The 72,089-nt window shown below is 43.6% G+C and overlaps 1 protein-coding gene across 1 annotated transcript; it reads right to left on the bottom strand.

Annotated features, from left to right (window-relative positions):
* Window positions 1–13,135: 13,135 nt before the first annotated feature.
* ntn2 (netrin 2) lies at window positions 13,136–57,001 on the bottom strand. Its single transcript, XM_008297805.1, has 7 exons — window positions 56,741–57,001; window positions 44,121–45,390; window positions 31,829–32,017; window positions 24,958–25,107; window positions 22,537–22,590; window positions 17,298–17,372; window positions 13,136–17,215 (listed from the first exon to the last, which is right to left on the bottom strand). Exons 2-7 carry the CDS (start codon window positions 45,169–45,171, stop codon window positions 16,830–16,832), a joined length of 1,905 nt encoding a protein of 634 aa, XP_008296027.1. The 5' UTR covers window positions 45,172–45,390; window positions 56,741–57,001; the 3' UTR covers window positions 13,136–16,829.
* Window positions 57,002–72,089: the final 15,088 nt, after the last annotated feature.

Genomic DNA, 72,089 nt, shown 5'->3' with positions numbered 1-72,089 from the left:
GTGAATTTTAAACCAACTAACAGTTTACATTACACACAGTTTTAAGTTGATGCAATTTGATGAAACAGCTTTTACAGCGTGAGTGTTGCTAATAGTCAAAGCTACAGTTTGCCTTCAGTCAACACTGCATCTCATGAGGGATTAAAGCTTTGATTGCTTTACCAGCAGTAGTCCGCACATCACTGACTTTAAAAAAAAACGTCTTCTTCATTCATGTTGATTCATATATCATCTAAACCGTAGCACTCCTCCACCAGAGCTCTCTAATCCATATTAAAGAAGCTGTTCTCTTCTGGCTGTCTAACTGTCACAGTGTTCATCAGTCTCCGTCTTTCACCTCTCAGGTATAAAAGTCAGTGCACACATGTGTAACTTTCCATCTTTTGTGGGGGGTGGGGCGTATGTGGTGGGGGTATCCATATGGCCCCTTAATTAAAACCAGATGTCGGCAGTTAAAAAAAAAAAAAAAAACAGAATAAGAAAAATGAAAGCATGCACTGCGCCGAGACGTACATAGACAGTCACCTGGATAACAACATGTGATTATACAAATAAACTTTGGTTTTTTCTGGGAATCACAAGCGAACGGCACTAACAGACAATACGAGGCTGAGCAGAGGAACGCTTGATTGGTTCATGACAGCACAGGAGCTTAAAAGTGGAGGAAAATATGTCATTTAAATGTCGCAGTGAAGTTTTGGGAGGACTGATCTAAACTTATTAAAATCTTGTTACAGCTAAACGTTACAGCAAAGCCTGTAAGAGAATTTTTTCTGATGACACGCGTCACAACTCTGCTTTGAATTAACTCCCTACAAATGAACTATTCAGGTCCATATATTTCTGAGGTAAAACACTAATGGCTACAAGTCAGCATTAACTCACTCCAAAGCGCTTGAGTTGATCAAACTCCACAGTAGGCCGTGCTAACCACCGCTGAAAAGTCATAACCACAGTGGTTATTGTAGGGCTGGTGTTAGCCATATTGTAGCTCAACACCTTCTAATGACTGGGAGCCTATTGCAGCCCACTTTAGATGTGAAACGTGATACCGCTGTTCACACCACAAACCAACAGGTCTTCGGGGACTTTTCAAAAGGTGTCTTGTAATTGATTCCCACTGAACGTGTTGGCCTTAACTGACTAAGTAGTTGGATTTGTTGAAAGATGAATGCAGGAGGATGGTTGAGGCGAGAGACTTCCAGCGTTTCTGGCACGGAATGGATTTTGCGTTAAGAAAGCAAGTTTGGCTTCTGCACTTACCTCTGTTATATTTAACAATTTGTCATGTCCTTTGTTTTGTTTTTCTTCATTTCTACTATCTCTACCTTTTAAATCCTTTTTTATTTTTTATAATAAGGCAAAGATTCAGGGGTCTTTTGCATTCCAGCGAGCCCATGAAGCCCTCTCACCTGGTTGTTGTTATGCATGCTTTTTGTGTGTGGTACAGCTGCCGTCCTGACCAGGGGGCCGATAGCTTGGACTTTCAAGATAACTGTCATTTGTAGTTCTTTTTTGGACTGCAGCAGGGAGGGGGGGGATATAGTTGGATTCTGGAGTTAAGTGCTTCTTCATGATGCTGCGTTCAGGTCGGCTGTGTTTTTGATTATGTGCAAAGCTGCTTCACCTCTCTGCGAAATGACCTGCTTTTGTCAGAGGGCTGTGTAAACACCTGAGCCCTCATATATGAATATCATCGTTGACTTTTCCGAGCGCAGGCATGAGAGGAAATATCAACAGAACCTGAAGGTCACGTGAGAGGGTTTGCTAGTTCAAGGTCACAGGGGAGCCTTCATTATTTTGGCACATATGCAGAATATTTGACCTGTAATACTTTGTCCTTCAGTCTTGAAATTCTGAAATAACACCAAGTAGAACATCTGGCTCGGTCACAATCCCTTCGGTGGGGTTTTCCCTGCCCCCGCCCCTATCTCTGGTTTCTGGGATACCTCGGACAGGTGCACATTCAGGTGGAGCACTGCTCAAAGATCCTCTCTGTTGCTGCTTACTGACAGTCGCATATCTCAGAATATCATTGCCCCTGTATTGTGCGGTGCGGTTTGTACACCTGCATTTCATCTTTCTTTCTTTTTTTTTTTTAAGTGTGAAGTCTTGGTCTCTCTGGGTCTTTGGTGAGTAACTTCAAAGCGAACGTACATATTTCATCTTTAACTCCCTTCTAAGTTGTTTTTTTGTGAGGCCAAATCCGAAAGGTTTCACATTCCAAGCTAAACTTCCCAAGACAAATTCATTAGCGGTGCCACGCAGTAAAGTCATCAAAATATTTTCGTAGTGAAAGTCGTGAAGTAAACATAATCGTTAACCGTACGTAAGAGGTGATTTAAACAGGTTCACTGAACATTATGATGGAAATAATTTCTGTAATATATTGCAGTCAAGCTTCCTGAATGCACCACCGAAGTTTCCCATATTTAAAACAGGAAAGGTTGTAGGTCTGGTTATGCAGCCAGAAGTTATGAGTTTCTGGCCTACGCCGCTGGTACGGATTGTTTTTCCAGTCCCCCGTCTTTGCAAAATGAGGTACCGCTTCTTCTCGAAAGTAACGATTTACCAACATGCCGCACCACTCCAAAGCCCATCGACGTTCTGCCAAGCGTGACTCTTTCATTACGCCTGACAGGAGGAAAAGGAAACAGGAACGGATTGTGCCAGGATGGTTTCTTGCCTGTGTCTGGAGACCTCTCTTGCATGTCATGTGTGCTTCTGCGCAATTGGCAGTTGGTAAAGCCGGCCCGAGGTTAGGGGTGCCAAAGTAAATTGCGACGGCTTTTCTTATTTTGTGGCCTGGTTCTACCACACCGCTTGTGTTGCCCTGGTCGCCGCTCGGCTTCAGCCATTACCGCTCAAGAAACAGGAGTAGAGGACAGGAAGTGTGGTTTCCTCTGGTTTTACAGCACCATGTCAGGCCTTGGGTCCTACACAGCCCCGCTAGCCACTGAACTGTTACATACACTCGCAGGAATTTGCTTTTATTAAAAATGACTGCAGCGTCAAGCATTCATTGTATGACTGTTTCTGTGTTTTGCAACAGCTTATGTCACTGTACGCTCTTTCGCCGTCCAGAACACTTCATATAGTTTAACGGTCAACCTGCCACGACTAGAATGTGAATACGGACACTATTACACAAATTAAGCCTCCGTGCCATGAAAACCAGATCTAGTCCCGAGCTCTACCATCGCGCTAGTGAGGTGTTTTATTGGCCTGTGGGTGCGGCCGCCGAGTGGCATCTTTCATCAGAGTGTGCCCACACTCTACGCCAATGTGAGTTTATTTGGTTTGATACGTGGTGTGCTGCCCATATTTTCACAGGTGCCTGTGTTGTTGAACCAAGAGCCTGATTCCTGCTTTCCCTGGCAAACACAAGGGCTTGGTTGTCCAGAACTTCCTCTGGTGAATTGAGGAGGGGGGAAAGGAAGGGTGCACTTCTTACTCCGTTGGGAAGCGTTTTCTTTCAAAATCTCCCCAGCCTATCTCCTATAATTGAATATTCAGACCTGAAATGTATATCTTTAAATAGAAAGATTGAGATCAGTTCTGTGACACTGCTCCTTACAGTGAACTCAGTTTGAACACAGTTTGACACCAGTTATTAATAGTATTAAGTCTGCAACCGACATGATTTTACTGGTCCAGTGACTGAAATAATGTCAGGACTGTGAAAAAGCAATAGACAAAGCACCCTGGATTAAGTCATTTGCTCTTTTTACGATTTTTCACATTACATCAACATATTTAAGTGCAAATATCCATGTTAGACTTCGACTGGTAGGTGAATAATGGTTCAGGAGCAGTGTTTAGCTTTGATGGGTCTCTGGGTGGAAAGCGTCCGAGCAGAACCACGTCCTGGTGAGCGGTCACACCAGGTGTTCGACCAAAGGCTTTCTGGAGGGGAGCTGAAAACAGGTTGCTGCCTGTGGGGAGCTTCTTTTTAATGACCCTGTGAAACTGGTGATGATAGTGGGGTTGAGTCAGTCGCATGCACATGAGTGATGGACTTATTTTTCCAAGTCGGTTTTTTTTTGTAGTTTAGTTGGTCAGTCAGTCAGTCTACCCCTTTGTTCTGAAGCATTTATACAATACTGGATAGATTTCCATGAAATGTGGTACAGATGTCAGTGATTCCCAGTGAGTTTTTATGTGGAGGAGAAGGGTTTCTGCTTATCCAGTGAAAAATCTCAATACATATAAGTTTAATCCCAGGCAATACATCTGAATGACATTTGGTGGTTCCTGTATTTTTCCTCTTTTTTTTTTGAGGAAGATTTTTGCTTTTGATTGAAACAACTAAAGTATGGCTAGCCACAAAATTAAATTTCAATTAATTTGAAAAACACTTAATAGCTATAAGAAAATTGTTCAATGGAATGTTTGATAGTTCCACTTAAATGCATAAGACCCACATACAAATGAAAATAGAAGATTAAACTGATAAGGACTTAATGATGGAGCCCCTTCATCCATCCCTGTGGCTTCTGTGCAGGTCTCCCAAGGTACGCTAGCCTGTGACCTTCTGGACGCCTTGTCACCCCACAGAGTGGAGGCTGTGGCTGGTGGGGACGAGTGTTCACTCTTGTGAAATTAGCTCTTTGCTTTAAGAACACCAATGATCTGATGTCCCCACTACCTCTTTTTAAACAATGCATTCCTGCTCCAAGGATTGACGGACTTGATGTCAGGATGTGCATCTTGATACCTGCTTTGGGCCAACCACTAAACATCAAGTCCACACATATAGAACATTTTTGCTTTGGAAAGCACCTTGTAGAACCTGTTTCTCATTCACCCATTTACACACACATCAGTGATGGCAGACTTTCATGCAAGGGATCGAACCACCAACCTGACGATTGGTGGACGATCCACTCTACCACTTGAGTCATGGCCGCTCCTGTGGCTGCCTCTGAGGCTCGCCCTCGGTGCATCTCCACCTTATTTGCTTTCTTTTTTTAGGAGCATGCTAACACCCCATAAACCAATCACATAACTGTGATCACAGTGAGTATTATACCTGCTAAAAGTCAGCATGGTAACATTGATAGTACCGTCTTAGCTACACTGCACATCTGTGTTTTTGTAGCAAACCTTGATCGCCTTATCGTCTTACATGTACTTATTAATTGGTTTTATATTGATATGAGGGTAACTTGTTACTGTACATGTCTGGAAACCCAGAAAAATAAATTGGCTAGTTAGTTTTTTGTCTGGTCAAGCAATGGTCAGCGGTGCACCCACGAAAGTCTGCTTAACTCTGGTCAAAGGTCAACAAATTTGAACTTTTAACACATCAACAGAGTCCCTGCAATAAAAAGAAGCCACACCAAAGCAATTTTTCTGCAATAACGCCGACATGCTTTTACCCTTGTTCATTCTCTGCTCAAATACTTTGTATACTTTCAAGTGCAACAGGTCAGATGAAGGTCTTCAAACTTTTAGGTTTCCAAAAAAGGGATTTAATTCACTTTTAAAGCATTCTATTCAAGCACGGCATTGCCTGAGGACTTGCCTGAGGAAGAGCTTTTGGAATAAGATGTCGCCTTTGAAGACAATGCTTAAAAGAGAACTGACTCATTTATTTGGAGCATAAAAGTGTGCGGACCTTTTTCTGACCTGTAGTGATGTTTTGTCTGTTTTTGATTGGATGTGAACTCATTTGGGACCTCTGATACAAACAAGTGCAAGACCATGAATGCCTGTGATTAGAAACTGACCAAACAAGCCTTGAATGATTTGTCCTTTTCTGTATCAGTGCCTCATCTGCTAAACATTGTGGGTGGGCAAAGAGAAAATCACACTGTCCTTTTGCTGAAATGTCACGTTGTAGAGGAACCAGCAGCACACTGAAAACATAACCATAACACCTAATAGAGGACGTAGCACCAGCTTGACACTCCCTAATAACTGTCACAGTGCGCTAATGATACCACACGCAGTTGGCACGGACACGACCGCGGCGGTATTAAAGTTAAACCATATGCACAGATACACAGGCCACAAACGTACAGTAAAAAAAAAAAAAAAAGAAATCACCCATCGGACACAACAGTATAACAGCCGGAGCCAGCCAGAAGCACATTCACAGCTACACGCTCTCAGAAAGAGCAGCATAAAAATTGTGTCCATATGCACAATAAACCAAAACAGGCAACACAGCTGGGACAAAGAATGTAACCGGCTTAGCTGTAACGGCTGCGTGGATAGAACTGGACTTAGTAGTTTTTTTTTTTTTAATAGTCCAGTTGTGTCTCAGGAAAACTATCCTTCAGGTTTGAAAAGTTACATCACGGTTAGTCATGTAGCACCGAGGACATCACTCATCTCGGAAAATATGTCAGTGGAGTTTAGATAATGTCCAGTGGGCTACTTCAAGTCCGGTGCAGGAGAAAAGTAACTGGCAGGCTGATCCATCTACTCGCTGTCTCATGGGGAAGTAATGCAGGTCAGGGCCCAACTTTAAAAACACAAGTATGAACTTTTTCCTTTTCTCATGGCACCGTAATGTGACAAACTTAAATAATGTGCTTTGTTTAGCAGTTATTTAAGCTTGATTTAAAGCAGAGAAGCTTCGACAATGGAGATTCTGACAGCTTTACCAAAACACATTTGATGTTTTATTTTCCGTTGCTAGAGAACAATTAAAATAGTTGTTATTCCTAAAATTTGTTGTTAGTTTAAGCTCCAATTGCTGCGCCTTGGCCCGTCGGTCACCACGTGCCTGCTCCACGGCAACAGACTGTTTACCATGTCTTGGAGTGTGATAATTTGAAACAACCTCTAACCTCTCGACCTTAAACACATGAAACAATGTGAAATCTTCCTCCAGACAAAGGTTATTGTTCTTCTTAATTCAATCTTGTTCGTTGGCCAACCATGACAAAGAGGATGAGCCCTGAAGCTCTCCTCGCACCGCCTCTCCACTCGTCCAACTGTCACGAACATGAATTCACACATTTCCCAACAGTGTGGAGTTTGGGAATAGAAAATGGATTTAAGAACTTCCAGAAAAGAAGGGGGATGTCTACTTCACTGGGTGGTTGTGTTGGTCTGTAGACGCTGGAGCGTGACAGCAAACGTCCTGGTGGACTGTGCAGCCAGACATCATCTGTCTGGACTCATCACTGTCTTAGTTATCTCTGGAGGGAAAGTCCCCGAAACCATCAAAACCACACAGGTCAGCGTCTGGCACATTTTATGGGCAACCTTAACCGCTGCCCATTTCCCCATCTCATTCCCATCTTGTCATGTGGTATTCTTCATGTCATTCCCTGATCACTTTCCTTTCCTCTCTCGACCCCCCCCTTTTTTCTTTTTCTCCCCCTCCTCTAACCCTTCTTGCCCTCTCTTGTTTTGACCCCTTCCCCCGGCTGTGTCTCTCTGTCTGTCCTCACAGATAAGTAGGCATCCCTCACCTTTCACATAACATCACATGGTAGCAATCAGAGTGGGCTTTGGCAGACAAATTAGGGCAGTTAATGTAGACCGGAGATCAGTGCAGAGGCGGGGAAGCTGGTGCTAAATGCCAACAGATGGGGCCTGAAGTGGATCAGCTCAGCCTGACGCAGTGTGTTACAGTACAGCCTCGGGTGTAGAGCTGAGAGAGGGCCTGAGCCTGGAGGACAGAGGAGCATTCTTACTAAATCTAGACCTTTATGAGTGAGAAATGGACGACTCGTGAGCATGAAAAGCTGTAGAGACAAAAGTTGACAACTTTCAAGCTACAAAAATGATGGACACTTGTTCCTGATTAACAAATCTATCTGAGATTTAATTCTGCCCAGAACCAGATTTTTGTTTGTTTGTTTCTGAACCACAAGCAGATTCTGGATGTTTTGGCTCCTGTTACTCACTGTAGGCTCATTTTTCACTGCAACATAAAGTCCTGCACCACTTTGGAAACACAACCATGGCTAGAAGTAGAGAGAGCTCAAAAGTGACCTCTGTGCACTATGACACCGTTATAATGTCTATGAAAAAAACAAAACTGTAATTAACTCTAAATATTTGTCACATGACTCACCACTGAATCACTACCGGCTTCATGGTAGTGCACAGAATTTATTTTTTTAAATTTTTTTTGCAGAATCTCTTGAATAAAAATGCTTTATTTTTGGCATTTTTTTGAATAAGCCACATCAAATCACGTGATTTTGATGAAATAATGGAACAACATGTCAGATGTGGAGTCCAAGAACCAACAGAAAGTTAAAAAAGTGACAATTCTTTCTGTGTTTGCAGTTTCCGGTGTTGATAATTGTTGTAATGTTGGCAATTTTTTGGAAAACATGCCTTTCAAACCTGCCGGCGGGTTTTGGGGTTAAAAATATTTCGTGGAGAACATTCCTCCGTGGCTCTCCAGCACTCGGCAACAATGTTTATCCCTTTTCATTTATAAGTATCCCCAAAAAATGAGTCATGTTTATTTTAAATGCAGCTTGCCCCCTAGTTCACCACTGAATTATGCATATTTCATGAAATGTTTGGCTGAGACGACTGATGCAACTCAAAGCCAATTCAGTATGGTTACTCTTCAAATGGCACATTTTCACCAATAGGTCTTTCATCGCCTGTAAGATATGAATGAGTAATGCTCATTGAATTCTATTAATTCATAGTGCATTGTTCCTATGAAATGTTGCAGCTAATCCGATTTGATTGAGTATACGTCCTGCAAAGGTGACTCATTCACTTGACCTGGATCTAACAGTCAGATCAGGCAAATCCACTATTTCTGTCTTCTCCTGTTATCATGTCCAACTAAACTGTCTTTTAGGGAGTGTGAGGAGAATAATCTTCTCAGACTTTATCAAAATTAAAGCCAAGACGCTCTCTGATTTCTGTATCCAGCCTTTATCCCAAACCAAAATGCCTGCCCCCGGGGTCTGATCCTGCAGGATCCCACCACAATCAGATGAAGCATTCTGAGCCAAGCAAAACACTGCAACACAGCGACTGTTCTTTTCATACGTGATTAAATGTGCTTGTGTCCACATCGAGGAAAAAAGTACAATAATTACTCGGTCCTGAAGCCAGGTTTGTAAACCTTAAAGCAATGCTACCAAAACGTGCTTTAATAAGTGAGACAACTCACAAAAGGGGCTTATGCAAAATGTACTAGTGTAATTTCTGTTTGTCCATCTGCACACAATCCGCTTTTTGTGATCACCTTAATACACGGGCAGCACACACACACACACAAACACACACACACATTCCTCTTATGTTACAGGCTTTGAAGAGGCAGACTCATCCCCATTTTCAACAGTACCCAATCAAACACAAAGCTGAGGGGCGGATTAGGAGCAAGCTTGTGCTGCACAATGCTCCTATCAGGGACCACACTGGTTTTAAATTACCCCCCTATTCCTCACTCATTTTCAATCACTCACTAGCCCAATAAAGTTTGTTTCTCCAATAAAAAAGACAAAAAAGAGAACACTGAATCCCGGTTTTGTGCAACAGCAGCCCCCTACAATCCTTGACACTGTCTGTTTGTGTCTGGAAAATTGTTCCGCAAGTATCATGGATGTGATTTTGGCCCATTTTGTGGGCTCAAAGATCGGATGGGTTGAAAGCGAGAAGAAGACATTTCCTTTTGGAATGGATGAAATGTGCTTTTTTCTTTTTTTTTTTTTAAAGTAAATGGAAAAATGGAAAGATGGAAAGATGAAGAGATTGAAGGATGACAGATGTGCGAGCAGAGGTGTGGTCATTGTCACGCATGTTGTCAGTTCCAGAGGGAGTGGTGTCTCTTCAGACGACAGCTGGTTTCACTCAGAAAAAAAAAAAAAAAGACATGCTGCAGAGAGAGAGAGAGAGAAAAAGAGATCAGACCTTCACCACTGAATATTTATGATCTTGGTCCACACAGATTTCTCGCCACATTTTTTGCGGTTTTCAGGGGGGTTAGTACTTGGTGACCCACACACACTTACGGCCTCACAGACAAGCATACATGAGTGTTCACAGATACACTCTCTGTGAGGGGAGAGACGTGAAGGTGGAGGTGGTGGGGGGGGAGAGAGAGAAGGAATAAAAAGGGGAAATAAGTCACAGAGATCATTAGAATTGGAAAGTCGTGAATGTGACGAAAAGTAAAAGAAGTAGGGAAAGGAGAAGATTTAGGAAACAGACCTACGCGCACATAGAGAGACCCCATGCTGGAAAATGCCGTTGTTGAGCTTTGAAGCACAGTGGTAATGAGGCTCCATTTAAAGCCAATGAAGCCGCTTTGGCAGCTTATGAAAGCACGATTGGTAAGCCCCCCTCGTCTGCCGCTGGGTGTGTGTGCTGCTGTGGGTGTGTGTGTGTGTGTCGGTAGGATCGGCAGGGGGAAGAATGGACAGTATTTGGCCTGATCTGTGCTGGTCTTTCTCTCTAAGCAGCACCTCTCTCCCGAACCCAGCAGCTCTGTTTGCAAAACTTTTCACTATAGCAGTAATTGATATGGAGACGTAGGAGAGGCCGTCAGCTCTTCATGCAAACGATCTGTATAATGAATGTATTTAATAATGTGGACCAGGAAGAGAAAAATGTTTGTTGGCAGAGATGGAAGAACAACAGCCACACGTGTTGCATGATGTTGGTGACAATGAGGAAAAGTGGAATTTAAAAAGTGTACAACAATTAATGCAATTTGTAGAGACAACTGTGACAGTAGGTAAGCTGGCATATTGGAATATATAGTGTAGAAGAGGCCAGTTAAGGGATGTGAAAGTGGCCTGCTGGCTAAAAAGGACACACTGTGCACACTTCTATCAGGGTTTCAGGTCAGAACATCTGTAGGCTGAGGCATAGAGAAATAGAAAGAAAACTTTAAATGTCTGAGAACTTACTGTGCAGCAAAAAAGTCATTATTTGCTACTTGATTTAATCCAATATCTCAATCCTGTGACAATGAATAGTGTTAAGGGTAAAAGAGCGATGCAGATAATCCAGATACTAGAACATTTACTGTAATATTTCAATCTCAGCTGTGTAAAAGTTGCGTTCGTCCACCGTGCAAAAAGTATCGTTTTCACCCCCCCCTCCAAAAAAAAGGCTGTAAAATCGGGAGATGTTTTGTTGGGGCTGTTCTTGCATTGGGACTCGTCCCCCTAGCAACCTAGAAAACAACTGGAGCTTTGTGTTTAGCGTTCACACGGGTGTATTTTAGCCGCCCAAGCTATGATCTTTTCCTAAACCTAACCAAGTAGATGCGTAGCGTAAACAAAAGCCGGAACACAGAAGAAAAAAAAAAAAAAGTAAACAGCGACTTAACATGCAAACAGGATTCAAACTCCATTCTCCCAGGAGAAAATTCAGTTATCAATGCTGAAGTTTATATCAGCGAGTCTTGCCACTCAGCGACCATTTTGGTATTGCCACTGGGCAGTTATTTAAGCTATTATTATATATTACTGTTATTATTATATAGTACATACATATTAAATATTATTATTATGGGTTAACAAAACCGGTCTCCATTAAAAGTTTGCCCCAAAATACGGTTTAAAGAGGTGATATTTCTTTTACAACCAACCAATTACCGTAATTTTTGGACTATTGAGCGCACCTGATTATAAGCCACACCCACTAACTTTAAAAAGAAAAAAAAATTGTACATATATAGACTGTACTTGTCTATAAGCCGCAGGTGTCCACGTTGTTACATGAGATATAACAAAAAAAGATGTTACACAGAAAGATTTTTTTAACTTTCAATTAAATACATGCTGGTAACATACACAAATACGTACCGCAAATGTTTTTTTCTGAACAGTGCCTGTAATATGACTGGTTAAAAATATTAAAAATACAGTTGGAAAGTCACTGATCGCTATCTTCATCTTCCTCCTGTGCACTAAAACCACTACAGTCGTCTTCTTCGGTGTGGGAATTGAACAGCCTCAGAATTATTCCGTCACACACTTCCTTAGTTTCTATTTTGTTGTCGCTCTCAGTGTCACTTTGGTCTCGAGGCAAATTCGTAAAACTCGTGAAAATCCATAAATCAGCTGCATCATTGTTTAAGCCGCAGTGTTCAAAGTGTGTGAAAAAAAGTAGCCGCTTATAGTCTGGAAATTACGGTAGTTGGATGTTTCCTGGTTTGGCTGTTACAAGCAGATGATTGGATGTTTGTGGGGCGGGACACGTGTCAATCATCTGAATAATCTCACAAATTTCTATTCTTTCAGTTACAACATCTGTGTTTATGCCATCACCCCTCTAACCTCCTCATGTGGACTTTATTGCGCTTTCACGGGTCACGCAACACGAATGCACGCCAATGGAAAAGAATGAGCAAAAACATGCACCATATACGCAAGCATCTTCCAATTTTACAGCTTTTTATTGTGAAATCAATACGTTTTGTGCAAGACTGGAATCTCACAGGACCATAAATCTGGATTTTCAATGTCCACTTGGTTGCAGGCAGTTTGAAGTGTTTGGGTGTAATGGGAACTGTTCACGAATGGTGAAGTGATGGGAGGCCAGGATGTCCAGGAAGGATGTGCTTGATGCAGAGACACATGTCAGTGTGTGTGTGTGTGTGTCTATATGTGTGTGTGTGTGTCTATATGTGTGTGTGTGTGTGTCAGCTAAACTCTATTCTCAGAGCCTTGATGGAGATGCCTGGGGAGAGTGATGATAAATGGTTGCTTTCCTGTAATTTACCTTCAGGAGAATGGATGGAGCTGGCCTGTTTGGTTAGAGGGTGGGGAGATGAGGAAAGAGGAGACTGTAGGTGAGAGCGAGGCAAAAGGGGGGAGGAGAAAAAAAAGAGAGGGAGAGAGAACGAGAGCACGGAGTTTCCTGCTTTGGGCCTGACTTGGGAGTTGGGTTTCCTCCAAGGTGAGGTACACATTAAAGTGTGTGTGTGTGTGCCTCATTGTTTATTTACAAAGCTTTAGCTCTTGCTGTGTTCTTAGAGGAGGGGAGCCGCTCTACCCAATACTCTCCCCTCCGAGTTCCCCGTCCAGCCCCCGTGAGTGGAAACATACCAGAGCTGTGCCCACTCTATGTGAGCATACTTTCCAATGGGAAACACACACACACACATATCAATTTTATATCATTTCCGCAGCTCAGGCTAATGGCAGCTATTAAAGAGAAAGATGATCAACACAACACACAGTTCATTAACTAATAATTTATTTTTTTTACCATTTAGATTAAAAAGTCAGTGGTTCATTGCCTCGGAGGAAAATGTACAAGGAAGACTTTGATATAACAGAAGTGAAAAGCAGGACTGAGGGAAGAATCCCTTTGTTCCCAAAGAAAGGTAGCTGGACTTTTTTTTTCTTCTTCTTGCGTGGTGAGTGAACCATTATTCCCAAGACGTTAATGTAACAGAACGTGGTGGGCTGTTGTGTCAGTTTCCATCTGTGCCTCTATGGGAAAAGCAGAGGGTCCAATCAGTCACTTTTTTTTTTTTTTCTACTCGATTCACCTCAAAGTCATTTACAATTGGCCAGTTGTTGTCTGGAAACAACATAAAAAAAAAAGAAAAAGAAAAAAGGAATACATTCTGTGTAATATCTGAACCACATCTTCTGGTCGTGATCACAAAAGCATATGTTCCTGGTTTTCTACATCCATATAACATCCATAATCATCTGGTTTTGTACATCCATACATGTGAGTCCGTCCCGGGCCGAGTGACGCTTTACAAAACATAACTGGCAGCGGCAGTTCAATACATATTTACAACATTAAAAATGCATCAAGACTTATTAAACAAGCCAAATGTGTGGATGAAAAAAAAAAAGAAAGAAAAATGGGAGTTCGACCAGGAAAATGATGATTATTCCTCGTAGACTGCTCTGACTCCTCTGCACAAACAGCTGTAAAACTGACAAACTTTGTTCCACCCGCCGTCCCGAGTACACTTCTCTCACCCTTCGGTTCATGTGCATATCACTTGTTTCCTATTAATTAAACACACAAACTCACACGCATACACCTGTGAATACTATAAATGCGGTGAAATAAGGGGAGGAGGAGGGAACAAAGTAAAGCCAGTTATATGGCCTCAGTTCCACTGCCAAGCTGCTGGGCTTGTTAATGTAAAACAACAGGACGGCGCTCCCTATGAGGCTCGCTAAATAGCTTTCACGAGAGCTACACTTCCACCCCCCTCAAACTAAATTTGGCGGATTCTAACCCCCTTATCTTAACTCCAACATTCAGGGTGGGCACTTAAGAAAACAGAGGGCCAGTAGAAAGACTTTTGGGTTGTTTCTACTTGGAAAGAAAGTTCAGGACGCTGCAGCTCCTCCGCAAGCGTGCAGAGCGCCGGACAGGCCTTGCGTAATTCGACCATCCGTCTTAATGCGTCATGCCACACTCGCATACCGAAGGGTGAGGAGACTGGTGCTACTGTGACACCACCTGTCTGGCGGACAGCCGACGCACAAATAATTGACTGTTTGGTTCTGCATTTCTGTGAAATTCCATCAGCGGGGATGTTAAACTTCCATGCTTGTCTTGTTCTTCTTTGCTTTTTTTTGTCACACACCAGATCTCATTTTGGTTACCAGTTGTTGTTTTGTTTTTTTTGGATTGGAAAATTTACAATAAAAAATGATGTGACAGGCTTAAGAATCACAATCATCTGAACAACATCTAGTTAAAACTCAACCGTCATGCCATCCACGTTCGTAATCCTGATAACCGCTCACAGTCGGGACGTTACACCTGCATGAGCGTGTTCTTCGCAGTTGGACTTACATTCTCAGGAGAAAATAAGAACTACAGTGCAGTACTATGCAGCGCAGAGGAGCCCGGCGGCCTCGTTCTGTGCTGTCGCTTATCTAAGACACTAAATACACAACATGCAAAATGGGTTAAAAAAAGCGAGTTTGGGGAGGGTGGTGGCTGACGTGGAGACGAGAGCAGAGGAGAGACACTTCTGGAGGGATGACAAACCAAACATACCGCCGCAGCCAAAGGAGCGTAACCACGAGCTAGCATGAGATGCCTGTAGGCACACTGACTGCTCCGCTGGCCTAATGTGCCCCTCAAAACTGTGTGTTTATCTTGTACTCTATTTAAATAAATTGTAACGTCCTTTACAAAATGAAATAACAGCAAAAGGCAGATAAAAAGCTTGAGAGCGACCAGACGGGTCTCTCTGTGGTTTTCGTCGGTCCTGACTTTCATAGTCTCTTAATTGAATTTAAAAACTGACTATGCTTATTTGGCAAAAGATGACAGGGTTATGCGTTGGGGTGGGCAAGTGGTGGAAGATGACTTGGGAAGTTTTCCTTTGGATCTTGATGCTCATATTGGTTTCGTTCTCTCTCTGCTCACTGTACGGTTTTGATGGACCAGCAAAAACCACAAACATGCAAACATAACAAAGCACATGAGGAATGAAATATGATCCTCTCATGTCATAATACAATCAGTGAGCACTAAAAACGTTCCAGCCTCATTCATTTTGTCATAATATACTAGAGAAAAACACAGCTATGTTGTTTATCCGGCTTGTTTTTTTTTTTTGTTTTTGTTTTTTTTTTTCTTTTCGTTTTACTGCATGAAAAGGAACTCTTGTTTCAATCTCTTATTTTTGGCAAACTAAAGTCTGCCAGTCTTCAGACACAAATGTTCAGACATTAAAAGACAAAAAAAAAAGACATTGGCCACACAGCAACATCTGGAAGACCAGGACCCAGCGAAAGACATTATCCATAAAGCGAAAAATTCTCCTCGGAAATGTTGATATTGTTCTGAAATTCCAGCCATTTGTCCACACCGCTTCATCTTTCTTCCACGAAAAGTGACAAGCAATGAGTCATGATGGTGATGCATGACTTTATAAACCACTCATGAGACGGACTGGTGGTGAAGAGGCACAGCCCCGGAGGCCTGGAATGTGACTCACACATGCCAATAGGATTTGTTCTGCTTAGAATGAAACAAAAGGATATATCTGAAAAAAGGATACGGCTGGGATATGGATGGATGAGATATCAAGTAGCCACACGAAGAATACAAACTCTATTATGAGCAGTGGCATCACATACTTGTAGATAGAAGAGCCTACGTGAGCAGTTTATTGTAGAGGGCAGCAGCAGAGGTGGTGCGACAGAGGTTTGCTGTGGAAAACGTCCCTGCAAAGGGAGCCCTTGGTTCCTCACAGGACAAGAGTTTTTTTTCTTACAGTCCAATGAAGTTACTGCAAAGACCTGGAGCAAGTAGGCCCATTTCATGTGAACATTTGAACAGCTAATGTTGAAAGGTTTGTCAGGTGGTCCAGCTTGTGCTGATCGAAGCGGAGTTTGTTTCAATAACGAAACCGGAAGTGTCCGAGCTGAAGGTGTGCAGCTTGTCTGAAATCAGTCAGTCTCTGAAGTGACGAGCGCTGTGGAATAAAAATCCTCAGAGAAGTGTAAGGTGTGAGCTCTGGTCGTCTTATGTGGGAGGACAGAAACAACAACAGACAGTCTTGACAGGAGGACACTGGAGGTTGCGGGGGTTGCAGTTTGGGGAGGACAAGTGGACATTTCCGCTGTCGTCGTCGAGTGAGGGAATGGCGCCTGCTTTTGTCTACAATTCAAACCCTTTTTAATGGTCCCTTTTTAAGGCAAACCAATTGGACAAAAAGACAAGTGGCATTACAAAGACAAAACTCAAAAAATAAAATGGAAAATAATTATACAATATACACAAAACGTGGTCCTTAAAACAGGTAGGGTACATGCAGTCTTTGTAATGTGCAGTGTTCCCACGATGGACGAGGAGAAAGGTTTCATGGGCAGGAGAACAGTCAGGGTTCATGAAGGTGTGCGATGGAGGGAGAGGTAGGGGTGGACGCTGCTTCCCCATCATGCTTTGCTGCACTTCCCCTTCTTCTCTTTGCGCTGGAACTTCCTCAGACGTCTCGTCCAAACGTCCCTCCACTGGATCACCAGGCTGTTCTTATCAGCCACCAAGCCTATGCGCTCCGCCCCCGGACTGGTGGCTCCGCCTCCGGGCCCGACTCCTGGACCTGCCCCCGTGCCCGTTCCGCCTTCGCTGCCGCCCATCACCAAGAACCGCTTGCTCATCTGGATCTTGGGACATTTGCAGGCGAGGTCCTTCATGTGTACCCACAGGATGTTGTCGCCTCGCTTTAGGGGTTCGCCGCGGCTCTTGTACACGGACACCACGCTAACCGAGAACTTGGCCCAGTCGCCCACCGTCTCCATGTCCAGGACGTTCACTTGGACCGCTGAGAAAACAGAAATGCATTCAGGTCAATACTCCCAACATTGTACATGCATTACTCACGATCATCAAATGTACTCTCTTACCATAATCTTTCTTGCAGTATTTCTTCATGTTGATCTTCAAGTTGCCCTTCACTGGTTTACAATAGGACTCACAATCTGCAAAAAAAAAACAAGGAGAACCATTATTTAAAGTCCTTGAAATTGCTGCAATGTAAAGTTAGTGTGACAAAACACTAAACTGTTATGTAGTGCGAAAATACCAATAAACACACTCAACGGCATCACCATAAATCACATGGACTCCTTTCTGCACATGGAGGCAGGCAAAGGTTTTTACATATTACATATGCATTGAAGCTGCATCTGCTTTTTAGATTAGAGATTCTAATGTTGCTTTGTAACTCAGTTGTGAACACGCTCACAGTTGCCATCGCGTTGATATACTGTACGTCCACTGACGAGGCCAAAGGCTCCAAGGAAAACTGGAGCAGGTCGGACAATGTTGAGCTTGGTTTGGTTTTTGTGCGCTAAAATACAACGTCTGACAAATCACACATCAAACTCCTGCAACAGCCAGTGCTGGGAGGCAAGTGAAACATACCAGAGGAGCAAAAAGTGTTCAGTTTGACATGTTTTCTGGAGTCTTGAGAAAAGACAGAGCGCAGTGGAAGCAGGTCATGGTTGGATGAATGTGAATAGGCCTTGGCTGCCAGCGTGACGACTAAGACCACACATTGGAGAGATGACCTCTGCTGACCATTCGTAGGTGGGGTTGCCAGTGATGAGGTGCTACATTTATGATTGTGACAGTTAAAATTGATTTCTTGGCTGATAGACCGATCCTCAGATCTCTTCGTGACTTGACTCTAAGAACAGCAGTGGTTTGGTTTAGTCGTCATGTATCCACAAGCATCTTTTTTAACGTTGGCTTTCCTTCACACACAGATTTGGGTCAAGAGGTGGCCTGCAATGTTGGAAACAGATTCACCCTGAATTTCACAATTTTTATTTGAAGCAAGAACCTCCTCACCCTATGCTATGATCCACCTGCAATCTGTGAGCGAAATAACTGCTAAAATTCCTGAATAAATTTGTAATTTGATGTTGAAAAATGCCTGTGTGCAGCATTTTCCGTCTACCACGAAAGTCAGAGATAAGTTAATACAGATATAGAACATTTCAAAGACTTGAGAGCACATGCATGTAATTATTCCTCATGGATTGTTTTCTTGCGATCCTGAAATATTTATTTTCTCGACTTTGGCTCTCTGTAATTGTGAAATACGTTTTCCGTTGGCTGAGAGAGGAGGGGGATCGGGGAACAAAGACGCAAAATTAAATGAACTTTTAAAAACAGATGAAAGTGCTCAAAAACAACGACAAGAATCCATTAGAAAATTTAAAGCATCATGCTCTTGGTAGCTACTGTTACTGGAGCTAAGACAAAAAAAGAAAGAGACACTGTGGATCATTACTAAGGCTGTACTGTGCTTGACTGGACGCCACTGGATTCTGTGAACCAAAGAATTTTGGATCCACTTATTTCAATTTTAAAACTATGAGAAGGACACTAGGTTAAGAGAAAATACTAAAATGATGGACTGAAATTGCAGGGAATACCATGAAGGTCGTTTTTTTTTTTTTTTTTAGTGACGGGACATGAAAAGCTGACCATGCTGCTCACTTGGAATGTCGGGGCATGAAACTGAAAAACCACATGCTGGTAACTGGACTGGTATCTGCGGTCAGGTCTCTCATTGCCTTCAAAAGGAAAACCATTCAGTCATGTTGCTTTCCAAAGCAAACCAAATAAAATTGCTGGACACGAAATACCCCAATTAGAAAAAGAAAAAAAAAGAAGAAGAAGGGAGTCGTGAGAGAGAGAAATTACGCTTTCAGGGATGTTTGAGTGCAAGGGTGTTGCATTGTTCATTTTTTTGGGGAAAGACCGAGGAGGAGGAAGAAACAGGGGACCAAGGAGCCCATAAAAATGTCCAGGAGGCTTGGCTGTATATCAGAGCGCTGGAGATTTTATTAGCCAGAGAGAGAGGACAGAAAAAGAAAGAAAGGGAGAAAGAAAGAGCAGACGGCAGCTTCCAATAACCCCGAGACGGGTGACGTTATAAAAACGATGAGTGGAAGTGTAGACGTGGACGGGTGCAGAGGTGTGCGTGTCGATGGATTTGTGCGTGCTGCATGTGTGTATGTGCTGCACATTATTCACAGTCTTTCTATAAATTATGTTAAATATTATAGCTTGCTAAAGGACTTTTTCATTATAGGCGAGCGTGTGGTTTTCATGTGCAGATCATTATCATGTAAGTGTGCACGCAACTGTGACAGGCATGCATTTGTATGAGATGTGCATGGATTTCATTAGAAGGCTTACATTGTGTGTGTGTGTGTGTGTGTGTGTGTTGTTGTGTGTGCGGTACACAGTGGCTGACATGGAGTTATCAGTGGTGAAACACTGGCTGGGGGACAGTACTATATGTTTTCCCATGAAGAGTCACTTACTGCTGGCTGTTCACCTGGAAAAGCTCTCGGTGAATCGCCCAATGACCCAGAAGGCCAGCCCAGTGAAAACACGCACAATTGGCTCCAGGGCTCTCGATGCCCCTCTTTCCCTTGAGCCCCTTTCACTGTGCCATGACAAGGACAAATTGCATCCACCGCCCCTTGCACAAAAAGATTTTGGGGCCTCAGGTTTGTGATGGTGACGCTCGTTCTATGGTAGTTTAGGAAGCAGAAAGATTGGGGGGAAATGCTCTGGTGTGTTTGGTAGAAGCTGAGGTGAATTGACAATCAATGACTCTTGTGTTCTTAGAGCCTGTAAGATTTTCCCAGGGAAGTAGTAAACAAGAAAAGGCTGGACTGTGCTTTTTTTTTGTTTTTCAAAAAGGCTCTAGTAATGGGAGGAAAGGTAGGACATGGAATGAGAGAAGTTATAAACGAGGAAAGAATTTGCAAAAGTAATTTCAATATATAAAAATGTACATTCACCTTGTTGCTGATAGTTGGTTGGCTGTTATGTCTGCACAGTAAATATGAGGCCTAAGACAGCAGCTAGCCTGGCTTTGTCCAAAGACAACAATATCCACTTACCAGCAAACATCTACACCTGACTAATGAACACGGTACACCTTGTCTGTTTAATCTTATGTGACAGGTTATTTATCAGCCTGTTGCTATTTCCATGCTTTGTGCACCTTTTCAGTAAATGAATGAAAATCTCACACGTCCCCAGAATGTGTCTTTCAATTTATTTTTTTAAAGCTCAAAATACTGTAAAACACTTCAGCTCTGTTCTAAACAGGCTGTTTCAGTGTCTGTAGCTTTAAATGCAGCTGATCTGCTGCCGTCAACACCTCCTTCAGGAAGAAAACTCTCTCTGCATTTGTGATAATGATTAACAGTCCAGAGCAAAGACCAAGACACAGACATGACTGAGTGTGTGAGACCACAACTTTCTAAAACTTCTAACTTTCTATCTGATCTCGCAGAGTTCACAGCACAGCTGTTGGTTTTAAAGTGTGTTTCTCAAACAACGTTCTGGTTGTAAAATCGGTAATTTAGCAGAGCTGCAGTTTAGAAATGATTCTGGAGTAAGTTCCTGCTCATGTGTAGTCTTAATGGGCTGCATTTTATTTCTTCTTTCATTCTTTCTGTCGTCTGACAACAGAGAGAAAAATCTGTAGATGAGAACAGGAATTCAGTTCTAATAAAATTAGGAGTGCTGTGAGCACAGAGAAGTAAAGAGATGTGAAGGGCTGACATGGCTGAGTTTAGGATGCACTGGATCACAAAACAGTGATATGAAAGCACAGCGACCCACCCAGTCCTTGTTTATTGGTTTCAAATGGGTCTTAAACTTTCCTCCATCTCTGAACGTCCCTCAGCGTTCCAGTGTGCACAGAGCCCTGACATGTGGCCACATGATGAAATCTAATGGTAATGTTTGCCACAGCAGTGAGCAGTGACACTGCCATCAAAAACAACAGCAATCCACTGGATATTTAGTTTCTCAGATGCTGGGAGTCCATGAAGACTCACGTGTTTGCTCTTGCAGCCAACAGCTGAGCATTTGGTGAGCTCTGCTTGTGGCTGATACTTTTCAGAGTTCACAGAGGTAGCTCAGGAAGGAAAAAAAAACAAAACATGATGAATTCTGAGTCAATAACTAATTCTGAATGGCTCACTTTGCAGCGTGGAGGCCATGTAGCTGAGAAGGAGTAGATGAATTGCAGTATTAAATGTCTTTATGTCCTTACAGCTTTTATTTTACACCTCAAACTTTTTAAGACTTACAAAACAGAGAAAGAAAAATGCCATTCTACTGCATGTGACTTATAGTATTTACCATAGAGACATGGTAGAGAGTGGTATCAATCTTCTAATCTGACTCTTGGCTCCGAACTCTAAGCAAATAAGTCATTTCTACCGCCATTTTTTCATTTCATGCCATTAGATTTAATTGGTGATTTCTCTGCAGTTACAAATGTACATTAAACGTGTGACCAAGTTTGGCCTTCAGTTGGAGCCAAAGTCTCAGCCATTATAAACATCATGAACTCTATAAGTCAAGCCCTTAAACTGTGCAGTGTTTAACCTTTGAAACGTAAGAAGACATAAGTCAAAAGTTGAAGCCAAGTCAAAATCGAAAAGATTTATAGTGACATTCTGAACGTATACATATAATTTTTAGAAGAGAAAGAATACAAAAACAATAAAACCTTTTTGCTTTGTAAAGCGCAAAGTGGGAGGCACAACCCGCAGATTGAGTGATGATATATGTTATAAACTTACTAATGAATCATTATTTCCAAATCAACACCACCTTTCAAATCAAACAGCCGCAAAATGAAAAATAAGGACGGGGTAATTGACCGGAGCCTAAATTGGAAAGTTAGAAGGAGTGACTGTACAAATTTCCCCCCAGTCACTTGCCAACACTCTCTTCACGCCTCAGAACTCCCCCTTCCACTATATCTCCCAGCTAAACTGTAACTAATCACCTCTGCTTCCTATCTGCTGGCCTTGGCGTATAGCTGCAGATATACTTCACAGCGAGCTTCCACTAACTTGAGGCTAGCGGTTTGGGGAAAGTGTGCCAAGGACACAGGTTTTTAAGACAATGGAAAAATTCTGCCGTCCCCAGTGCGCTCGTTCATTTCGCACAACTTCAAAAGAGCAGACCCGCCCTCCATTAATATTTATTCCACACCTTAAAACTCGTGTCCAGAAATATTAAAAAATATGTTTTTGTTCCTCTCATAAAGCAGTCGTGCATACGGGCGAGGTGCAGAGAGTGTATACTAACCTGCTGGTTCCTCTGTGCTGCTCACCACAGCTGTGGGGTTGACCACAGGGATTTCTGAAACACGCACAAGAAATACAAAAGTTATTTCACTGGTTAAATGTAAATCCATACCTTTCAAGTACGCCTGCAGTGATTTGGCTACGGTCCTGCTAAGAGAGCATGTGTGGTCAAAGAAAATGAATCTTGTCTAAATTCATTAAAAGTGATTCCAAATAGTGGGTGTGGGAAGATTTTTTTTGACTGCATTAATACACCCACAGCAAAAATATTGTGTAATATCGAGAAGAAGAAGAAAGTGTTGTCGCTTATTGGGTCACCAGAAAGTACCCGGCTTGTCATGCTGTAAGTCTGGATTTTGACATGCTGTAAATCAACTATGAACATGAAAACACATGCGGACAGACATGCTAGATAAACACTGACAGACTGACGGAGACGCTTATTGGTGGTGACAGGGAAGACGGGCTCAAACAAACCATGCATGCCATGGACTAATGTGATGGTTTTACTGGCATTTTTTTTTTAAGGGAATACGCTGAAAGATCCTGAGATATGGCGCGAGTGGAAGAAATAATGGAAGTTCAAAGGAGCAAATTTAAGTTTTGACTTAAACTCAGTGCAGAACAAATTCGTCCGCTAATCCAGTTTGGAGAAGTCGGCGCATTCAAAGTCGGCACACTTGACACATCTGAGAGAGAAGTCGAATCTTTGTAGCGTGCTGATTAAAATGGAAAGGTGGCTGCACTAGATTAGTCCCGTCCTCCCCTAACAGATGCTGGGTTAACACTGCTGTGTAATCTCCATGCAAGCATGTATAGACAGATGGACAGATGGCAAGAGGGCAATTTTGGTTGGATCGTCTTGAGACAGATGCAGCCCTCCCTCGCTGTGCCCGCTGGCTACACTAAAAAGTGCCTTGTGGAATTCCTCCAGGACTTCTCCTTTAATCGTATGCAACTTTCCAATACAAATGCTAATGCTAACAACAGGCGCTCTGCTTTTACCGTAAACAGAATTACTGGAACGTCGGCTTAGCATCCACCCAGAGGATCTGCTTTTGATTGGATTTGGAGGTTGAGGGTTTGAACCAAAGTGAGTGGGAGTGTGTTGGTGGGAGGTAGGAGGGACGGGAGGGGGGGAGGACGGGGTTCTTGGAAGGCTGGTTTGAGGCAAAAGCAGCAGTTGTCTCTCTAAAAATTATGGACACCCTGCCAACGAAAACAAACAAGGGCACGGAGCTTTGTGAAGGCAGGCGCAGCTGCTAGAAGCCACTTTGAGTCGGTGTGCCCCCGTGGCCGCATCATGTGAAGATAGACAGATGATGAAAGGCTCGTTCAGATGTGGGTTGCTGCCATCATACTAATTGGCTGCTTAATGGACTTGTCTTCTGTCTTGGGGTCCAGGAGCTTTGAGAGGAGGAGGTAAGACGCCCGCCACAAGGTCGTACTTGCACACACAGTTGTCATTAACACTATCCCTAATGGATCCAAACGTGTGCATTGATTAAACATGCGCGCCATTCTTCTCGCTCTCACTGGATGCTTCAGTGGCACTCAAACGAGTGTGGTCTGCCATCCATGACCACAGTTGTCTTCTCCTTCTCGCCCATCTGCCATCTGCTCCGGAGCTGCATGTGACAGAAACAACATGGCACCATGTGGCACAGTGTGGCAGAGCCGGGTACGGCACTGGGCCACGCGGCACGGTTTGCTTTGGTGGAGGCTATCTTGTGAGCGTGTGCAATGTGGCACACAGTGTGGTGGAGAGTTGCCCTCCATTACGCAAGCCTGCATGTGCCGAGGCCACTGGCAAAATTCATAACCCACATGGACGCACACACATGGTTGTCACAGGAAATTAAAAACCTGATGTAGTCGACGTGCAAACTCCAGCTACTAGACTGCACACGCAGTACATCTCGGAATAACTGCAACCAAGTTCTCTCGGTACCATCTCTCTGTTGACTTCCATCAAAAATCAACGCTTCACTTCAACTTCTTCATTCCGTTCACGTGGCTCATGTTTCAGTTTAGCCTGACTTTACATCTGGGCTTTTGTTTGGCACATGTTTTTGGGCTGTTCTCTATGAAATTATCATTGCATTTTCAGTGGCCATGCAAACCCACAGAACACATGTAGCGTATATGCAGGGCAGAGGTTGGGTTGGGTGTATCTGTCAGACAGCCAGAATGACTTTAGGCAACGGGGAAGTGTGCTTTCAATTATGTTCTGTAATCTCACTGGTTTGGGTTCGTGCTGCTTTTTAGTCTGCATTATGCCTTTTGTCCTATTATGTTCTTCACAATGTTGTCAGTTTGTAGCAGCAGTGAGTCACAGGAACGCTGATAAAATTACCAAAACGAAGACCGAGTAAGTCATCAGTGTCATGTGTAGTGTGCTTAGCTGTGTGGAGCGACTCACTGATGCAGGGGGCCACAGGTGAGCGGCTCTGCTGGTAGCCTTTGGCGCAGCGGTTGCAGGTGATGCCGGTGACGCCGTCCTTGCAGGGACACTGGCCTGTGGTCTGGTTGCACGTCTTGCCTGCTGCGCCCACAGGGTGGCAGTCACAGGCTGGGGTGGGGGTTGGGGACAGGTGTGAAAAAAAAAAGGGAGGATGGGAAGTGATATAAGAGAAAATAAATTAGATGACAATGCTTTAAACTTGAAAATACCATTCAAAAGACAGATTATGTCTTGCATATAACAGAGTCTCTGCAGGGTACTGGTTTACATTTTGTAATCTTCTCTTCGTGCCAGCAGGCAACAGATATGCATTAGGGCTGAATGTTTGGCTCCCAGAGTGAGGCAGCCCCTTTTCCTGTTTGCTTTTGTGCTCGGGATTCCCTGAATACTCCACTGTGAAATGCTCTGTGCGCTGTTGCTACAAAAGAGTAATTCAGCAAGCGGTTTATGTACGAAAGTAGAAGGAAACAACAGCGAGACGGCCAGGAGAATGTGGCGATGCATGTAGTGCATCACTGTCAGGTGACCCAGACCCAACGATGTTCCCTCCTGTCTGCCTATTTCCCTTCTCCTAAATGCTGTGTGCAGTCTGGTGCCTGCTGGTAACACACGCTCTGCTGCTTCATCACTTCCCGAAAGTTCAGCCGATGCCCAGCAAATGCCAACAGCAACAAGAAAATGCTCCGGTCACCTCACTTTGGCAGCACTTTTATGAGTTTTTCTGGTTCTAGGTGATTTATTCAGGCCACTTTAAACAACACGAGGCTCTTTTTTTTTTGGTATAAAGAGGTGTTAAATACAAGATCTGGAGTGTTGGTTCGAAGGCCTTTGACAAAGGTTTACAAGAACGTAGAGAGGATGAGAGCAGGAGGCGGGAAACAATATATCAGAGAGTGAGAATTGAAAGAAAGCAGCTACAGACACAATGCTTCAGTTTGGCCCTAAAAGCATAAAAGATAGTGAATCTAACCAAACTGTGGCCGCTGAAACGCTGCTTAAACTTTTGTTCTTCAAGTAATAACACACATTTATCATTTCACAGCAGTCCAGAGACGCAAACACAAATGTTAGACTTCTACATCTTCTTGAGTTGTCCTCTGATTGGGTTTTATCCACTGACATGCTGCTACAATACAACAACCTATGAAACACGAGGTGAACATTCTGACTTTTCTTATTTTTTTTTTATGCAATTCTTTGGAAAATACACTCAGGCTAATGTTAAAATTACCAAAGCAAACTTGCAAGTGACTCGACTGTAACGCGATAGCTGTAATTGTCCAAGCTTATCAAGAAAAGACAAAATTACACTTTGGGGAAAAACCCTGTAACCCAACAGTTTGCTACAGGGGCTTGCCAGAGAAAAGGCAGCTGCTAACATGCCGCAGGTTTCTTCCCGCCACCTGACCGAACTGCCAATGTGTTTATTTGCGCCTGACATTTTTTAGCTGCTACAACAAAGGAGAGGACCCTACCACCTGTTGGCTGGGCGAAGAGGAGGGGGAACGGCAGGGTTTAAATGGCTGAAACTGACCCAAGAGCGATCGCGTGCGTCTGGCGGCGGGGTGGGGAGAGATTAACTGCGGCTCAGATCTTCAGAAACACGTTTGCCTTTTCTTTTTTTTCCCCGGCGAGGCCAACCGGTCTGCAGGTGTCAAAGTGGCAGCGTTCTGTTTGAAGCTGCGCGTGGAGACGTAAATCTGACGCTTCGGCGTCTGTGCAAAATCCCCAACATTTGAGTCACGTAGGTTCAACCGGGAAGCTTTGATGACACTTGGTAAAATGTTGAGGGCATATGCATGCGGTGAAGTCAGCATCCGGACTGTTTTGCCTCTTGCTCTGTGCCAACCTTGTTCCCAGCATCATTCATCATCTAGAACCTGAGCTTCTTCCACCGATTCCAGGTGCTGATGAACAGTTTGGGAATTTCTGGCATTCCTGGAGTTTGCGTCCTTAGATGAAACTCAGCTGATTAGTTTTCTCCCTCGCGAGACAATAGAAGGTCGCCTGAGTCTTGTACAGCTTGTAAAGATTCTACTTTTTTAAGTTAATGGATAAGAGTAGTGGTTGTTTCAGATCAATTCATCCTGATCGGATTTGATGTAAAGTTTATTTTGTCTGTGAAACAATGTGTCAAAAGCGCACGTGGGACAAACCCCGTGTTATCTGATCTGTCACAAACGAGTCTGGTGTTTGTCTGTCAAGCCTGCTGAGACTTGTGGCAAAGCAAGAGGACTGACAAGCCATTGTTTCCCCACTGATCACTAAACAGCGCAGGCTATAACCTGGTCAGTCTAAACAACATGTGAATTATGGTCTCACTTCCCTTCTAAACAGGCTTAGGACTGTTAAGTTTACCGTCAATGTCCATTTTGTTCAGTAAACAACCAGCCAGCTCTGAATGGGCTGTAAGGGGCAGGACGGGTGATGGAGGGGGGGTGGAGGTGTTGGCGGTGTCACTCTACAACCCCCAGCTTTCCTCCTCAAACTGTTTTTTCTGAAGTTTTATGTGCAAGGGCTCGAGCCAGTTAAGAAGTAGTAAAAACGTCCTCAGATGTTGATGACTTTTCAAGCCTGTGCGACTGCAAACGTGACAGGCACTGCGTTGGGATTTGTAGTCCTTTGACAGGCGTTTGCTCAGTTTAACTGATTAGTGTTACTCAGTGCATGTGTGTGTGTGTGTGTGTGTACATATGGCCTAAAGTACTTGAGAGGACTGCTCTTTGTCCGCAGTTACTGGCAGTCGTCGCATTTGGAGAAGACGGTGTTATTTGTACCCTTTGCTGGAAATAGGTTTTTAACAGTTAATTATGTTCCTCTGGCTTGTTCATTGTGAAAATAAATAAAAGCCGTAAATTTTATTGGCTGAGGTGATGTTTTTAAAGAAATATTAGCATTATATTAGCATTTAATATTGTTGGAGGCTGATAAACTGTGCATATCCACACTATCTCTGTTCAAAATCTTGATGCTGAGACTCTACTTGTGTTCACAGCCCCTGAAATAATAACCTTGTTCATCCTCAAGGGTCACATTTTTGTGCTGATATAGGCAAAGTATTGTATTCGTCACCTAAAATTACCTTAGTAAATTAGATTGCATATCACTTTCTTCATACACCGCTTCAGAAATTAATAATTATTTGTGACGTACAGACAAAGTGGTGTACTGAACAACACTGCCTTATTAGGGAACAATTGTCTAATTTAAAAAAAAAAGATTTCTTTTGGAGCTGTTTGTCTTTATTTGATAGGATCAGTGAAGAAACACAAAACACTGGAAGACAAAGTCCAGGAATGACATGCAGTGAATTATCCTGCAACCGGGAAATGAATCGGGCATCCGTTGCTCAGGGCGTATGTGCCCATATGCTGTATGCCCAAATTACTCAACTACTGAATTGCCCCAAGGCCTTATTTTTGATTACTTTCTTCTATATTTTGGCCAAGCTGTGCAGCTCACATAGCAGACTTGCGTTTTAAAGACCTTATGTACTGCAACCTGGTTATTTGGCAGTTACAGTTAATTGTGGTGGCTGTTTTAGGAAAAACGAACGGAACTCATAGAAAATAGCCTAAACATATCGACAGCCTTGGATTCCAACTCTGACATGACATCTTATGTCACAAATAAGGATAACGGTGTATTATCTGACTTAACAATCCGACAGATTGGCTACGTTCAGACGGCAGGACTTAATGCTCAATTCTGATTTTTTGGTGAAATCCGATTTCTTTGCGAGTTTGTTCGCATTTCCAATTAAATGCGACTTGTACGTGATCTGCTGTGTGAACTTAACTCGGACAGCACTACACGATGGCAAACACCCTATATAGTGCACTATGTAGGGTATAGTGGGTGATTTCAGATACAGCCTGTGATTGACAGTCTAGAGCAAAATAGTTGACCACCCCACAGCCAACACAGATGGGAATAAGAGTATAAGATTAGGACTTTCTGTCAAATCTAACTTTCTCTCTGAGTGACCATTAACATAGAAATATTGCTGAATTCACAGCACCGCTGTTTTTATCTGAAGTGTTTGGTGAGTTTGTCAGGCAGTGTTTCAACGATATAAATCAGTAGTGTAGTGATTCAGAGCAGAAGCTTTGAAATTAACGCTGGTTAACATGTTGTCTTGATAGGTTGTGTTTCTGTCACTACTTCATACTTGTTCTGCTGTCTGACAACAGCAACAGAACAATATGTAAATGAGAACAGTTTATTGGGAACTGAGCTGTATTTAAATACCGTATATGTGAGCACAGAGAGCAGGAGAGAAGCAAACAGATGTAAACACCAGCTGAGTTCAGGTTGAACTGAAGCACATCAGGCAACATGACCCACCCAGATTTTGTTTAATAGTTTCAAATCTATCTTAAGATTTCCGCTATTACTGAAAGTCCCTCAGCTTTACAATTTTCACATTTGAACGTACAATCAAAGCTAACGGTAATGTAGCCACACCAGCCAGACAATAAGTTCATACTAAGGATTTCCCTGTCGTTGTGGTGACATTGACACTACTATTACACTAAGGTTATACAAAGTTTGAGCGAGATGACTATTTGTTTGTCAGCTGGAATGTGGCCGTTCACTAGAATTCTTACTGACCTGTAAAGCTGGGAGGCTATGTTGTGGTTTTAGGGGGGCTGAGGAATGGCAGAAGAAAACATCTTCATATCTTAACAGCTTTTCGTTTACACTTCCAAGTCTAGAACAACCAAAACACGTAATAAAAACAAATAGATTTTTCACCATATAAGACGTTGGCTCATGGAAATGTTGCTGCTACTGCCTTGGCATTTGAACCTTTAGATCCACTGAATTGAAACATCAGTATTACACTTGGAAGACCGGCTGTGTGTTTATATTTCTTCATATACTCCTCACACTGTGTACAGACACCCATCTAGAGTAGGTTTGATTAGAAACAGACACGGACCATTCATCCTCTCAGAGTCTGCACAGCCCCCAGTCCTCCCCGCTCCTGTCTCCCCTCTACAAAACACCTGTATTTTATTGTCGTAACTCCATTTCAGACATGACACTCACCCCCTTCAGCCATACCATACCACTGACCTCTATCACGACCCGGACACATGTTGATAGAACGTGAGGGAGAGCGAGGGCTGCAGAATAAAATCAGGGATGCCACGGTAAGAGAATACGATTTTAAAGGTTTATAGTGAGTCGTGGCGTGAGAAAAGTCAGTGGAACAATTGGAGGTGGTGGTTATAGACCATCTGGGGAGATAGAGATGAGAAAAAAACAAAAGGCTGAAGCAAAGGAAAATGACAGCTCCTAGAAGGCTGTGGAATTGCTCTGATCCATCATGGAGCAGCGGAGGCTTTCTGGACGTTAACTTTAATTTCTGTCATATCTGGGGCCTTTGTGAAGGAGGGGGATAAACTGTTTATCACCTGATCACGAGGCTTTGATAGGGACAAATCGTCGTGTCACGGGGCTCACGTGTGTGCACGAGAGAGCGTTACACCTCCAGGTACGACAGGAAATGGAAGATGAGGGAACTATTTGCACAGAAGGACGCACATCTCAGGGCTGATCTCTTGTCGGGATTGCAGTGGATCTCTTTCTGTTATTGTTTCGGTGCAGTAACAGGTCAGATGACTTCAGTTTGAAGGTATGTGACCAAGTCACTGTGGAGTTTTTGCCATTACATGATGAATGGCTCAACATCTCAGTGCAACTAACATGGGCAACTGTGGCCTGATATCATGCCATTTCCAACCTCCCGGTGTTAGGTTACAGCTCGGGTCGGCCGCAGAAGGAAAACTGAGCGGGAGCCAGTGGGAGATTCTCGCCGTGAAATTTCAACCAAAAGATCTTCACGGCTATGAGCGCTGGCAGATCTCACTACTGCTGTGTTTTTTTTTTAATGTTCTGGAAGTGATTCTTTACCTTCACCAGAATCAGCAGGATAAAAAAACACTCCCTCCCTGCTATTTGTTGGAATATTTTCCCGAGCAACAAGTACAGGAAACTCATGTTGTTTTTGCAATACTTCCAGCATAATATCAGGCTTAAAAATATTCACTGCAAATGTGTAATAATAAAATACTTTTTTTTTTTCCATGAGAAATGCCGTGGTCAGATGATAATACGATGTGGTGTGTTGGGGGAACATTCGGAGGGGTGGCCAGAAAAGCTTCGGGCACAGTATCAATTCGTTTCTCTCTGCTATGGTATGGCAAATCAGACATGCTGATATGTTTTTTTTTTATTGAAAGCTACCATGACTGCATATGTTTCCAATCAGAACACGTTACTCCTTTTCTCAGAGAGCACATGATTACACAAGTATTAGCAGGGTTAGAACATCTCTGTCAGCTTTTGTTTGAATGTTTAGTGAACATCTAGTAAACATTTAGCGCTGCGTATTGCCAAAAGAAAAGTCAAACTGAGGAATAATGTGTGACATTTTCATAGAATTAAATAATTATAAATAAATATTTGCAACTTTATTAATAATTGATGTAACCATGACTCACTACAACCCTTTTTTTTTTTTTTAATTTTCGTAGTCTTTCTGTCGTTGCTGATTTTATTTTTCAGCCCCTGCTCTCCTCCATGTTCTATGTGATCCTTGTTCAGAAATACTTGTGGCTGGTAATTCTTTCCCAGGAAATACATTTGTGTTTTTTGATTCAAGATGGCAGATGAAGACTTGGGGGATTAGTATATTATGAGAAGTGATCTGCACCAGATACAGACAAGGAAACTGCAGCTCTGCACGTATAGCACAAGAAGTGTCAGAAATCCCACTTTATGAAACTAATAACAAATGCTGCGCCCAACTTCTTCTTACCTTTGCAGGCCCGTCTGTGTGTGATCGGCCTGGCCATGTCTCTGTAAAAACCCTCCTTGCAGTAGTGGCAGTGGCGTCCTGCGGTATTGTGACGGCAGTTCATGCAGACTCCTCCGCTCTTCCTCCCCGACAGCTTATACAACTCCATGTTGAATCGACAGCGGCGGGCGTGCAGGTTGCAGTTACACGCTGCAGAGGGAAGAGCAAAGCAGTTTGTGTTATTGCATCAGCAATCAGGATAAATGTAAAAGTTTACAATATCGGCCCAGTATTTATCTAAGAGTCCAAATGTAAGTTAGCCCAGATGAAGTGTTCACATGGGGTGCGCATTGCAGTAAAACATATGCTTACTCCTATGTATGTATATCACAAGAGAGCTGGGAGAGATTTTCCAGCGAGGCAGTATAATAGTGAGTGGTTTATAATCTACACTGCGGCTGTGAGCTTGGCTGCTATTCCAGAACTCATCAATCAAAAGTGATATTTGCCGAGCTCATTTTCTCCATTTCATAATTAATGAATTCAGCTTCTCTCAGCCCATTAGTTATTAATCACTGGAAAGAGGGACATTAATTTCATGAATCACTGATGAGTAAAGACTTCTAAGATCTATTAAAAGCAAGACCGATTCAGATAAAGGAATGGGCTCGAGCTAGCTGTCTTCTAAATGAGGCGAGCAGAATATATGGGACATGTGAAGTGCGGTTATAGCTCCTCACAGTCTCTTTCAGTTCTACTTGAATTCCAACTGGTTCCTTGATGTCTTCTTGGCTCAAAAGTCTTTCCATTGATTCTTCAGCACAAGACCACATTCACCAGGTCTGACATTATTGATAAACTCTGTTCACTCTCTGCTTGTGGGGTTTGCATTTGAGGAGTCTAATGAGAAAGCTGCCCTCCTTGTTTGTGTAAGAGAGTTTGATCCAGAGCCTCTGCTGGTTAAATCAGAGTCAGACCTGGGACCTGAAGACTTGGCCGTGGCTTCAAAGTCGACTGTTACAGAACTTAGCTCCAGTTCAAAGTTATCCGCAGATAAATTAGAGGAGGGTAAACAACAGCAGAGCTGTTTGACCAAAATGTCAACAGTTATGGCAAAGGAGGATTATTAGGAGATCACAACAGAAGGTGATATTAATTAACTTTAGTCAGATGGGAGTGTGTTGGAGAAAATAGATTTCACCAACAGTGAATGTTTAGAGGAGCATAAGACACAACAATGGGGGAATAAGTAAAGACAGACTGGTTGAGGGACTTGGAAGCTTTTATGTGGATGTCTGTGTGTGGCGTCTTGTGCAAAACAGTGACCGGTGAGGAGGAAGTTACAGAAGCATATCTGAAGCTGGCGACACTGACTGAGATATTTTTGTCTTTACTCAGTGTATGTCAAATAAAGAGTGAGGAACAGGCAACCTTAATCAAACTTGACAAGCAGCTTGAAGCCTTTATTTTGCATTTTGCATTTTGCTACATGACTTTGTTGATTGAATAGTCAGACTTTTTTTGAAATATTCTTGTTTGTCCTCTGAGTGAGAACTACATGATACCACCTTCAGGCCTGAAAAGTAAATGGGAATTTACAGCAAGCTGCAAATGATGGTGGTAGCTACAGCAAACCCCTATCCTGGCTCTGTGCAACGGTGACAAAATCCACCTACCAGCTCTCACTAATTAACATGTTTTATCTTGTTTGTTTGCCAGAACGCTTCTTGTCCAGGTGCAGTCAGTGAAGTGAAGCAGCCAAAGTTACTGTGCCCAGCCTACAAATATATCACATAGATCTAAAACAAAACTCACCCGTAACATCACAACATGTTTTTTTTATTATTTATTTTAGCCGTTGCATGGATTAAACGAGCTGTTTCTGGTCTCTATGCTAAGCTAAGCTAACTGGCTTCTGGCTGTAGCTTCATGTTTATCTCCAGACACAATCACAATCTTAAAACTGACTTTAAAAAAAAAACAGATGAAATCACTGCTCTTAAAAAAAGAATAAAGGTAGATTTTGTAGATACTTTTAATTCAGTAACTTTGCTTTAATTTCATAAACACTGCATAGACGCCTTCCTTCACAGTTGCCTCATCTTCACTTCTTCCAGTTTGCCCAAGCACACTACGTCAATAAACATGATGAGGTGTTGCAGGGTTTAGAAAATTCTCACCTTTACAACAATAGTGCAGATTTTCACTTATATTTTATGTATTTTTTAACAAATGAGCCTAAATATATACTCTCCAAAGACACAGTGACATCTGTAAATTGGGTCTTGCGGGATTTCAGCAGTAAAAGTTGCAGGATTACCAATACTCTATAAATTATTTATTCTGAAACCTATATATTGCTTTAATTTTAGACAAAGATCTTCAACTTTTACTAACTTCAAAGACCCACAGCTCTGTATTATCGGCAGGTTTTCTGACACTTTCAACAAGAAACCTTTGGAGCTTTAAAGCTTTTTTAATTTCGGTGTGTCACTTCATTTTGCATCTTTGCTCCAAAATTGAAAATGAGTCAATGAAATCAACAACTTACTTTAAGAAGTTGCTGAAGAAGAGGCAACCATTTTAAAAAACATATTTCCCCATCATCCCCTAGTTGAGTTTTCTCCCTGCGGTAGCCAAGGTCAGTTCTCCACTTATGTGAAGTTCAATGATCTGACACACGAGCTTACAGCCATCATTATAAATGACTGGTAATGGTACTCTGATGGCTTTTTCACAGGAGGAGAATCGCTCGAGCACAAATGTTAAGTAATAAGTACTTTGCGAGCGGTGAGCAATATGCATCTCCATCCTCAGTGAAAGGCAAGGCTGGCACCTGGTTGGGAAAGAGGCCCAGTTTTCCCTACCCTGGAAAAAAAAAGAAAAAAAGGGGGAGCACATTCCCAGACTGTTTCCCAATTCCATATGGTTATTATGTGGCCCAATTGGTATGGAATTCTGCAGTTAATGAAATACTGTTTTATGGATAAATTCGTATCAAGGCAGCACTGTTTGTGTAGCGACTGCTGGATTTCTTCGCTGTGCTTTCGAGGACTGAACCCTGACCTTAGAAAAATGTCCAAAGTAGATGCAGAGTTAAGACGGCAACGTGGGATAGGAAAATTGATGTCAAAGCCTGTTCTGTAGTTTTAAATGGGAAGAACAATACAGCAAAATTGATGACGCGTCGGCTGTGCAGCTCTCTCTGCACATATGTGTGCATGTGAACGACCAAACTGCCTGTCCAACTTCTTCTAAGGGAAGTGTGACAAAGAACACACCAGCTCTGGGGGCTGCAGGGGGGAGGAGAGATCGAGGCGGGGGACCGTGATTGTGATCAAGCATCTCAAACGCACACACAGCTGTGAGCACTTGTGTCCATTAACACCTTGTAGCACGACATGAAAGCCATGGATCACGTTCTTCTCTCCGGCCGAAGCACCGACGGCCCTCTTATTGCGTCCTCTCGATTTACTGCCGTGCAACAGGATCGGCCAACAAAGTCCAAGAGCTTGGAGAGGATATGTTCAAGTGTGGAGAATGTAAAGAAAGCGCCAGAATTTAACCTTTAAATGATTTAGCATGTGTAACCTGGAATGGCTTTAACAACAGCCAGACATTTTTGGGCAGAAAAAAGAATGAGCGAATTAGCATCTGCCGGGATAAGTAGTTTAGTATCTGACAGGAAAACATGAATGAAAATAACTGCAAAGGAGGGAAAGGAGGAAGAAAAATGAAAATGTGTGAGCAAAGGTGAAGAAAAATAAGCAAGTAGGTGTTTGCGGTACCTGTGTGTGTGTTTTCTGCGTGTGTGCAGTTAACTCGGGCTCAGAGCTACAGCTGCCCAAGGATCCTGGAATGTTTATGGGTTTGTTTTGAAGTGCTTGTGCACACACACATGCTGACACCCCACCTCCCACCAACCTGCCACCCCCCAACACCCACCACCACTGCACCCAAATTAGGCTCAGCGGGGATAACCGAACACTGTTGAAGGCCATTTTTCAATTCATTAACACATCAAAGCCTCACTAGCGCTGTGCAAAAAGACTCGCTAATTCTTATCTGTTGGAAGGAGAAAAAAAAAAAAAGAAACAACAGGCATTTCGGGCTTGGAAAGGAGTTCTGTGGGTGGTGGAAAGTCAGCAAAGGATCTGAGACTCTCAAGTGAAAGCGATTCCTTCATGGGTCAGTGTCCAATTTGAAGGATGCACTAAGCCGGTTCTTCGTGTTGTCGTGGAAATCCAACAACAAACACAAGCTACAGGCTTGGCGAAAGAAAGAGGGATGCTAAGACAAAAATAAAAGAGGGGATGGAGAGAGAAGCCTTTGGAAAATATTAGAGTAGAGAATTGTTTCACCACCTTGTCATCTGAGTGAACAGCGCCAAATCCAGAATTTGGTAGAATTTCAAGAACAAATGTCTTGTTTTGACCCAATATCTTCATCTGCACAGTTTGCACACTTCATCAGTTTGAGATTAAGGCGGTGCTTACTTTTTTAAAGAAACATTCAGGCAGATAGAGCGAAGGATACTATCGCATTTCAGCTTTTATAACAGGTGCCTCAACAAGTCAACAAGCTCGCCGTCCGATCTGTCAGGTGTGCTTTGACAAATTGGTCCTTAAAGACTGCGCTCAACAAATAAAATGCAAGTGTGTTTGTGCGCCGCCTCCCTTTTCCTCTCCATATGTCAGGGATAAATCTAACCTCATTTTTCCTTCAGCTCGAACAAAGCCAAGCCGGTGAGCACAGCCAATTGATTTTGGATGCCTGTGCAAAACCCAAATCCCATGGCTAAAATTGGTCCTTGAAAATTGGAGGGCTCACACCACCACCTTTCCCCTCTTGGCCCGGGCCACAGTCCAGACCTGCTGCAGCCCCCCTTGGGCGCTCTCTCCGCCTGGCCAAACAGGCTCTGCTATATGGGCTCCTGCCATGATGTGTGTGTGTGCCAGTGTGTATGGTGTGTGTGGGTGTGTGCGTGTGTGTGTGTGTGTTTGGGCTGGGTTCCACCTGGCTGCTCCAGCCACCTGCTCAGGGCACCGAGGGGAACACCCGGTTAATTAGCTCCTCATTATAGCCAAGGCAGTGTACGGTGTGGACAAACACACACGTGCACGTTTATGCGCCCGCACCCGCCGGAGACGGCGTCGGCAGGCAGCGAGCCCTCACAAAACGATAAGGACCGAGTGATTCGAGGTACCGAAAAGGTGAAGCGGTGGTGGAGTCTTAAACAGATGTAAACCCGGCCGGCTCTGTCGACTCTAATGAGCTGTGGACAACAAGCTGAGGCAAAGATTTAAGAACTCTGAGCCGAGGACTAACAGGAAACTACAACTCCGTGGCCCCGCTGTGTGTGTTATGGACTGTACGCAGGAGCTTCCACCTCTTTGTAACGAAGCCACTTTAGCTCCACTTGCTCCTTCCTCTTCTTCCGCACAGACTTATCTTTCACTTCTAGCTTTGACACCACGTCTCAGCCCTCCCCTCCCTCTGCTGGTTTCTGTGGTTAGCCTCACGCCGTGGGCTTAAGAGCAGGCTCTTGGGAGCCCTTTTGAACTTAGAGTCCCCTTAATTCCTCTCCCACCCCTCCCATAAGCCTCCCTCCCTCCCTCCTTTTACTTTCATAAGACCCCATCTCAAATACTCCTACTGGTCGCCTCTCCTTCTTTTTGCTTGTTTCCTTCCTCTCTCGCTCTCTCGCTCTCTCGTCCATACTTTCCTCCATCTCCCCTTTCTCTTTCTGGATGGCATCAGCCAGGGAAAGATTTTAACAAGATTAGGCTGGAGGGTTGCCAGGTGGGGGGGCCTGGTGTCAGTGGAGAGTTGAGTCCTTAGCTCTGTTCCCTCTCACTGGTCCACTTCACTTCCCCACATCTAAACATTGTTATCTCTGTCCTGCTTTTGCCTCCCCTCTCTGTCGGTATCATTTGCTCTTTTTTTTTTTTCCACAGGCGATATCCTGCAGAAGATGTTGTGCAATCAAATTATCATGGAGAATCAGTGAAAGACAAGGTAACAGTTTTCACTTTTGCCTCCACATACACAACCACTGGGTACACTTGGCCGAATGCGTGAGATGCCTCGACTGGTTTGGAAATAGAAAGTGACAGATGGAACATACTGTGTAAACTCACTACCTTGGCCAGAAATGACAGTAGAAATGGCAAAGAACTGCAGCTCTTACCCCATTAATAGCTGAAGCTTTTAAAGTGCTTTGAAGCAGCAAAGTTGATGTTAAACCATCAGACTGAAAAGCAGCGCAGGTCCACGAGAATATGCAAATTGACTTCACCTAAATGCATCTACAAAGACTTGTGTTCTCATCTCGTCTTATCTAACAACAGCCTGCTGCACTCCAGACCTTTCTTTTCACATTCTGTAACAGACAACTTGCAACTTCTAATTCTTATGCATGAACTTCCAGCAGAAAACACACGTGATTTCAAACACAATTACATCAACTGATCTGCAGACAGCTTGTGTCAACCGCAGACAGACGACACTGCTGTTCAAAGCAGCTGACTGATTGTCATGCAGTCATAGTCGAGAAACAAGACAAACATATATTTTCTCTTAGCAGCCTGTGAATCTTGCTGCCACCAGCAGTACCGGCTGGCGGCCAAAAACCACATATTTTCTCAAGCAATGGAGCACAGAGGTTTGCAACAGCATAAAAAGAGGCAAACTGTTACCAAAACACAAAGAATTCAATAACAGGAGGGAGAAAAAGAAAAAGGGCTGATTTCAGCAAAAATAGAAAAAAAAAAAAAATACATGAACTAAGAGGTAGCAGGAAAGAAGAAATGCACAGGCAAAGAGTTAATCTTTGACAAGAGTCAGTTACACAAGGACAGAGAGGAAGAGAGCGCCGGCGGTGACGGGCACCTCGGGAGGTGATTGCTACCATCTGTGGGACAGAGTCGATGTGGGCCTGAGAGAGCAGGGTGGGCACACACTGCAGCTCCGCCAGTTTGCTTTGGCACCGGGATGAAACGCTACATCGCACTACTACATTACATGTGGCCGTCGCACAAATGCAGAGATGCGTACGCGCGCACACACTTGGCCTCAGGCAGCAGCAGAGGATCCAGTGTTTTAACCCAGCTGACATTAACACTGTTATTTGACACTTTGCTGTCCTTAACATTTGTTTCACGCTGTTCCGTTCCTGCCAGAGAGCCCTTATGGGTGGTAGACGGAGAAATGCATCAGTCCCTTGTGGGTTGGCCAAGGACCAAAGTTGCAATACTGACAAAAGGGACTAAAAGCAAAGAGCAAAGCGACAACACGAACCAGTCAAACTGACCAAATCCTGCTGCCTTGCTACCACCGCCACACAGAACACGCACACCTTCTGTTTTTCGTACTGTAGCTCTTGTGTCTAACTGCCCCAGAGGCATGATTTTAGAACAACAATCTGTGGCTGTGTAATTATTTGAAAGCACAGGGGGTTTCTTTTTCAAAATCACTTTCTTTCACCCAGCAACCCCCTTCTACACACACACACACACACACAAGCATCTCCTGCTCATTTGAGAGTCACGCTGTAAGTAATTGAAGTGTCGGTTCCCTGTTAGCCTTCGGGGGCAGGCGGCGGCAGTGGGCGGGTCTTTAGTGAAAGTAGCAACATGGCACATACATGCAGTAATATCAGGGCTTTTTAAATCCTGTTTTTAGCATGACATTATGATTCCCTCTAGGGACAGATAGCAAAAATTCATCTCACCATGTTGGACGACTTAAGGATGCCGAGTGCTGCATAACCGAATTCCCTAGACTCCAGCAACCTCTGATGAGGTTAACTTTGTTTTCCTTAAGAACAAACACCGCGATGTTGCAAGAACAAAAAGAAACCCTGCTCTTCTCCCTGCTACGATTGAGAAACTAAAAAAAAAAACCTGGTTATCCAAATCATTTGTGCCATGGTTTCATGTGCATTTAAGAATGAGGTCATTTCTCAATCACCGGGCCTGAAAAGTGTCTTGACGAATCTGCTTTAAGACTGGAACGTGGGCCTGACCTCTGCTTGCCCTTCCTAGAAGATGTGGAGGGGGGGAAAAAAAAACGCTGTGAAAGGATGGAGGCCTATTTTGAAATTCTAATCAGCATCGAATAACCATCTGCCCCTTGTCAGCGAGGAAAATGAAGAGAGAGAGAAAGAGAGAGACAGATATAAAACAGGAGAGTTTGTGCTTCTGTGGTCTTCAGAGTTTCCATCTCTGTACAGATCTGAGAGCTACATCTGAGCCGTGTTTCTGAGCATGTGTTCCTGGCTGCTCTGACACATGCATTCGCGTACACCGCCGCTGGATCGCACTGCTTTCCCCCAAGAAACCCATCTGTCAGTGTCCCTTTAATTCCAGCTAATAGTTTCCAAAAAACAGAGGCTGAGCCCACCAAAAGCAACAAGCCTCCTCAAACGGTTTGAGCGGGCTTCTGACAAGGCTTCAGAATCTGTCCGTTCTGTTTCTGTTTCCTTCCTTCCTTCCTTCCTTTCGCTGTAAAACCCTCATTTTCCTGCAACCGCTGTTTCATTAGCCGGCAGACATGATCTAATAGCATCGATTATATAACGGGCAATAACTTTTTTCGGAGGTAATAACTAATTTGTGGGATTTCCTTCAGGTGATGACATGGTCTGATGTATAATGAGACTCTACCGTGAATAGTTGTTTGACTGATTGATTTAATTTCAAAGGAAACTCCCCCTCTTGTGCAAAAACAGAGTACCGTATCGCTCATTTCCCACTGGGCTCAATATGTCAAATTTCCCATTCAAAATATTCAACACCACACCCAAACGCTGCAGCAGGAGGAATAGGAACACCCGGCTCTGCTACCAACCACAGATCACCTGCGTCTCTGGCAGCTCAAACACTCTTCACATGACCTCGGTATTTAATGCTATGAATGCATACCAGTGTGCCTGGAGCAACAGTGGGAGCAGACCTGGCTTGGCTGCTCCATTAGGGATGGATGGTGTCTGGCCCTGGGGTTCGTAGTGCCCCAGAACAGTACTCTGGACTTCCTGCAGGTTGAGTACAAATGAGAGAGAGGAAGGGCTGGAGAATAGAACAGCTTGGTGCCGCAGCCAAACAGGGCCAAGATGGCTGCAGACCCGGCCAAGAGCGGAGAGCTACTACAACACCATAAATTATCATCTACTCAGGACGTCACCTTGTCGTTGACTCCACAAGAGGCCTCTTCATCTTATACAGTGACTTTGGCAGAATCTATTATGGCATGATATAGTGTCTCATATTTTTAAGTCAACACAAAGTGTTTACATTACGACATCGGCCATGCCAACAGAAAAGCCAATACTCCATCACAACCAGTAACCAAATAGCTCTTATCCATCTGTTTCCTCATTCTGTCCTGTGGCTCAAACTCCGGGCAGATAAATCACAGCTTTTTCCATCGTGTCTCCCTCAATACAAACAGACACGCTCCTTTACGAGGCTGCCCTCTCCGACTACTACAGCAGGGATTTGTAAACCGGTGTCTTGAGGCAGGATTCATAGAGAAGGAGGCGGCAGATGGGCGTGTGTGTGCATGGCTTGTGTCTGGAAGAGTGCATGAGCTTGCCAAGAGCACAGACAGTAATCTTGGTGCGGGGCATGTCAAACATTTAGCGAAAAACCCAAGAACAATCAAACGGGCCTGTTCGAGACAGTGTTCTTGTTGTGCCGGGTGGAGAATTAAGTGGAGACTGCTGAGAGTTGTTAGAACTTTTGCAAAATCCTTAAAAACCAGCTTAACAAAAATACTCAAAGTGGGGAAATCAGCTACAAGGCACATCATTTCTCAGGGACTGACAGACTCAGCGGCGTGGTGTGAACCAGCCATTGATGTGGCTCTGCATCTGCCAACTCTGAGTTCCTCATTACCCACAAACCATCTCCCAGTCAACTTAACTCTGTCACCACTGCACAAAGGATCGTGACCTCTCAGACTCTCCCCTCCAACCCAAACACCCCCCAGGACCTCGTGAAGGGTCTCGTGACACCTAAGGGACCCCCTCGGCTCTGGAACTTGCCACTCTTACGCGCTCTCCCAGTCTAAATACCTACACAGTGGCATGCCTCGGGGTTAGCACTCTGCAGCCCCCATTTGTGCGCCGCGTCAGAAAGAAAAACAAGCTGAGAAATCAACAAGGGGCGGGAGCATTTTTTAAAATGAGCTTTAACACACACTAGAGAGGCTTTTTTTTTAAAGGTTCTCCCGCTACTTTAAGGATATTTTGGAAGCAGTTGTACCGGAATAAGCTGTAAAGAGACTTTTGGAACATGAAACTAGGGACAACTGGGAACCGGCTTTTTTGGCATGTCCGGATGTGTGATCAGGTATAGCGTGCAACTAGCAAAGGGCTTTAACTGCCCTGTATCAACACTGGGATTAGGTCATCACAGTTGGCCAGAGCAGCCGGGCTGTTTAGTCCAGAATTGCTGGATAGAAGTGACATATCAATCCCGCAGAGAAGAGATCTACGGGAAGCGGGTGTAACACTTCAGAAACAGCTACAGGACATTTGAAAGAGGGTGTGTGCAAAAGTATGAGGGGGAAAACACTGAGGGATTGACAGGATATTGTTATAGAAGGGGTTAGGTGTATATGTGTGTGTGTGTGTTTGCCTGCATCTGCGAGCTGAGTAAGTGAGGGTGTCAAGGACACACGAGAAGCCAAAGTAAGGTAGAGCTGGCATGGGAGGTTTCAGAACGAGGGAAGAATGGATTTGTTGGCCGGTCTGATGTTAGAATGGCCTTGCCCCTCTGGCTCTGTCACTCTCTGTCCCCTTTAAACAGATCTGGCACTGTTCGATGCTAAATATGATCTCAGGCCAGCTCACTGGGCAATTACAACATGTTAGAAAAATATACACTGTTTTTCAATGTTCTACTCCTGCTTTTTTCTTCCTGGCTGTAATTTTATTTCATTATGGGGAAAGGTTAAAACGGGGACAGTGGTTTCTAATATGGTTTTATTTTCCTACGCTAACAAATTTTTATGACAAGCAAAATTGACCTGAATTAAGTTCCACCTATGTCTATTTATACTAACAGAGTAATGCTGTAAAACTTACCACCAAAGAAACATCCACATATTAGACAATGAATCCTGCTGAACACACAGGACTAAGCATGTATCTAAAACCCCTGTAAAGCCATAAAATTGATATATGCGCTAAATATCACATCCAAAACCTGTTATCGTAGAAAAGCTTAATCCAATATAAAAGTAATCCGTTTACATTAACAAAAATTGCCACAGAAATTGCTGTAATTTTTCTTGGCGAGATTTCAGAGCACGTCTGGATGACTTTTTACCGAGCACGTCTTGAGGTAAAGGCAAACCCTGCCAAAAAACATTCTTGGATGACTTCGCTGGAGCGCCGTGCCAATGAGTCGAGCTGTTGTCATCCACTGTTTAGACTTGCTTGTGCAAAAAGAGTATTTTTTTCGTCGTCAAGTCCAGAAAACATGATTTTTGTAGCGAGCAGTAGCACCGTGTCCCCGCGGAGGAACGGTAAACGCAAGAGGCTGATGAGAAATGAAGGGAACATATGCTGCTTGTGTTTTGAGAGGCGTTGCCAAAGTTGCCAGCTAAATCACTGCATGCTACCACAACTCTTCACCTGTATAAACACAAACCCATCCGGTATGTTCTGGCAACGCTGTTAATTACACTTATGACAGTCAAACACAGGTCTTCCTGGTTAAATCCCTCTTTTCTCGATGTGCATGTGCATAAATTCAGTTCGCTGGCCTGACTTTACATATCCTGAAAATGGGTGGCGAAAAGGTCAAGCTATGAAAAGGTCCAACAAATAAATAAACAGCCTGTAATTTTAAACATTTCCTCATTTTCATCCACTCAACTAAGGCACACAGCTTAGAATGGGATACTTGTATCAGATATATGATGGTTGCATTGATATTTGTGCAACAAGGTTCAAACTTCTGTCCTAATCCTATTTTCTTATGACGAATTCTGACATTTATTTAAAAAGGAACAAAGTGAGCAAGTGTGTTTTACATTACTTTTGCATGGCTTATGGCAGCGACTGAATTTATGGGGGAAAAACGTTGAATTCTATTTTTACCTACATAAATAAGGTGTTGTTTTTCTATATTCTTGTGCCTTCCAGGCTGAAAATCACAGAGCAGTCGTATTATTTCCCCTTTCACACAAAGTGTTCTCCTAAATCTAAGTTCTTCGAAACGGTCCCTGCGTATTTTTATACAGAAGACAAAGTAAAACATGTGTAAAAGCACATAAAGAATGACAGATAGAGGGAAAGACTTACGCAGACACTCATTGGCCTCACGAGCATTGGCCCGCTGCCACGGCCGGTCATAGTGGAAGGGCTTGCAGCGGTCACATTCAGGTCCTTCTGTGTTGTGTTTGCAGTCACACACCAGTTTGCCTTCCTTGTCTTTCAGACAGCGTGAAGCATGACCGTTGCATTTACACCTCCCACCCACCTGGAAGTCTCCCACTGCATAGAAATAAGTTGGCAGTGTGGATGTCACTGCCATGGGGTCGTCATCCCGCCCTCCGCTGTTGCTTCCAGCCCCCAAGCCCAGCTCCCGGGGCAGCTGGGGTCGGCTGAAGACCACGCGGATGTCTGTGACGGTAACCCAGTCCTGCAGGACGGGGCTGTTGTCAAAGTCTTTACCAGAGGGCCGTCCGTCCAGAGTGCTGAAAGCAATGAGTCCTCCAGAAAGCGGGTAGAGGTCAGTGTGGCCATCTGTGCAAAGAGCCTCCTGCTCGTTCTGCTTGGTAATGGTCGCTTTGTTGGGCCGGTTGTACATACGCCGGCACTGTGAGGAGTAGAACTGGTAGGGCATCCAGGTTTTGCCGTAGTCCATGCTCTTGTATATGGCCAGGGACTCGGGTCGCGGTGAGCAGAACTGTAGGCTGACGTAGGTGATCTCAAACTTTTTACCCAGTGAAAGGGTGAGAGTCACGTTGTGTGGAGAAGTGTTCAGGTTCTCCGACTGCCAGCAGGTGAGGTTGTGGGCTGAGTTGAGGTCGGTGAGGTAGGACGAAGGGTGGGCACGGCGAGGGTCGGCTGCGTCGCAGATTTGACACGTGCGAACAGAAGGCCGCTCATCGCTCCGCTCCACCACGCTGCAGGAGCGGGACGGAGGCCGGCCGCAGACGCTGGAGACCATCACCTCTTTGCCGAAGGCAGCGTTGATAAACTCGGGGATGCAACGGCGGGCTGCGCCTGTGTCGTCATAGCAAGGGTCTGGAGGGGTCTGCTGTCCGGCGAAGGGGTTGGTGGCGCTGTGGGTGGAGGCCGAGCATGCCAGGAGGCACAGGCCCAGCAGGCACCTCCAAGGTTCCCTCATCCTGCTCAAAGGGCCTGTGTTTGAATGTGTGTCTGCGCTTATGCAAGGATGAGGCTTTGTGTGTGAACCCAAGAGTGTGTGTGCGTGAACAGAGTGTGTGTGTGCTGCACAAAAGTGTCTGTATGTGTGACTGTCCCCTATGTGTGTATAATTGTGAGTCAGTGGAAGGAGAATGTCTGAGCTCAGTGACCCTTCACTTCAGGCTGACGAGAGTCTTTCCTGTAAGAGAGAGAAATAAACAGAAAGGTCAATGTCATAGACATATTTTTACCATAATAGGATATTAAATGGAAAGTGACACTGGTCTCCTGCATAAAAACAAAGTTGTGTATCTTTAAAACCAAATTATATTTGCCCTTATAAAGGAAATTAAGTAGGATCTTTTGTACTGTACAATTACAAGTGAATGTTTTCATTGACTAAAAGCCTGTCACAGGATCAGACAGTTAGATGAGGGGCCCAGGAGAAAGGATGTGACCATTTAAAGAGAGACATTAGTGGCTGCAAGTAACTGCATCCTGAATTTTAATGCCGGCCTCTCATTCAGTACTTCTATTCAGGTCAAAACTGGCCAAGCCTTCTGGTCATGCTTGAGCAGCATGGCAGAAGTCACCCCATAATCCTTGGTGGTGCTGCAAAGCAGTGGACCGCGTGTGACCCCGGTCAAACCGCTGCTGGAAGAGCTGGTCCTGAAAAAAGGAAACTGCTTTATATACGAGGACATGGCTGTAGTTTTGTGCCCTCACTGATTATTGAAGGAATTTTACAGGAAATCAACCGTTTCAGTGCTATTGTCACACGGTGCTGACCCCGGAGAAGGCGGCATTATGTTCATTCACTGAAGCAGAAAATTCCCCAAAAGTGATAGCTATTTGAGGATTATACTCCACATTAGGATAACTAAGGCTATGAGACTCCATTCAAGCCTTTTCTAAATCTCTGGGTCAAGATAGGTACCTGGATGGCATCATTCATACGCTCACAGCCAGACGGGAGGCCTCCCAGTCCCAAAGAAGAGAAAGATTGAGGGGCACAGAGAGAAAAAGCCTCGGGGGGGAAAGAAAGAGACAGAGAAAGAGATGTATATGGCCGGAGGCTTTTCCTTCCCCTTAATCCCCCCTTTTTTTTTTTTTTTTTTTTTACTTCCCTGGGTGTCAAATCTAGAAGAGCCCCGTTTCAAAACAGACAGCTGAGGGGTTGAGAAGGCACCCCAGCCCTCTTTTCGAGGTATTTATTAAATTACAATGAATCACACCCACCTCCTCCTGCCCCTCACACCGCCTCTTATACTACAGCATCCCTCTTCATCTTAGTAGAACAAAAGGCTGCCTCTGTATCCACTTCAGTCAAGTGGGGAAGGCAGACAGACGGATTTAAGGCGAGTCGAAAAAACAAAAGTTTTCTTCTTTTCTTGTGTGAGGGGTCCAAAGCTCGCACCCCTTGGAAAAAAAAAAAAAAAAAGGAGCCAAGTGGCCTGGTAAATAGGACCACTCTTCTGTGCTCAAGTGCTTAAACCCAGCCATTTGGCCTTTTCTCAAGCGCAGATTGGATGTTAAAGGAAAAAAGTGTGAGGGAATTATACAGAGCAAGAACTACTGCTTCCTATGTCAGACCAAGGAATCGTCAGCTATCTACACATAACTGTTAAAAAATGCTACTTTTTGCTTGATTTTGAACCACATGAGATGAGATAAGTGCATCCTGTCGTGCCAGAGCTCTGAAGCAACCACTCGAAAATGCAATCTCCTGGAAGATTTTAAAACCTGAGCATAAAAAAGATTACACGAAAATAATTGCTATTACGATACCCACAATGGATTGCAGGGAATGGGTCTACTCGTAACTGATTGGAGCGAGAGGCCTCGCCAGGACAGATCGGGACATTGATCAATGGCATGTGTCTGAGGACGTGGAGGTTAAAGTGGGCACGCAGGCGGGAGTTCATCAGCCAAAGCACTCCATCAAAAGACCGGCCGCGGTAAAGCTGGCGGTCCTGACACCCGCTGGGGAGGGCATGGAGAGAGACGGCTGATAGAATTAGCAACTCATTAGCATCCGGGCCCAGCTTCCATCAGCAGCATGTTCATCCGAGAAAATAAGACTGTGGGGAGGCTCCGGGAGAGGAAGGAGGAGGAGGGGTGAGAGAGGAGCTGGAACAAGGAGTAGAAATTATGACAGGTGAAGGAAGAAAGAGGGAATTACTCAGATTTGATGGACGTGTTGTTGAGGGAGTAAGAGGAAGTCTGAAAAAGTTTGTTTTTTAAAAAGTCCGGAAAAGAATTGACACACACGAGAGACTAGAAAAGAGGACAAAGAGGCAGAGAAAAAAAAAAAAGAAAGAAGTTTTGGTTGGTAAGAAGGAAAAGAGGGACGCATGAGGGGGAGAGAAACAGCGAGGGGCACGACAGTGATAAAGCAGAAATGACTCGAGGGAGGGCAAGCGAGGACAGAGATGAATGGGAGCAGTAGGAGAGAGAGAGAAAGTGACAGAGATGGAGGGAGAGAGAGAGAGAGAGAGAGAGGGAGGGAAGGATATAAAAAATGAGAGAGGGAGCGATGGAGGGAGAAGAGAGGAGGGGAGACAGATTAAGGTGGAGGACTGCATTGGTCTGTGTCTGGACTTTTGGATGACTAAATATGGTGCGGTCCATGTGCTGCTGGGCCTGCTGGGAGACTCTTCCAGGGTCTGGTGCTGTCAGGCGCGTCTGGCAGATGAGCGTGTAGGTTAAACAGAGAGAGAACAGTGACATGGCTGTTTAATTCCACTCAATCCACCCTCTGAAATGGATGCTAGCCTCGAGGCAAGTGTTAACAGTTCTCCAAGATCATCCAACAGCACTACGCCGTGGCAAGAAATCTGGTCCGCATTAGAAACTTCTTCCATATCACTATAAAATCTGCAAAACGCGAGCCAGTTCCACAAAATCTTTCAGTGTCTGTGCGCTCTGCCAGGATGTCAGCGCAGAGGTGTAGCTGGTTGACCTTTAAAACGCTGAAAATCTGTTTTCAGCAGAAAATTCTACGCTTTCAGCATTGACAGTATGTTTAACAAGCCGCAAGTTCCCCTCAGTGGGGGAAGAAATTGTCTTTCATTAAATGCGGTTGAAGTAGCAACAGCTGCAGGCTAATGTCTCTGTCTTTCTGCAGAAGACAATGGAAACCACACTGAAATGTTGGGTTAGTTTCAGGAAACTGTCCAGGTGAGGTCAGAGCGCTTCAGAAATCCAATTAGTTTACATAGTTGATGTAGCCTAAACAATTTTTTTTATTGTTCCATAAAACACTGAAGTAATATTTTGACATTTTGGGAAGCACGCTTTATAGACTTTATAGAAAAGATGGCTGCAGCCGCCTTACTGTCACCCACTGGTTTGTGGACTACTGTTTTGAATCCTCGTGTTTGGCATTTTGGCCGTTGCCATCTTAGTTTTTTAAAATGAAATGTGACAACTGAGCGGGGAATCTGACGGAGAACTCAAAGACACTATGCGCACCCATATGGTATCGATTTATCAATCACGATTCCTTTTAATTCGATTCAACTTTATTTATACAGCGCCAATTCACAGCATAAGTCCTCTCGGGGCACTTCACATAAGCCATGTCTCCATGTAATTGTCAAGCAAATTTAAAGTGTCCTTTTGGCATGTCGCAAAAAATGCAAATAAAAATTGGGCTTCAGTCCATTAGCTGCTTTGAATAAACTAGGCAGTGCAGTGTAGAGTGGAAGAAGCCAGTAAGGAAACCAACATTTGTTGGATGCTGAAAAACCGTGAAGAACAAGAAGAAACAAACAAAACTTCCTGTGTCTATGACAGAAAGTGGCTTGTATTTATTCTTTGATGTCAGCTGGTTTTCTCCAAGTTCTCTGGATGTAAAAACAACCAAAGCAGCTGATCAGTCATGTTTGGTAAATGCTTACTATGTCAAAAGTTATTCTTAAAAAAAGTCAAATACCACCTCAAGGAAGTATAAAAACTTTTTTTTTCAATTTTTTTTGCCATTGCTATTAACTTTTTGTAATTAAATATGTCCACAAAAAAAATTGCGAAAACACGGCTATAGCAAGATCAACACCTTACAATACAAGAGAAACCCAGCATATCCTTTATTTCCCCTTGAGCAGGCACATAAGGACTGGCAGCCCTGCCTATACCCTGCTTTATCATCTATTTTATTTCATATTGAATCATAACTTACAAAATGATCATCATGCTGTATTGAAAGGGACTAGAAACTACCAAATGAGACCATAAACTCATGAGATGAATGTTTACTGAGGTAGCAAATCAAATGGGAATTTGGGTAGTTTTCTCATAGACCTCTATACAATCTGACTTTTCTTTTGGAGTCAGATGAGTCAGTCTTTGCTGGCCTTTTATAAAAGTGCAGGTTTAAATCATTTTTGTATTTTCAGATCCAGAGGCTAACTGTTCATTTTTAAAATACAGACCAGAGCGCTATCTGAAGCGTCTGAAGCATCTTCCCCAAATGTCGTACAATTCATCTAATAAGGTTACAATTAATCAACGTATAAAGACGTGTCGACCAATTTAGGAGTATTATTGACTTCCAGCTGCATTCCTGATATTGGCTACCCTTCTGTTTACATTTCGATTACGGATTTTGACTTTGAAGTTGGACGTGATCCAGCTCACTAGCCCTACCACCTTCTGGTATGTAGCAGCGAAGCCAATTTCCCAGTGAATGGCTGCTTGGACTGCAGTGACAAATACAAACTGCTCGGCCAATTTGTCACCACAACGTTCCTCTGTGGATTAATGGCAGGGAAAATGTATTGGGGCTAACATGCTACGATCCCCGGTGGCTAAGCTGCTGCGCTGTTAAATAATTTGCTCATTAGTAATATGGGCACAGCATGTGAAAGAATAAAAAAAAAATATTAGGCTTTCAGAGCGGACGCCCCCTGCATAGGAAGTCGTGCTTTGCCACAACTCAGGCCATTTTGCAGTTGGAGCGGATTCAGCGGTTTTAATCAACCAGTGACAAGCCAATTAGAGAAGTTAGATAATGGAGAGGAGGAAATTAGATTAAAAAGAGGTGGGTGAGGAATAAAGGGAGCAACACAGAGGGGCAGGAAAACAGAGAGAGAGAACGAGAGGAACAGGAAGACGACAGGGTGGTCTGGTGGTTTCAGCGGAGACATTCCAGGGAACGTTTTTTCAGCTTCTCCCTGTCACCGGGAGATCATCCCATGTTGAGTTGTCTCTCTTTCAAGCGTGGGCGCTTCTGTCAGAGTTCACAGATTAGGAAAACAGAAGTCGCTGAGAGGCTTTATTTGGCTTGGGTGTAGAGGAGGGCGCCAGGGGAGGTGAGGATAGCGGAGGGACAGCTGAGCCACTTTGTATCCCAAGTGGGAGCCTTTCACGCTGCTCCGGAGGCCTGGCGTTGGTGGCCACACTCGGGCTGCGAGTGAATGGAGGTCTTCTGGGTTGCCTGTCTCGGATGACAGCGGGCCGGGGTCCCAACTGGTACCCCTGCTATCCCTGCAGCCTGCTGTACAGTAATCCCTGGTGGGGTTATTACTGGCTGTTCAGAGCCGTGGAGGGTTTTTTAATAGGCCAACAACAGGGCCACCTCCGATCTTATTATCATTAAGGAAAGACACTTTGTATGAATATAAAGGAACTGCACATGAAAGCAAAGAGGTCAGGAATCCCCTTGTACGCAGATGGTGTGATGCTGATTCAGATGATTTTCAAATGAATAATGTTTACTTTTCCTATTCAGGGCTCACGTGGATCTTATTTAATTTCTAAAACTTCTAATCTTGTCTTTAAGATATCAGAAACTTGTGGAAAACAAACGGCAATCACACATTTTCAGAAACCAAATTGACAGATTTGTCATTAAACCTTCTGTCTCTAAACACTGTAAAACCGAACAAACGTGTTCATGTTAGAATAATTAGCAATCTGGCTGCCTTAAGATCCTGAGTTAGACATTTCAGTCATTTGCACACGTATCTAAATCTCTAAATCTTAAAATAAATAGTTAGGGTGACAACGATAAAGCTGACATACTAGTCCCATCAACTTTATATTTTAAGTTTAATCAGCAAGTTTTTAAAGTATCAATAACAAGACAAGTTGAAGGAACTTAAATCTCAGCTGAGTCGAAGCTAAAAGGGAGAGTAAAGCCAACAAACTTCTACTGGCATCACTGAGTTGTAAAAACACAAAAACTGTAGTCGTTTGAACTCTGCGTCCTGAATGATTTAGTAATATTTAGCTGTGCAAACATAATAATAAAAGTTGGCTCAACTTCGCATGTTGTTGAATCAACTTTCGGAAATAGTTTATCTTAGCTGAAGTGTTAAGTTCTTTAAAAAAAAAAAAAAAAAAGAAAAAAGAACTGTGTAACTCCAACTTATGCCTCCATTTAATTCTACTTTATTTATACTTACAGTGTCATTCGCAATTATATCAAATTGAGAATAATCGAAACCCTGTATTTAAGAAAGTGAAACCTGCACATTTTGACTATTTTTGCTTGATATTTCATCTACGCAATTATTCCAGCTGCACAGATGAGTGAACTGCACTAATCACATGCTGATCCCTTCACACACACACTGACTTTTGATAGGTAAATAAGCTTGTCCAGATGAATCAACATGACTGACAGGCCTGAGGTAACGGGGGTCAGGTATCGGTGGCCTGTTTTCCACTTGATGATGTCGGGGATCCTCGTCTCCACGGTGATGACGAGGATCTTACTGTCTGTGTGTGTGTGTGTGTGTGTGGTGGACGTAGGGGGTGAAGGATACTCGGAGCTCCTCGCTGGCATTCATTAGGGACTGAGGAGGAGGAGGAGGAGGAGCAGGGAGGGCCGAGGGCAGGAGGGGGTCAGCTCTCACAGCTGAGGGCGTCATTAGCGGGGGGATCACTGACAAATTTTTTTTAAAGCCCGCTTATGCCTGCTCAGAGGTTCTGTGTGTGTGTCTCTGGAAGGTTTCATGTGAAAAATACCCGAGGGCTTTTTAAACTTTACTCTAATTCCAGCCTTCGAAACGCTTCACTATCAGCTCTATCAACACGAGCAGCTCAGCCCGAGCTATTCTCTATCTGTTGCTGGGATGAGAATTAAATAAAACACCTCTTGAAAGCGCCTGTGGGGCTTAAGGCAAAGCGGGGGAGATCCGACGAGTATCATAAAACTGATTATTCTCTACCTTTCCATCTGACAGAACGAGACGCTGCAGGGAGAAAGGCTGAACGCCCAGCGGAGGAATGCTGCAGCTTCTGTGGCCCAGCCCACACGGCTGGCCCCGGCCCTGACAGCAGTTCTTTAAATCAACAGAACCCGATCCAGAACCGAGCAGGATGAGAGGAGACAGACAGCGCAAAAGGTGGGATATGAGGTCAAGCTGGTTCTCACATGCTCAGACGGGAAGTTGTGCGAAGCTGCCGCTCTCTGGATTTAGACACATGAACACTTTTAGTGCAAAAGTGAGGGGAAAATGCTGATAGGACAAATTGTGGTGTATTTTTCTGTTAATGGACTGTTTGGTGAGGTCAGTGTTTTCGGTGAGAAAAATTCAAGGCTGAGGGAGAGGAAAGGATGTGAGCAGACAGAAAGTCTTAGGCCTCTGTGACTCACTGGACTCAGGGTTAAACAGGGTTAATTTGTGAGAACCGAATCAGGCCAGACTACATATGAGTTGGATTAAAATGACCTGTGGTTTTAGCTTGTTGTTTTTTTTTTTTTACACCAAGAGTGTTTTCACACGCCTCTGTCTCCACACATCCAAACTGCTGTGTTTTCTGCCATGCTGTGCTTTTATAGCTGACTGTAACGCTTATCAAAAGTGAAATGGAGACAAAGTGCAAATGTGATGATGCTGAGTAAGAGCCAGAGTTCTTCCACAGTCCACAGAGAGGAGAACAACCATGAGTTGATACAGAACTTTATATTTATTGCTTCAGTTTTCACCTATTTAAACGTTAAATCCTATAAAATCTACAAGAGCTTATTTATTAAAACCATACATATTGGCCAAATCCATGACAAAACTTTACCCTAAACTACAAATTCCTGAGTAAAACACAATCCAGAACCTAAACCAGAAGACATTTGCATATTTGCTAAAATCAAAGCAGGGTTTTAAAACAACCATGAAACTCCCAGACGACTTCCGTCCTGAAAAACTATTTTACAAGTGAAAAATGCAGCTGGGAACTCGGATGAGAGGACAGCAAAAGTTGCACTTTGTCACGGATTTTTAACTGACAGGGAGATGAATTTGGGAGCGAAAGGGACCAAAGTCCTAAAATTTATAGCCTCCTATGTCGAGCTGTGATCTGTTTTCAAATATAAGAAATATTTCCCCTACATGTGCTGTCAAGATGCGCCTGAGAAAAGGGATGACACCCACGGTCCTGCGAAGGCGGCTGGAGCCACAGATCCTCCCTCAAAGTTTGTCACTGGATGAAAGCCATCATGCGGCAGGTTTACAGAGATAATAAAGACGTGCAAGAGATGCTGAGTGCCGTTTGTCAGGGCGTGTGGGTGGACCGAGGCCTCCCTGATTGAACATTTCCCATGGACCTGAGCACATCCCAAACCGCAGCTTGAGAGCCAGGTGAGGTGTTCCTGGATATGAGGGGAAGTAGCTCGTTTGGAAGGATGGAAGGATTTAAGGAGGAGAAGAAGAAGAGGTGAACGCTCCTTCAAAGCTCTTTGAAGGTTGGCTGCGGTAGGCAGAGCCGCGGTTTTCCCAAAAAAAGCCCCCCTAACAGGAAAACAGTCTCTCTCTCTCTCTCTCTCTCTCTCTCTTTTTTTTTCCATTGCACAAGAGCAACCTCTACCCCACAGCCAAAAAAGCACGGACCCGCTTTGAACTCGCAGAGGGGGAAGAAAACCGCAAATCATTTTATTAAGTGCTTGGAATACTCGCGAGGTTGCGTACATTACACTTAAACGCACACGTTGTTGACGGACAAACACATGTTCGCTGGTAGTTGCAGTTTACGTCCTCGTTCACACATGAAAACACGTCGTAAAGGATGCCAAAGATGGTGACTCATCAGCCGCTTTGCTCCCCATCTCTTGCTGCACACCGCGTGATCTTTGGCTAAAGGTCAGAGGTCAGAGTGTAAAGGCCCTAAATGTCTTTTTTGTGGTTTAGCTCATGTTAACATGGGAATACGCGAGCAGAGAGCTTGTCCAGCTTTATGGAAGAAGCTTGATTTAGTTTTTTCTAGCTGTCAGTGAGATGAGCAGGACTCGTGTATCTGCTGCCCAACACCGGAAGGGCCAAACATGCATGGAATCTGTTGTCAATGTGTTAACAGCTGTTTAATTAGAAAAATAATCTCCAATCACACCTGAGGCTTTACCATCAGGGCAGTTGTGTGTATCTAAGTCAGATAAACTCACTGATAGCTACTAAACGGGCACAGACACACACATGTGGACCTCACACACACACATACACATATCACTCTGCATCTGGACGAAATGTGTGGCTAGCAAACGCAGGCATAGCAGGGTGCAGGAAGAGGCAGGATAAAGCATGTGAATCCTTGCCCCTGGATCCTCTTCCCACGGCGAGGAACAACCTGGGTGTCGAAAGATGGGTATTTTAACAGAGAGCGCACACACCTAATTTGTCTCTTAAAAGAGAAAACACACTCAGTAGTGAGACAGCACTTCAGCTTCATTCTCACCTCCTATGTGGAGACGATGAATGAGTGTGTGTGTAATGTGGGCCGCTCTGTCGCACCACATTCATCTAAAAAAAGGGTCTAAATATAAAGGTCGGGCGTGGAAATGATCCAGGAAGGAAAGAACTTAAAATTTCTGTACAGTGTCAAATCCAACATCTGTCATTCAGGAACACTCAGACTCTTGTATTTGCTGTGTAATTAGGCACCAGAGTCTGATACGGCAGCGACTTGCCAAGCAGCTGAATTCTGAAAGGTGATCATTCTGATCTCTGAGGTTCACTGATAGCTTCACCAGCAGGGCTGCGGTTGAGCAGAGCTAATTTTTTAATCGGCTTGTGTCATTTATTCAAAATGACAAATGCCCGACTCAAGGAGGGGATGATGTTACACGCTAGAAAAACAGGGGGGTGGAGGGAGCGGGGATTGACAGAAAAGAGAGATCTAGCGTTACTCTGCCCCCGTCAAACTGCTGAAGCCACAGAAGAAAAATATATTGCAAGTGTTGACTTTACTCGCTCAGGTGGACGGAGCCAAGAGTTCCTGAGGAATCCAGCTTTTCAAGGCAGAAGAAAACGATCTGCTTATGTTACTGCAGCTTTATCCATCTCCATCCACCCGCCTTTACTCTGGGCTTTATAAATACCACATACAAGCGCACACACACACACACACATGCACACCCTTCCAGGAGTGAATAAAATCTGCACTATGTTGCTTTGGATTAGCTTCCACATCATGTGCCTTCAGCTGCTCCTGGCTCTACCTCCCTCACTCTGTGCCTGATGGAAGCAGGGTGTAATGCAATTAAATAATGATGATTAATTTGCAAAAACAGGGAGGCAATGGCGGCTCTCCAGATGAACAGCACTTCACTTCATCCCTGACTTTCCCCCCTCCTTTGGTTTTAATCTTGACATATTCACATTCTTTCTGACCTTGGTGAGCCGCTGAGGATTCAGAGGCCTTCTTCATGGACTAATTCCAGTCATTTGCGGTGAGAGTGAGAAGTAGGTCAAGTGGCTGACACTGTTTCAGTGCGCAATAGGGGCATACTTTAAGTCTATTGAAGCAGTTAAGATAAGCAATCAGTGTGGGACTCTCGCTTTCGCTTCCAGGCTTGTAGCTGCTTGAGAGGAGAAGGGTAGAGGAGCTCTGGGAGGGTGGAGCTCGTCATTATTGTCAGGGCTATTGTTTCCTGGCACACCTTGCCCACAATGGGCTTCTGTGCCAAATCAAGTTTAACGCAAACCACAGAGTTGCTGCGTAAAATTCTGAGATCAGTCCTGACATTTAATAATGAAGAGTGGGGCTTTTTCTGGATACTTTGGCTCATTAACAGCAGACAAAAATAAACCATCCAGATTTTTTTTTTTTTGCTCACAAATGTTTCAATATGCACGTGGTCGCCAGAGCGAAACGGGAAAATATTAGAAACGCAAGAGGAAGCTGCTGCAAAAACTCACTGCCTCCTCACAGCACATCTCTTGTACCTCGCGTTAAATCCTCCACAAGGGCTGCTTTTGTAATATTTTTTGTTGTGGCGACCAACGGGCCAGGTGTAAACCGAGGAGGCTGACACCTGTCTGTGGTGTCCGCCGCTCTGATCCAGCGCGCCCCGGTGATTCAGCAGCCCAAACATCTACTTACAGTCACACGACCTCAGTCTATAATAGGGTAATGACAGTCATTGCCTTCATTTAAAACAAATGGCAGGTAATGGACAGCCCGTCACAGCAAGCGCCGTGAGTCACTTACTTCTCCTCTGAGAAGAGAAGTGGTGCGTAAAATTGAAATCTGCGCTCCCCCCTCCCAAAAAAAACACGAACATGCTGGGTGCGTAATGAACAGGCACGGTGACCCGCAAATTATAAACTTACCCCGGTGTCAAGTCGTCAATGTCGCTGGGTTTGTATTTAAAAAAAAAGGAAACAGACGTCCCCTGAGAGAGATCCACACCAATTAGCGCTGAGGTTCTCTTCCGTCAGAAAGTGTCCTCTCCAAAAGTCTCTCGTCTTTTTTCACATTCGCCTCCTTGTGATATTAAAAGGAACAAGAGAAACGCAACATAGTCATAAGAGAGAGGACCACTGGACCCATCCGCGCCCGGAGCTCAAACCAACTGAAAACTGTCCAGTACATCCATATGTAAAGCGAGCCCGGGGTAGGCTACTCCCCATTAAAATCAAACCCAGATTTTCCCAAACCATGTGTGCAAGACAGCGAGAGCGCGCCCGAGAGAGCGAGAGAGAGAGAGAGAGAGAAGGAGAGAGAGCGAGAGAGGGAGAGAGAAAGAGGGAGACGTCTAAATATTCCAAAAGCCTACTGTGTTTAGTTGACATAAGTTTCATTTTACCTGTAATTTGGCGATGCGTATAATTTAGTTCTGTAGCCAAAAATATGCGCAAACAAAAATAAACTCTTGACCAAACTCCTGCCTTTTTTTTTTTCAAGCTTCTTCTTCTCCTTTTTTTTCTCCCCCCTTTAAACAACACAACTGGTCTCACTTTTACAACAAATACCTCCGCCGCTTTACGGACTGATTGTTACTGTGCTGCCTGCTCTAAATGCTCCATGGCTCGCTGTGTTCACAGGCAGCCATATGGAGGTCGTAATGAGCACACAACGTTGAACCTGTTGAAACAGAGTAGAGGCTTAGCGGGGCTCCGGGGCCCACAGAAACAAGAGGCAGATGCAGAATGTTATAACTTATTAATCCCAATAACAGCGCAACACATGTTGGATTTATTAGCGTACGTCCGTGCGTAAAAGCAACAGCAGTGTCCACGTTTTTATGGCTTTTATCGATATGTGTTGATAAAAGTAGCATCCGATTGAATAGGTTGTGGCATTGTTCGTTGTTGCATTTTGAGGAAATGTGTTGGAGTGAAAAGAGGTTCGCTTTGGCAGAGAAAATGTGGCCCCGCGCCCTCGGCCATGACAGCATCACATTAACTCATTAAGTGCGTTCATATGGCTTTATACCCCTCTGTTAGTGCGCCGGTTAAAGAGCATGTGGTTTGTCATGATGAGTGTTTGCAGTTTTATGCAGCCTGTCAAGGGTGAGTGTGTGCGTAAAAGCGCACTGGAGAGGTCACCGTATCACAGAATTAGACCAGTGACTGATGTGGCTAATAGAAATAAGTAATATCGAGTTTATCACTGACATTTTTACACAAAGAACGGTGACTTTTGTTTGGAACATTAATGTGCTTCTTGGTTTGAACATGTCCTAACCAATCACATCAGACGGCCAGCGTTCGTTTTGTAAGTGCGCGCAGAATAATAACACATGTTACATGTGTAAAAGCAGCCCAGCAGAACCGCGAGGACGGCCACAATCCGCTTCATAATTCCCGTTAATTTATAGGCGACAGCTCGCGTGTTGCTCTGCGTGTTATTGCAGGTGCAGGCTGCCTACCGGCGGCTCGTTATTCGAGCATCGCGGTCGATCAAATCCCGAGCACCTCCTGGCTCCGCTGTAAGCTGATCAACATTCCTCCTGCGGGGCTTTTTCACTGTACCATCCTCTGGGGTGGAACAGCCCGGCATGGCCCGGCCCCGGCTCGGCTCGGCCCGGCAAGTAACCGAGCTGCGCTTTAGTGCCTTTTCTTCCAATAATTAATCTCAAACAAAGAGCGTTTAAACATGTATTCACACCCGCGGATAATTAAAAATAATACGCATTAACCCCAATCCTGTGCGCACACCTGCAGCCAGTACTAATTAACGAACACAAAGAGGCAGAGGAAAAAATGAAAATGACACTGACACTTAATGGATTTAAGCACAAAGGGAAGCCAGGTTCATTAAAATGGATTAAATTTGATTAGACCCAGTGAGGAGTGATGCAATGATACAGAGTCTTCTTGCAGTGCGCATAGATCAGCAAGATTTGTAGCTTTTCTACATTTTCATCCAGCAAACTTCCTCTTTTTGCTCCTCTTTCCCTCTGATCTGTGACTTACTCTTCAATCCTTCATTCTATATCCTCTTCCTCTTCTCCTTGATGATATTCTCACATGAACCCTAAAATAACTCAGCAGGACCATAAATTAGTTTTTATAATGAATCTTCATTGTTCTCATCAAATTTTTATTTTTCCACTGTTCCCCTGGTGTTTGTTTTTATTCCTCCTCTCAAATTCCTCCTAGATTGGGACTTACATTGCAGATTTATTACTTGCTTTCCAGTGTTTTCAATTAAAATGCTTGCGTTTAAAGCAGCCCAGTAAATAGAGAAACTGAAACAAACACAGCAGGCCTTCATAAGTTCGATCCAACAAGCTGTCTTGGAGCTGAACAAAATACTGTAAATGTTTAGTTCGTTAACAGGACAACAAACTGAAAGATCCTGCTGCCACCTATAAATCTGCTCCACTGAGAGCTGCACAGTGACAGTCCACGCAATTTTCCCACAGAGGGCCAAATGTGACGCGTTTTCAGTGGAAATAAAAGCAGCTCCACCAACCAGCCACTAATCTCGGTAGATTATCTCTCCAGTTACAAGTGGCACAGATTGGACTGCGCTAAAGACAGAATGAAAGAAAACAAGAGCAACAACAGGCAACACACTCACTTGCTGTCAGATGGGATTCAAGCGGGGAGCTCTCCTCGGTCCTTTTTAGAGTTGCTGCACTTGGATCAGTCTGCTGATTGTGTCTGCAAAACAAGCGTCAGTGGTCTGTCTGCTCAAAGCCCGGGGCTCTCTGCGCTCGGTCCCCTGCGGCGGACACCCTGGAGAAAATGTCAGCCTCCGGCTTTTTCCTCGCTTCATTTTTTGGCACCCCTGCTGTCGGGCGCAAGGAGGGATGCTTACCTTGTTCAGAGGGGAAACCCCCACCTGGCCTTCAGTGGGGACAGGACGCCCTCTAGTGGCCAATCTTCCACATCACCCACTCAGACTGAGCTCCTCTCATGAGTCCTTATTCTCTGAGACCCAAACTAGAAGACTTAGAAGTCCCCATCATAAGACACCACAAAACAATGAAGCAACAACATTTTAAAGTTCTGTCTCGGTATTAAGAGAGGCAGCCGTTGTAATGAAAGCACAGGTGTTCCAAATAAGATGAACCATGTTTCATTTATTTGTCCCAGTAAGCGTTTCCAACGAGCCAACACACAGTAGAGGACCTGGCACTAAAACACCTCACAGGAATGCAGCCGTCATTAATGTTATTACTTACAGCTGTTTGATGAGTCACAAAGATCTGCCGCTTGTAGCTGAAATAAAATAAAGTTCCTTTGATGAATGATTGGGGTACACCGGTGGTGGAAGTGAGTACGGTTTTGAAGGACTTGTATTTCCATTTAATGGTTTATACCTTGACTTTGTGCTCCGCTGCATTTATCTGACAGGTTTTGTTACATTTAACGTAAAGATTTAACACAATGACAAGCTTTAAAAGATCCCTGCCGTGAATGTTTTCAGAAAGTTTTTTACTTTGCTAAAATGTCCATATGGTGCTTTTTATGTGCTGGAAGACACATCGTGAGTGAAGTAAGCAGTGAACACCTTGGCTGAACATTCCCACCTTGAAACTACAGTGACTGTAAGGAGTCAGTCGAAATCTGGGGCTGTCTAGATTCTTCTTCTTCTCCAGAATCAGCTTCCTGTTTGAATATTTAAGGCTGAATTACTCCAATATTGCCACTTGCCCTCCAGTACTTTTACAGAGTCGTGGGTGAGCTGGTGTGCTTTAACTGCATTTTTCGGCGGAGGAGGGGTGTGAATAGCGGTAGGGGCTTCATAGATCTCTATATCAAAGCTGACATTAAGGTACATCTGAGCCATTTTAAGGCAGGGAGGGATTATTTTTATGGAAAGAAACACCTAAATATGTAACTTTAATACCTGGAGATGAGCTTTACAAGAACACAACACTTAAAGATTAAACCAGTGGTATTGAACCTTTTTTTTTTTACCTTCTGATGTCTGTAGTTGGGGTCATATTACAAATATCTATGAATTGTGAACAGCTCCACAAAATAGTGATTTTCCCCTCTGAACTACCCACAAAGTGTCATAGTGTCTCCTCCAGAGCTAAAGGTTAGAGAAAAAGCCCAAAAACTGAAAACAGACTTCTTTCCTCTTACATTAATAATCTAACAAGCCCTCTGGTTTATTTTCCTCTTGTACATAAAACTGTAGTTCAAACCAGCTCCACCTGCAGCAGCTACAACATGCTGCTGACACACTGATGCTTCAGTATGAGTGTTTTCACATCACTGCATTTGCACTTTTACTCAAGTAAAGGATCTGAATGCTTACTTCACTGCTGAATGACACAACACGCGATATGTCCAGAGGAACTGTTGAATTGAAGAGATAATATTTCCATTTGGATTTCCAAGTGAACCTCATCATCTTAAAGGGGTTGGCAGCTTTAAAAGTGTGATGATGAATGATTTTGTAAATGCTTCAGAAATTTCTTGATGCACTTTAGGAGCTTGAATGTAACACGATAGTCTGCTGGTGTTGTAACAGTACCCGTCTACACAGCAGGCATTTGGACTCTCTAGTGGTTCCTGGGGGTATCACTGCCTCTTCTCACGACTCTTAGCAGACTTCAAATGAACCGTTGGCTATACATCACTGTCATGTTGTCTATAGAACTTAAACACCTTATTTAAAGGAGCAACGAACTCATCCATGTAGAAATTAGTCAACTTAAACCTTGAAGATATCGTGCCAACATCTGGACTTTAAAACAATGATGCTACTCAGTAATGTGGTCCAACTAGGGCTTGGCATCAAAAATATTACTAATCAATTGATCAGACCATGAAGGAAATTAGGTTATTTATCGGACAAGTCACATTCACAGACAGCTAATGTTTCTATCTAACATACCTTTCACTTTTGTACCTTTTATTGTGCAAGTACATACAGTTAATGATGTTGAAGGACGTATTTTCTGATGAAGTGAGCAAATATGTTTTTGTCTTTTTCAGAGACAACAGACATCCGAACATGCCTAACTAGACGAGGTGGAATTACGAATAAGACAAAGTGGAAAACTGTGATGGGACCGCAGACGCTGAGGGGCCTGACAGGTTTTTATGTCTCCTGTAGTACTGCTTATCTGATCATTTACAAATGTGGTAAGATACTTGCAACACTAAATCACAACTTCAGCCGAGGTAGCTTCTGTAATATCAGCTAATTATTGGACTCTGTGCTGTGGAGAGGCTCTGTGTCCGATCATACATTTACTGTTTAGTAAATGTGGTTCTTCTGTGGAGCATATTCCCGATTAAGTTGTGTTTAATCAAATGATTAGACAATAAGCCGTAATAAGCATTATTTCAGCACATGTTGCATCACTAATGGGAGCAGCAAGGGAGTAATCCATGTTCAATTTTTTTTTCGCCCAAGGGTCTCTTTAAAAATTAATCTAGCCATGAATATGAGCGCAACTTTCTAGTAAGAAAAAAGGTTTATGGATGTTATGCAATGAATCTATTAAAGGTTTGTTATTTGTGAAATAGGGTCAGTAATAAGTAAACAATAAGAGAGACTTTAGGGCTGCTTTTTATGAATAGAATAGAATAGAATAGAATAGAATAGAATAGAATAGAATAGAATAGAATAGAATAGAATAGAATAGAATAGACTTTATTTATTCCAGACCTGGGAAATTATTGAAGGATACTTGTAAACATAAATACATGTTAGTAATATTTGGCTTGTTGTTCTGACACTTTGCAGCTCTCTTCATTCATTCAGCTGCTCTCCAAAGCTTTACAAAATTATTCATTATCAATGAATGCATCCATTTGTAGCCTTTTTATACAAGAAGTCAATGTTTTTTTCTTGGATTCTGTCATCTAAAATCCTTTTTGTACTTGTGTTATCTAATAATTATGATGAAATACACAAAGTATTATTAACAGATATGATTTCTCACATCCAACTCAACCTATGAGAGAATTAATTGAAAGTAAATCCACAGTCAGAAAGCTGTGCTTCACAAATCAGACGTCTCTCATGCTGTCAGGTGCCATTGCTTGAAAGGTAGCGCCACCTTCAGTTCAGACACGTGAAACACGTTGCATATTCAGATGCCTTTTTAACAGTGAGTGTTGAAGAAGTGGGCCAAACACAGGGGCACGTCGGAGCGCAACTCTTAATTAGTTGCTGCTGGCAAGAACCCCACAGAGGCTGGAGGTGGTGTTGGGGGAAGGTTACGGCGGGGTTTCTACGAGGAATACGAAAAGGAGGTCAAGCTAGAGAGAGGAGGAGGAGAGAAACGCTTAAAAAGACACTGAGGTTTCATGTCAAAATAAACAGCTCGAGCCCCTCTCAGCAAACGATTATAACAACAGCCGCCTGGGGAACCCCCCGCCTGTTTACTTTCCCTCTGCCGACTCATCTTAAGGCCAGCTTGGCATTATTGTGTACATCATCCTGCTCCATCTCTCGCTCAGGGCTCGGCCGCCACTCCTCCTCAAAGGCCCGAGTGGGAACGGAAGAGATATTAATGGGTATAATAGCAGCATGTCCTTGTGAAATATGTGTGTGTGTCTGTAGCCTCTATGTGTCTCTCTGTGTCACACTCATTGCTTGTGCTGTGTGGTATCAACATGTCAACATTAAGGAAAGAGAGCTATCAATAGCTCTTCTACCAGTATTATTGTCCCATCCATCATTTTGACATCACCCCACTGAAGGTGGTCTCCTCCCAGCTCGCACTGATGACTCAACCGCAGAGAGTTTTTAAATGAGGATACCTTGAGGCCGCAGCTTGGAATCTGCAGTAACCCAATCTGCACTCCCGAAGACTCGGAGGATGTGTGTTGGCCTCAGAGTGTACGTTTGTTGGGGTTGGGGGGGTCTCAGCTCGCTTGATGTGGGATTATTTTGGGGGTTAGCTGCTTACATTTGACAGCAGTGACTGTCAAGGATGACGGTGGGAAATTGGCTTTCCCACTCTTTGCGTCGTGCATGTGTGATTAACCCACAGAGAAAAAAGTATTGCATGAAAGCTTTTTTTTTTTTTCTTTTACATACATGTATGCATGTCTGTGCATTAAGGAAGGGGGTTCAGGTGCCTCTCTGGTGGTATTTAAACCCTTCATTTGTGTGGAATCCAGCATCATTATCCCAAAGTGTTGCCAGCTGGAAGCGCTTGGGAGTTCCCATTTGAACTCTATGTGTGTTCTGAAGATGTAGAGAGACCGAAAGAGTCAAAAAAAAAAAAAAAAAATCTCTAATGAAAGCTCGTGCTCTGGTTCTCATTCCGCACTGATATTCATGAGCAGCAGAATCTGGCACTGTCTCGCTGATTAGCTAATAAATTGTACGGCCACAACAATGCCACCCAAGGCTACGGAGCTGCTTTCTGAATTAGTTGTAATCCAGTGAGCTGGAAGTGGATGATGGCAGAGGCTCGAGTCAAGCCCACTGATAAATAACGGCCTAATAAATCTGCAATCAACTGCAGGAAAACCTTAAATGTTCCGGTATTTCCCTCCTGCCTGTCGACATTCATCAACATCAAAATCGGTAATTATTACCAGTTTTGATTAGTGGGTGATGAATCAGTTGATGCACTCGAGCAACAAGAGAGACTGAATGCACTGAAGGGGATTCCTAGTAAGTTGATCAAATGTAGGTTATTTTATGTGATATATTACCACAATTAACCATGAGGTCACCTGAGAACCAATGTTCCTTTTCTTTCCCTTCTAATTGATGTAGTACCTATTAGCCGTGCTTGTAGCATTGCTCTGAGCATGACAGCGTGAGTCCATCAATCAGTGTACATATTCACTCATCCTGTAAACTATTTCTTCTTCAGTTGGATGGACTGGAAGAAAATTTGGTTCCATGATGTCCTGCATATTCTACTGGATTTGGTGATTTTGTGACCATGAAGTTCACGTTCTTTGTTTTTGAAGATGGGTTGTCATGAAATTTGGTACATGCTCCTTTCATGTACCCCTCAGAATAAAATGTAATCCCCTCTGTGATTCCTTAACTCTTGAAGTTCCTTTTTTTCCCCCAATACTTTGGTTTCTGGGTGACCAATTAATGGAAAAACCTGAACCTTTCATCCCTCCAGTGAAGCGATCCAGTGGCTTTATTTTGCTGTGGAGGGCATTTTGTTGGCTTAGTTTGGGTCCATTTGTCTCCTTAAAGGGAAGGACTCATTGCAAATCAACACTAAGGTTGCTCTGAATGATCACCTTCATACTATGATGAAACAGTGCTATCCTGATGGGAGTGGTCTTGGTAAAGCCCCCACCTGTACGGCACCAAGTTGTCACTGAATGCTTTGATAAAGCTGATGTGAGTCATTTGTTATGACCTTTGAAGTCACAAGATCTCAGCCCAACTGAATACCTACATGGGAGACTTTGGACTGGCATGTTGGAAAGCACGGTTCACCATCATCGTCATAACATCAAATGATCGTATATCTTTTGGAAGAATAGTCCCATCCAGTAAAGTCCCAGACAGTTGGAGGACCAACACCAAGATATAATGCAGCTGTTCAGGTGGCATGTGATGTGCCGACACCTTCCCGATACACTTTGTGTTGCTTATTCCTTCAATTTACCATCCATCTGTAACCCAGCTTTACTTTTTGCTACATAGCAAACGTTAGCATGCACAACTACCTTGAAACAGTGACCACAGTAAATATTACATCCAGTTAACATCAGTATATTAACACTGCAATCTTGAACATGCCAGCATGTGGATGTTAGAATCATTGGTACTGCTGTATACAGAGCTTCCAGCATTACTATTGACTGTAGACTATAGACTTAGACTTTATCTGTTCCTGTGGGGAAATTCTTTTCCACAGCACCATTCTGCTTGATTTACAATTAACAGGACACACATTCTACAAACACACTGTTTACATATAAATGTAGTTTTCACTCTGTCCACATCACCTTGGCCTTTTGTTAAAGGGTTGCTATAATAGATGGCATTAGGCTTTTGCCTGGTCGTGCTCGTCTGCATCTCAGTGTTGTGTATCTATCTCCTGAGGGGAGGGGGGTGAGGTGTGTGTTCAGTGGGTGTGTTATGTCCTGTTCTATTATGTTTGCAATGCGTGTAATGATCCCGTTGTTTAATTCTGTGAGGTTTGGTGTGGGACGACCCATTATTTTGGAGGCTATGTTGGTTATGCGTATGGTTTTGTTTGTAACAGTGAGCATGTTGTCGAAGCAGGTGGAGCAATACAGGAGAATGGATACAGCTTTGATACAGCAACAGAAGTTGAAGTAGTTGAAGTAGAAGCATGACGTGATGTTTTTCATGGATTTGATTGACTACAATTAGTTCACAAGCAGAATGCAAAACAGTTTTCTACGTTATTTGATCTGAATGACACAAATTCAAAACTGAGGTTGAATGCATCAACAGTTTATGGATGGCTCAGATGAATGTTAAACTAATTTATTATAAAACCTGATCCCTGACATTTATGTCCAAGTTAAAAACCCTTAATAAAAACCACTTCATTCCAAGACATCAATGTGAACATGATGGTAACACAGACCCTGAGCTTGTAAAACCTCCAAAGGTCAACTTCTTAGCTGCTTATCACCGACAACCACAGCGTGGCCGCACACATTTACAAGCACGCGTTTACTAGAAGAGCTAACATAGTGTTTCCACCACTAGATGACAGTGTTGGTCTAGTTTGGCAGGTTCTTCCACCTGCTGCATTGTCTGCTGAGCAGGTCAAAGTAGGTGACAACCAACCGAGGCCACATCCAGACAGTCAAACATGGTCACAATTGACAGCGGGCTTGTATTGAAAAACTGCCAGATGGAACAAGGTGTCCTGCAGCAGCTGGAATATAAAGCTTCATGATTTATTACCTCCCTGTGGATGTCTGTCATCAGCTTCACTCTGCAGGTAGAAATTCAGAAAAATAAATAGTTCTGTGACATTTACCAAGATTGTTTTTTATTTGTTAAATGTGTATTTGTGTCGAAGAATATTAAACAGTAGCGGTGAACTTTGTCCTGGAAAGATCCTAAAGTATCTGTTTTTGTAACCACCTTTAGCAGGTACATTGATATTTTCTAAATCAATAACCTTAAATACAGTCTTTAGCCAATGTAGTGTTGATGTTTTCTGTACGTCTGAAGTCTCAAGTATCTAAGGAGTAAAAGTATTCTTTGTCGGGCTCAGTGGTCAGCTTTCCGTAGTCATTTCCTTCCACAAAAGGGGTATTTACCTTCAATATGGTTTGCATAAGCTGTAAGGAGGCTCAGGGAGGGTCAGTAATTACAATGCAATTCTAAACCAGCCCTCCCATTGCTAAAATGATGTTTCTTCTTGCTAGCTGAATAATATTAAAGGGGCATAATGGGTGGTATGACTCACGCTTTTTTAAATCTGTCTTACGTAAAGACGCGCACTGAGTTTAGTGTTTTTGTTGTTTTCTTAAAGCAATATTATAATTCAGTTTCACTTCACTCAGCTGGAGACTGCAACTCATTTCAAGTTTCACTGAACACTATGGGAAATTCACTCGACAATTGTCCAGCCAATTAACAGAGTATTACATTGTCTTGCTCATTGTGTGTCTCTTGCGGTGTAACATGAACCATTCCTAAATGAGACTAAATGCTCTCTGATTCAAACAAGTTCGCAGCAGTGTTCCCATGGGGTCGACCCTTGTGCACTCTGAGCTGAAAAGCATCCTATTTGGCTCTCCCTTTACATCCAGATCCTATTGAGGAGTGCATGCAGGCAGGCATGCAACAACACACACAGAGTCTCTCACACACACACACACAGAAACCTGCCCTCTTTGAGTCTAAACCACTATAGCCGTATATGTCCATTCCCTAATTGGTGGTTCTTCTTTCAAAGGAGTGATTATGTGTGTATGTGTTTAGAGGCGTCCTCTCTATGCAAGGCGTCTCGATTCAGTCCATCTCCAACGCCAGAGGGGACAAAAGAGGCACCCGTTCCTCCTCTTGGGGCAAGGGGCCGTTGACACCAATAAATCCCCCCTTCCACTTCCTCCCCGGTGTGTTGGGGTTATGTCAGGAATGTCCTGGGTCCTATTGTCCCCCGGTGCTCTGTTTTTGGTAACCCATCACCAAGCATTCTCTGCTGTTGGCGGTGCCTCCTCCCTCCCCCTGACGCACCAACACACATACATAAGCACACACATACGCACGTCCACACCCTGTGGGCTGTGCGTCCCCCGGTCCATAACTCTGAATAGACCACCTCGGCTGAATACGACAGACAGACAGGCGTCAGGACATCAGGTTCAGCAGCCCAAGTTGTGCACAGTGGCCCGGTGGGGAAAACGCGGCCAGTTATTTTCACCTGTTTGGTCCCCTCGCACTCTTTGTCTAATGGGAGAAAGAAAATAAAACAATGGCCTGAGTGTTTCAGACTCTGCTCTTAATGCTTATTCTGTCCATTCAGTGGGATCAAGTACACCGCCTCCTTCACCTCTTCTATGGTGATTGGTAAAGGACACATTAATGTGATACTATTAGAGCTTTATAATCGAGCATGTTTATGTTGTTGCAGGAGTTTTTTCTATTGCACTCAACCCGCCATGTCCCAGAATGCCTCAACAGTAATTAGGCCTTGATTTGTTGGGTTACATGTGTAGATAGAGCAGCAATAGTATAGAGTGAAAATGAGTCTCTTGGATCCAACAAGTAGACGCTGGGATGTAATGTGCTAAAAGCAGCACATTAACTGCACCATAAGCTGAAAGAGTATCCAATAAAATAAAAGTGGCTTAGTATACAACATATATCTTCATCTTCACTGAATTCAGATCCACTACAGTTTATGATATGATACTGAAACCTTTGCTTCTCCTAAAAATCACTCTGTATAGTGACTAAAACACTGTATGCCAACATGACAACAAACTTGCAGAAATATTTTGCAGGATTGACTTTTGCCTCTGAGATTGTGATGTTAGCATGCTCTGATGTTCATTTTCTCTCACCGTGTAAATGTCTTTCACTCATGTAGCCTACCTCTAAGTTCAGGTGGTGGAGAAAGTAAGTTTAAAAAAATATACACAAAGACAAAACAAGAATAATAAATGCAGAAACACACAAGCTTGAAAACATTAATGTGAAACTACAGAACAAGGTGTTCAGATGTATTCCACATCAGTAGCTGTAAAAGAAGTACTCACATCCTGTACTTGTGTAAAAGTACCAATACAGTAAAGTCCAGCCTAAAAAAATCCTATTAACATAAAATGATGTTACAAAATGTAGTTAAAGGATATATTTTGCTATATATAACACAATTGGGTGATTAATAGTGAAGCATCAGTGTGTCAGCAGCATGTTACTGTTGTAGCTGCTGCAGGTGGAGCCAGTTTGAACTTCTTTCTATATAGTCTTAGTAGATAAATCTGAGGGAGCATTAGATAATTAATGGAAGAGGAAAAATCACTGTTAGCTGTTGACAACTCTTGGACATCTGAAATGTGGCTCCGACTACACACTACCTTATGTGAGACGTCAGAAACCAAAACGGTTAGAAAAGTCCGGTTAAATCTTCAACATTGTGTTGTTTGTTGACATTTTGTTATATTATCCATTGCCTAAAATCCTAATCTTGTGTATGTAGGTGTACATAGTGAAGACAATATGTCCCTCTGAAATGTGGTGGAGTGGAACAATGATGTCGCATAAAATTAAAATCAAGTAAAGTACACTTCAAAATTGTACTTAAGTGCAGTGCTTGAGTAAATGTACTTTCAAACGCAGCACAGGGCTCTTTGGCAGCAGCTTCACCTTGTTCATTAAATAACATTCATGAGTCAGGGGACAAAAGATGAACTGAACTCCCTCCCTTCTGGTTTTAATTGCAGCGTCCTACCTTCTTTTGTGACTGTTTGCAAGGAACGTGTTACGAAGAGATTCGCTCCGAAACACTGCGGATTTGAATTTCTTGAGGTCTTTACATAGAGCAGAGATGATCCTGCTTTCTATCAGTATCTTATGTTTGTATGTAGTTATATGTTTACATAGTACAAGTTCAAATGAGCAAAAATCAAACCAGATTACATAACAATCGACATTACAGCGGTGCAGTTTTCTTAAAATCTGCATCTAATCTTCTCTTTAACTTGTTCATAATCAGTGATTTTACCTTCAGTAACTAATGCACTGATCAACTCTCTTACAAATGTGACCACAAAGCAGTTATCTGTCGTCTAAAATCCTCGTATTATCTGTATCATCTGCTTATTCCAGCCATGCTCCGCCGTCTCCCTCGCCCCCTCCCCGTCTCTCTCCCACACAAACTTGCTCTCACATACTTTACACACATTCATAAATCTTTTCAGTCGCCACACATCACACACAACCATTCAAGACATCGTGTGTCCATTCATTTCAGGCACTTCACGCATCCGTTCATTCTCCCATAGCACACATGCTATCCTCTCCGGGCTTATTTTCACCGAGGAGGTAGCATCACCGCATTCTGATGCTGCTGCTGCTGCTGCTGCTGCTGCTTCCTCGTGTCACCTGGCTGCATTGGGAGCTCGCGCTGCTGCCAAACCCCAAATACCAGAGGTTTGATTTGTTGTTTGGTGGGGGTGATGTATGTTTTCTGTGTGTGTGTGTGTGTGTGTGTGTGTGTGTGTGTGTGTGTGTGTGTGTTTGGGAGTTAGAAGGAGTAGGTGGGTTGTACACATGTTACGAAGTGAGGCGCCATTGCGGCCTAAAAAACTATTAGGCTCTGTAAATACACACTGTGGCGAAAGTAAACATTCTCAGCATGCCATCTAGGCGCACAGAGGGGTACTGGGAGACAGCCGCCGGACAGGCTGTGAGGGGGAGGTGTGTGTGTTTGCGTGTGTGGCTGTGTACATGGGAGTACAGCAGCAATCAGTGAGCTGAGAGGAGATGGATATGGAAAATATAGATTTTAATTAGGGGAAAACTCAAGCGTGTGTGTGTGTGCGCATAATCGCGCCAGTGCAGTCATTATGAAGCTGAGTAGTGGAGTAAACAGTTTAAAGATAGTTTACCTGCGTGTGTCGTTATGATGACCAGAGACCAATTATCTATCAGGAGTGTTTGTGTGGGCTGCTGATGAGTGCTGTCCAATAATGATTCTCGCAGTGTGTGTGTGTGTGTGTGTGAGTAAAAAGTATGTGCAGTGAGTTTCCTTCATGCTGGCCTCACCTGAGAGGTGAAAGAGGAGGGGGGAAACAGGATAAAAAGTAAAATCAGGCAGTTGTTTAAGGGATATAAATATGCTCATTGGTGCAAAGGGACTATTTTCTGAATTCGAGAGCCATGCTGGCAATAGGAGAAAGCACAAGTAACCATGGAAACAGAGCTCAGAATATGCACTATTCCCAGCCCTGAGAGTGCCACACCACCCACAGCTCTATTTTTAGGCCTTACTTTGGGCTTACAATATCTGTTACATCTAACAAGAGTTAAACTGAGTAATCAGGAAGCATGACTACAGAAATGTGACTCTGGCACTATGCGTCTGATTAAAATGGTAGCAGCATAGGAGCGTATAGGACCAGCAGGGTTTTAATAGGCGCTTGTAGCTGCTGTGGGTTGAAGTGGAGCTTCAAGGACACGATCCACACAAGAAAACAACATAAATGAGATAATTATTGCTTCTAAAATAACTGGCACTGATAGATTAAGAGTGTGAAATAGTAGACAAATAAGATTAATGAGACAAATTGGATACTGACACATAAAAACATGGAGGATTGTGTTGGTGAGAAGCTGCTTAGATACTGAAGACACCGCTTGGCGTCTTAAGTTGCTCTTCACGCTGAACTTACCAGCCACTTGTGACAAATCCCTAAAACCAACTGCCAACCAGTGTGGAGAAACTAAGATTTGAGCAATGCAGCCCTGGGCATGTGAATGAATGCACTCCTGACTCTGTGGCTTTGCATAGATTCCCTACCTATCTGCTTAATTACTACTTGTTGGCAATAACTGGCGTTGACCATCTCCTGTTATCTGACCACGGTCACCTGTTGTTTGTCGGCAAAGACTGGCCGCGGTGTCGATGTAACGGCATGATCTGAATCCTGGGCCCTCTGCAGCCGCAGACTCCAGGTCAGGTTTGTCAGCTCTCGCAGTGACGGATGGTTGACATCGGATGAACTGCTGATCCTAGAAGCGTCCTGAGAAGCAGCTCCTTGAAGAAGACATCTTAAACACAGACAGACATATGAGAGTGGACTGTAATTAACCAATCAGGGCGTGAAGATG

The sequence above is a fragment of the Stegastes partitus genome, unplaced genomic scaffold, assembly GCF_000690725.1.
Source record: "Stegastes partitus isolate 25-593 unplaced genomic scaffold, Stegastes_partitus-1.0.2 Scaffold1250, whole genome shotgun sequence".
In the NCBI taxonomy this organism is placed as follows: Eukaryota; Metazoa; Chordata; class Actinopteri; family Pomacentridae; genus Stegastes; species Stegastes partitus.
This window is presented reverse-complemented; position numbering and strand designations above follow the sequence as displayed.

What these genes read in the sequence shown, in the direction of transcription:
- ntn2 (XM_008297805.1), bottom strand. Translation starts at nt 45,171, where the DNA reads ATGAGGGAACCTTGGAGGTGCCTGCTGGGCCTGTGCCTCCTGGCATGC. An exon ending in ACCTGTGGCCCCCTGCATCA is followed by an intron (nt 22,591 to 24,957) that starts GTGAGTCGCTCC and finishes TGCGTGTTTCAG; the next exon opens with AAATCCCTGTGGTCAACCCC. An exon ending in ATACTGCAAGAAAGATTATG is followed by an intron (nt 17,216 to 17,297) that starts GTAAGAGAGTAC and finishes CTGTTTTCTCAG; the next exon opens with CGGTCCAAGTGAACGTCCTG.